Source organism: Ascidiella aspersa, chromosome 7, assembly GCF_963924565.1.
Source record: "Ascidiella aspersa chromosome 7, kaAscAspe10.2, whole genome shotgun sequence".
Classification (NCBI taxonomy): domain Eukaryota; kingdom Metazoa; phylum Chordata; class Ascidiacea; order Phlebobranchia; family Ascidiidae; genus Ascidiella; species Ascidiella aspersa.
The window spans coordinates 24096216-24157844 of record NC_139453.1 but is presented as its reverse complement, the minus strand read 5'-3'; the positions used below and the strand labels follow the sequence as shown (position 1 = coordinate 24157844).

Below are 61629 nucleotides of genomic sequence, written 5' to 3'. Positions count from 1 at the left end.
ACAAATTGCTAAAGCCTGTGTTGAAACCGCGGTGAACGTTTATTACCAACGAAAAGCACGCTAAGACCTTGCTATACACCACAAGCCCATTTCCTTGTATTCGATGATCAGCACTGATGTGTTTATTTGCAAGCCAAGCTACCTTTAACCTCGATTCTCTACACATGTCCTTGCACATCGCACAAAGTCTGGCTAGACTTTGCTCCCCGTATGTACGTAGCCTTTCAGGTGCATTCGAACTCTTGGTACAGACAAACAAAAAGGCAAGCTGTGTATTGTATGATCTTGCCTATTAACCGTGATGATGAAACAGCCTGTTCGTAAATGTGACGCAGGTGTGTGGTCGTTCAGTTCATGAATCGCTATCTATACGCTGTGTGAGTGCTGCCGCCAAGAGCGGTGATGGACCCTGTAACTTACGTCCAACAAACATTTATTTAGTTTCTATACTTTGACCTGATGAAGCACAGATGTACGAAAGCATGTCAATATTTTGTTATTATTACTCGTAAGTATTGTCACGAGATTTCCATCTCCAATAAGCTAAGTGTGATTGAAATAATGTGCAGCAAATATATATTTTGTTTCAAGTTTCGTGGTTGCGCGCTGTATAGTTAAGCGTAAAGATAAATGTTTTAATTTTTTAACGTTGTAAAAAAGATCCCAAATTTACAATACCTCGCATAGGTTAGAAACACAATCCATGTTTCAAAATATTGCATTTGTCTTAGTGGAAAATGAATTAAAACAAGAAGGGCCACAAACAACCAGTTACAATATAGAATAGAAATGCAATTAGCGACGTATCGCCCTAATTCGTCAAACTAAACAAGTACCATCATCCGACTCTGCACAAAAGTATGGTTTTCAGTGCACCGTGCTACCCACTGGCAGACTTGGACAACTAGATTTATTTTAGCTTTTCAAAATGAGATTAGAATTAAAATTAGAGCATTTAATTTTTTCCAAATTAGATTGGAATTATAAATTAGATCATTTGAGTTTTCTTAAATTAGACTAGAATTAGAATTACCGAATTCGTAACAAAATGAATTTGAACTAGAATTTAAACTAGAATTACATTTGATTATTCACAATCAAATACATTCAAATCGGGAAGAATTTTAATAAGAATGTGAATGATAATTATGTGTGTGCTAATTTTCAAGCCTTTTAACATAGCATATGCTTTTTAGACTGTGAAAATTCTGTTCCAACCAAAGAGTTTAATTCAAGTTCTTTGTTTTGACTAAGAGACTAAAAATGCCGTTGGACAAAGTAGCATTTTTGGTAAAATCCGAATTAGATTAGAACTAGAATTAGAGCACACAAGCAATTCACGCATTAGATTAGAATTAGAATTAGCCGCATTTTGCTTTAATTCATTGAATTAGAAAACTATAATTAACTAGTTGTCCAAGTCTGCTCAGTGGCAGAGCTATACATGCGATCACATTGCGGCAAAACCACTGACTGCCGGATATTCGTGACGTATAGGCTGCGTAATGTAGCCTGCTCTAGTACAGACTCGACTGCCTGCTCAAGGTTCCTTCAACAACAATAAATCGCTGCAATATCGTTCTCAAGCTAAAATATAGTATGGATATGTTCAAATGCAAACCTAATACCGGCAAATCTGTGGTCGAATTAGACCTGCACTTCTGTGAACTAAACGCCGTAGAAATGCGTATTCTGCTGTTTGACCCACTGTACCTTTTACTGTCGTCATATTTTATTAATAAGCAAACCGCTTCAATCTGGCCTATAGTTCATTCTACGAACTGGTCACCATATTTCGAAACCTGCTGGTAATTTGATTGGCAGGCTAACAGCTGAAGCAGGTGCACTAAACGCACAAAACCCAAATCGATAGTTTATTTTTAAGCTGCCCTTATACTTCGCAAGCATTCCCGCCAGCTGCCCGGAGTTTTAATTGGATGCCGTTGCAAGCTGGTGAAATTCATTTTCCGCTGCAAAGCAGTTCGCGCGACCCGGTCTGTTTGCGGTTTGACATCGTCATGTCGTAGCTCGCTTCCCATTGCCGCAAACTATTAGTAAGCGCACAAAACTTGCCCGGCCGTAACGACGACAACCAGCACGTCACATACACAATGGTTATAGTCGCTGCTGCAAACCTTACGAGGCTAACGCGAACATTGAATATCGGAACGCGCCATTTTGCGCTCGTTCTCAAATCGAATAAAAAGCGTTAAAACGGAAAACGCGCTTTTGGCATTGTTATCAGCAAAAACGTGCAACTGTCAACCACACAACTAGATGGCCTAGAGCAGCATGATGCTTAACTCGGAAATACAAATTTTAACACAATTTCAATTGGCGAATGCCCAACATTACAGGGTTGTAAAAATTTCAAACCGATTTTAAATAAAAATCTTAATAGCTTTTCGCTGTTTCCTGTCAGTAAGCAAAAACTATGCTGATGTGCTGTTTCTGTTCGACACGACAACGTGAATTTACGCAAAGAGTCTCAATGGGCTGTTGCTACCAACGGGTTTTGCTTGCCCGCGAGCAAATATTGTCTTGATTCAAGGCTTTGCAAAGCTTGAGTCGCTTAACCAACCCGCAACCTCGCGCTAACCATTTACGAAAGCCTATGAAGCAGCTTGTGCGCTCAAGTGGCTGGCAGTGCGGCACTTCTCGACGTATTTAAACAAGCTTTAAGGCCAGAAAAACGTACAGCGTTGCACTATTTGCCATCAGTCCGTGTGTAACCTCAAACTATCAAGGGCGACTCGATTTACGATGGGCTCTGAAGTAGACGGCGCGGCGTGTTTATGGCGGCTATCCATAGAAGTAATACGCGCGAAAGGTTTATTGCGAGCAGTGCACGATAAGGAACCTGACGTCATGACAGTTATTTTTCTGCAAAATGCGTATGATGCAAGTGTATTGAATGCTGTCTGGCACAACATCAGGGGTGGGCAAAGTGAGAAACCACGAGCCGCATCTCTTATACTTTCCGCTCTTTACTTGAAAATCCATGTATTCCTACACACATAAATTTTTTCAGCTAGGTTGATTGCAAATATTGCACCCTAACAGTATGGAGTCTAAATGGGCAACATAAGGCGAAGTATTATTCACACTTCTTATAGGGGATTTGTTAAATTAACTCTATATGCGCTGTCGAACCTTCTAAAATTTATCCAACTCTGAACCGGCTATAACGGAAGCAAGAAAATCGACACTTTGCATCCTAAAAAATGACATTCAACATGAACATAAGGGTCGCATAGAAATCGGCCTTATTGTAGAATATGTAATTTAACACATAAAACAGGTTTTCGTGTCATTCCAATAAGACTTGTAAGTTTTCACGCCAATCTGGTTTGAATCGTCCAGCACAAAAAAGGAGTGAAATAATTTGGAGAAAACGTCATAAAACTACGTCATAACACATACTTTTATTTTAAAAGAAAGGCGTGTTGCGACATGAAACATATAAATAAGAATCGGATATATGTTTAGATATACTAGCCTAACATGACATAGTATGAATGGGAGCCTTTGGTGCGGAAAGATTTCCTTTTAAAAGACATATACTTTAAAATCAAATAATTTCTCGAAGGCGCGATTGTTTTTTTGTGCATTTACTTTTTTTTGGGGGGGGGGGGGGGGAACAGATTACACATAGACCGCGTTGGTTTTTCAGAACAAACAGCTCTATTCCAGATCTATAAATTTTAACTATAAAATAACAATATTTTATTTACAATGATATTTTATGGGTTTCGAGCGTACGGTAATCTCCCTTTCAAATTTGATTTAGAGTTTGAAAACAATTGTATCTTTGTACTCTTGTTAGTTCTGGGTAGTATAGTCATTTAAAAAATTATTTTGATATTTTATTTCTTTCGACAGAAGGTAATATAGGTTTCAAAAGAGTTTTAAAGATTATTAAACCTTTATGAAATTGAACCTGGATTATTGCATTAGGTCAAAAATCCTGTATTAATAATATATACATTTTTCGTGTTAATTCTACTGATTATTTAAACGAACCCTTAAGAACGCAAGTAACGCACCTTCGGGAACGGCGCGGTACACCTGGCACGGTACACCTGGCACGGTCTCGCGGTTCATCGGTTGTTGAGCACTGCTTAATACTAATCGCGTATTAAATACGAATCTCGGACATCCCAATAACGAATAACCTGATAGCCTACTTCCAAATCGCAAGAAAGCCAGGTAGTTCTATTTTATTTCATTTTATTTCAGGTTAACAATATTTGTGTTGGTCTCGTCGTGTGTGTTGTTCAATAAATGCTTAATGTAGAACACTTTAGTTTTACGGCTGTTGACCAACACCGTTGCATTCTTGTTCGGTGCGGATCTTGGACTGGTCATTGCTTAATAACGACAATTTTAGTCATTGGTGTGGGCCACACACAATGGGCTAAACATAAGCGCTACAAAAAGGTAAAAAGTTTATAGCACAGTATAACTAGGCAAAATGTAAACCATTACGAAACAATTTAAAAACAGTCGCTGTTAATCGATCATTTTGAACTTCAACGAAAAAAAAAATGAGAAACACAGGATTATCGCAGGACACTATTGGTCTGGAAAACCCTAGCCTACCTATATGAATTGCCTAAAGATTTCTTGAGAAACTTTGTGGACAGCGGTCACATAAATGTGTTATTTGAACTTGTTTAGCCAAAGGGTCCTTTTAAAAACTTTATTCACACTAGTAAGAACAAACAAATTAAACCAAATCGAAACATTTCATAAGTTAAAAATACTAGAATTCTTGAAATATCGTATTTTTTTATTAGGTGATATTGAATTAATTCAACCGAAGCTGGAATGTTTTTAGGAATTCATATTGACCCGTTAGAATGCTATATGTAATATAACTGTGTTGGATATTCTGAAGCTTTTCTGAATTAATTCTGGGGAGTTCGCACAGGGGAAACACCGTGTGTTTTGGGCGACGCGATCGATATTTTACCACGAAACGAGCGTGTTCGAGTTTCACTATTTTTAGCGTTACGTGTAAATTTCAAGACTAATTTCCCTTAAATTTGTTCCCCATTCGGTACGTTTTTTGTTAATTACTATCACAATACTCAACGAAGCTCGAGAAATCCAGTTTCTTTGAAAACGTTACATACAGAGACAGCAACACCAGATCCATTTTGTTAAATTGAAGAAACTTTAATATAAGAAACAGTTTAAGTTAAAGAGCAAAAAATCATTATCCGATATATTGAATTCAATTTATATTTCAGTAGTAAACGTTTCCTTGCAAAAATTTAAGCCAAGCTATGAATTCAGGTAAGCAAAATATTTAAAACAGTATTAGCATCGTAAAATAGCTAAATCGACAATGTCATGACATTAAGGGTACACTAGTCCTTGACGAATCTCGAGCCAAACGTGAAAGTGTGTCTGTATAGCTTTGGCATAAATGTCGTCTTAAAATAAACCAAACAAGAAGCAAGCATTGTGCATTTAAATACAAAAAGCTTCAGATAAGGTCTATATTTCTCTTGAAGATACGACTCCCTTATTAGGGAACGAGGAGAATCCAGCAGAAGAGTTAGATGAAAGCGACCAGGTGGCGAGCGTCGAAACGAACGAGGATTTGGGAAATGTAGAAGTGCCACCACCCGAAATCCATCAATTTCCTGCAAATGCAGCAGCGGCAGGTCCCAGCTATGTTGAGCAAAATTCCAATGACGATCCTCCAGCCAGCAAAGGTGGTTTGGCAAACGTCGCAGCGAAAGATGAGAAAGGCCACTGCATCATTCTTGTCCGAAACTCAGAGAAAACTAACTGCACCCGTTTGAAATCAGCGGAAAGATCAGAACAAGAACACACCCATGGTGTCACCTCAACAGACTCTCAGTCATCCGACAGCAATAATCAGAATGTCACTTTAGAGGCGTCGACCAGTACAGAAGAAAACAGACCACATGCAAATTCCGACGCGTTACCAGAAGTTGATGAGCCAAGTGGCCAGGGTGACTCGGGCAGCGCCGCAAATCATGAAAATCTCGCCGAAAACGCCACCTCCGTTGCTGATGAAGCTAACGTTGGCAAGCATATACGTGGCGACGGAAGCAACATCACCGTCCGGTTGGCAAGAACTTTTCGTAAGTTTGGTTCGTCTAAATAAAACCGAGTGCTAACTGCTAAGCAGGGTATTACTTCCAGACTTTACAATTGTAAAAATGATTTTTTAAGTGGTTAATGGTTTTGGATGTAACCAGAGACTTGTTTAAATACGCGCATTGCAGTACAATTACCTTTTCTAAACCACTGAAAAACGCAATTTAAAATACACGACAAGTGCCTTTATACCGCCTAAACGATGGTCAACGATTTCAAATTGAACCTGTTTTAATGCACAAAAATGGGCGCCAAAACCTTTACGGCAACATTTGTGTTGCGCTGCGCTGCTTATAGGTTTCATTTATCGTAATAATTAAAGTTACAAAAACAATAAATATAGTTTTATTATGTTTTACACCTCATTTTAGAAAAAGGCAAGAAAAAAAATCTTTCGTTCTAAGTGCCATGCAAACCCTAAGTGGTTAAAGGTCAAAAAAAGCGTTTCAAAAAAAATATTTGTTAGACAAAGCTGACTCCGACCAATGGGTATCAGTCAGAACGCCCCTGAAACTATATATTTGGAATCTCTTCAAAACCTTTATTCCCTTACAAAATAATTTTAAATGGATTTTGGGATTGCTTACTCTTATTGCATGAGCAGTTGGCTATAAAGCATTGCAAAGATACCCAAGGCTTTGCTAACGCCTTTTAGATTTATTTTGATGATAATTAAAAAAAACTCCGAATATAGGCAGGCTATAGGGGTGTCCGACTCGATGCAAATGGCAGCATATCGGATATTCTTCGTGGAAAAAAATTGTCGGGCTCATTTCAAGCAACATTGGTTTATTTTTAGAACGGTCACAGAAGAGATGTTCAATTTTCTTTGTTTGTCTGGTCATGATTGCGTGTGTCGCAACCGCAGCAGTGCTTGTGTTCGACCGGAATCCCGCAAACGGTAGGTGTCACGCCAAATTGGGTTGGGACTTTTTCTTCCGCTTGTCCTATAACGTATTTACGTTGGTTTGTAATTAGGCGGTAAGAATGTTTTGTTTTGTTCGGCCACTCAGAAGGCTCCTGGCGTATTAATAAAATTATACGATAACTTACAAAACTGAGAGGTAAGGAACATTAATCTTTTCCATAGGGTACTTTCCTAAAACACTATATAATTCCGTCCATATAGCGCTGTTAACGTATACCATGTTTTAATTAATACCAACATAAAAAAAACGTTATGAAAAACTCGATCTCAACCATTTTCAAAAACAGAAATGTTTTGCAAGTAAATCAAATAAAGAAGATGTCGGAAAGACTAAAAATTTAATCGACTGGGCCAGATTTCAGACGGATACAGTGGATCATTTCAGTTTTATTACAAAAATATTGAAACGGGATTAAAGAAAGTGTCGAGGTTGTCGTTTAAGCCGCCTAAAATGTATAGACCATAGGCGTGCAACTTACAACCTGATGCCCGCCTATGGCTAACGATGCAGTATAATTTTTTCTTTTATTATTTTTATTTTATATTGGTACAACATGCTTATGTATCGCGCGATTACACATAGTTTCTGTAATATTTGGCGAACTCAACAATTCGCATAGTTTATTCACATCTAGCCAGGGACGTGCGGTCAGGGGAGGCAGGTGAGGAAGTGCCTCACCTGCCAACATCTGGCAAAGCAAAACGTATATTAAAGAGATGATTATCACAGAATATATATTATTTGCTAAAATACAGTACACATTGCATGTTTTTGGGTGCTTTAATTTGAATGGATTCCTGTAGTCCATACTGCTTCTCCCGCAAATTTTACACTTCTATACCTAAAGCGTTATTATTTCCAATTTATGTAGCGTTATTTATATCAAGCGTTCAAAATCGTTGAAATACGCGAAGAGTGGCAGTGCCAAGCTGTGCCTCTCTTCAGATCACAAAGTTCTATGTACTGCATTATGCGTGCGTTTTTCTTTCCCAATTCTCTCGGAAAACACGATTTAGCTATGATTTGAGGCATGCCTCAAATGTGACGTCCCAGCTATGAAACATTTCTACATTGACTTCTTGCAGTGTAAAGGATTGTTTTTTTATAAAATTTAACTAAAATGGAGGAAAATTTACATCTAAAGTTAGAGTCATAAATAAAGGCAAATCTGTTTCCCATTTAAAAGGTTTGCATCAGACGACTGGACAAAAAAAATAACACGCAACTTTCAAAGAGATTAGTAAAAAAAGGAGTGTATGTGACTGTAGGCTCAGCCAGGGGGCCACAGAGGCCATGACCCCCTAAAAATTTATAAATATTGTGTACTATAAATAATATTTGTTTTGCAGTACCACAAAAGTCGATCAAAGGCATGCCAGAAATTCAATTGTCATGCACTGTTACGTCATAAACGATTTAGTTATTATTAAATTAGCTATAGGCTACTTATTGATGTAGTTTTACTTTTTAGTCATTTTGTTTTTGCTCTCTGAATGATCTTTTAGTATTGCGCTAAAACTCAGTAAGTCGCTGCTCGAAACGGTTTACTAGCGTATTTATTTGTGTTCGATACGCAGTTCATACATTGGCAAAAGCTAAACAACAAAAGTTTAAACTTTTTGCCCAGACCCCACCTTTTTTTAATTTTTGGCTGGCTACGCTACCGGTGGCTGTGTTTAAAAATATCGCCTTTTATACTTTCCCTATTTATTATTTTCATTTTTGTAATAAACCTGAAAGTGTGGGGGTCAGCCACAATGAAAGAATGTAAACATTAAACATTCTATAAACATTTTTTCATTGTGGCTGCGCCCCACAAAAGCATGCCGCTAATTTTTTTGTCTTTATTAGTACGATATCGGTACCGTTTTTGTGATTGTTAAAGAAAAGCGTGGCTTGAAAAAATGAGTGCCTTACCATCTAGGAACGTCACTGCATCTAGCCCTACAGAACTACATATTCCGGAATTTGGTTTACTACGCAAACATAATCATATCCTAAATTCTAAGCGTTACTTGCTAATTTTTGTCTGTTTTTTATAAATGTGTTCAGCCCAATAGCGCTCGCTAAGCAGTTGTTAATTTAGAAACTATGAATACTGTTATTTCAAGTAGCGTATTCGAATCTTTTTAATATGTGTAATGCGTCACATTTCTTTTTTGTTAAATATTTCTGCCAATTTCAACCGAATGACTTTTTTCGCGCTTCGCGGAATTTGACTGCTTTCTGTTACATACTTTCGCATGAGGTCGCTCGAGAACTACAGGACCTGTGTTTGTCTCTGTGAAATCGCTTGTTGGGCCCCTGTGCAATTTTGAGTAGTCTGAACGAAATATAGACTGTAACTGCATTTGTTTTTCAGAATGCAATCCACCACCGGCCATACCCAATGGAGTCTGTAATTGCAGCACGTTTAACGTTGGCACCTTTTGCAAATACAGCTGCAAAAAGAATCAAGTGATTAAGGTAAGTGATGCCAATTGTGGTTCTCCATGTCAGCGTTTCTCAACCTTTTCAACATACGGACCGGTCAAATTTCAAAACAAATTTTGCGGACCGATGGACCTTCAAAAATCAAAATCAACCCACAATTTAATAACGCAATAGTATACAACCAAAACACTTCTTAGCTTTCACATACAACTGGTCTTAAAGTTTAAGACTTAAACGAGTTGTAGCCTACTTTTGAACACTGGAGCATTGTGACGTACAATGAAGTCCAAATAATATCATTACCTCTATTTACGTCACAATGCTGCAAATTACGGAGCTAACGAAGTTCCAATATCGGTGTCGATTCACTATTAAATAGATTAGGAATATCTGCTTTTTAATTTGCGATCCTAACGCAGCAATGTCTATTTTAAAAGATAATTCCTCGTAAAATATTAGCTTAACAATGTTTGACCTAACAGTTTAAGAAAAACTACAAGTTTGCCTAATTTGCTTTTTAATTATACTAATGACGTCATTGGGAATCGGTTTGGATCGCCATACCTTACCTCCAAAATATAAATGTCAAGTATCGGACATTCCCAAATTTCAGCTTAGTTTTTGGCTGTATATATAAATAATTTATGATAAGTAATTGCTCCCTCGTGCATATTGGAAAGACGTAATCATCTCCTTCAATGAACTGTACAAGAATGTGAGTGTTGTTTAAAACGTTTTACAAAACAGGGCCAAAAGGAAGTAACATGTGGAGCGGACTTGCGCTGGAGACCTGAGGTGTCCCCCACCTGTGTGTGTCCGTCTTGCACAGGGGGATCTAACTGTCAGTATTCGACCGATTGGTATGGTGCCCTAGCTTACATAAGGGGCGAATCCTCGGTGGTAAGCTAATTATTTGTGAACTACTCACTATATAGCAGTGTTGTTATCAAGGCATTTTAAAATGACTGAAATCCCAGTCATTTGACAAATAACTTGGGTCCAAGTCTGCAAAAAATAGTGTTTTGCAAAAATAATAAGTCCCAGTCCAGTCATCAGTTACTCAAGTTAAGTCCCAGTCAAGTCATTATGAGAACAAGTCAGTTTCAAGTCATGTCATTGACATAAATGTAAAGTGTTAAACTATTAAAATTGGTTAACCTGTCCGATAATGAGCAGCAGTTCAACTAAAAAACAACTCAAACGCAATATACAGCAATAAAATTGTTTAATGTGCAAAACCCCCCCCAAAAAAAATAAAAGCACTTTTCGCGAAACTTTATAAAAAGTTCACATAGAAATTGTAACGAACAGCACTGTAGGTAACATTAAACTTAACTACGTACGTTCTAAAAAATATCACACTTTGCGCGAATCATCTTTCTACGTCCAGTTTGTTTACTGTTTGATACTGTATTTTTGACCTATATCAACGCTTCTTTAGCGTAGCGTAGGGGGAGGCTGCGAAGTGCGTCGTGGACAAACGGTAAAGGTATTCAAATATATTGGACATTTATTTGTTTACCCATTTTTATTTTGGAAATGTATTAAAAAGTAGCACAAAAATTAAAAAGAAATGCCGGTATACCCCCAAAAAATCGTGCTTGCTTCGCTCGCCAGGTGCACCGGACTTAAAAAAGTTAAATGATGCTGAACTAGATTAACAATTAAAGTTATCGTGTTTCTTCAAAGTATATGTATGATGATGTGTTGACTCGAAGTTTAAACTAAAAAAGGTTTTTTTTTCGCGCTTTGCGCCAACAATTTACTGCCTCCTTAAATGTAATTAAAAACGTTTTTAAGTGCAAAAATATCCGAGGTCCGCCTGATTTACAGTTGTTCTAACATTTTAATAACAGGTTTCTTAGTTAACATTTTGTGTGGCCCGCAGAAACCTTTCTGAGTTTGGTTGGTCCCGCGACTAGAAAAGGTTGCCGACCCCTGATTTAAAGTTTGTTGCAGAAAGTTAAATTCTTCTTATTAATGACATAACCTTGTGAAGTAATGTATGCATATTAGTAATTAATCTTTTATGTTGAGCTAACGACAAAACTGGATTTCTTTATGAAACAATATGGTGAATTGTCAGATATTTTAATTGCAGTACCGATAGCGAAAAGTAGTTTGCACAAGTGTGTGTATGCCTTAACGCAATTATTGCTGTATTTAAATTATATGTTCTGTTACCAACATGCCTTAGTTTTCTCATACCCACGGTTTTAATTTAGTTCAATTTATACACATGTTCATTAGGGTTGTTCAGATTTAACTTTTTTTTGAAACTTTATGCTTCCTGCTTGATTTCCCATTATGTGTCACATAAAAATGAGTTTCGTAAGTTTTCAAAACAATTGGACAACATTTAGGGGCTCCGCAAACACCCCAAAGTTATCACACTGAAATTGCTAAAATCTGGGACTTCCCCTAACACGATACTGTACATTTTTCTTAAAAAACACAGAAACCTTGTAATTTTTATATTAAACAATGGCAAGAAAGCATTACTAATCTATTTTCCAGTTTTATATAACTTAAAATGTATTCTTAAAGCCCCCAAATTCCCACTTTACTCCATTTTTGGAGCTGTCATTTAATTTATCACATATGTACAATAAAATATATTTTAACAAATTGCATATTATGAAAAGCAAAGTATTTTAATGAACAGTGAATAAAGAAGGAATATAGCAAAAGTATACCAATGTAATAGTTAAAAAGTGTAAAAAGGAACACCAATGAATAGCTTTTATTATTTTTTAGCCAAGTTTTGATCACTGTAATAAACATTAAACAGCAACGGAGCCAGAACTGATCCCTGAGGCATGTCGTTTCTAAGGCGTCATAACCTGCTTTGATGGAGCCGTTGTTTGTCTTAAAACAAAGCTGCGATTATGGACAAGTTCCATGATCATGCTGACCATGTGTTTATTAAAAATATTAATTACTGATTATGCTGCTATGTTAAATGACAATCCTCAGTAACGTACAAGCTTGCTACAGGCTCTTGAATATCACAGGCGATCATAAACAGGTTTTAAATAATTCGATAAAATGTATTTTATTGAATATATGTGATAAATCAAATGACAACTCTAAAAATGGGGTAAAGTAGGGCTTTGGGGGCTTTACGAATACATTTTAAGTTACATAAAACTGGAAAATAGATTAGTAATGCTTTCTTGCCATTGTTTAATATAAAAATTACAAGGTTTCTTTGTTTTTAAATAAAAACGTACAGTATCGTGTTAGGGGAAGTCCCGGATTTTAGCAATTTTAGTGTGATAACTTTGGGGTGCCTGCGGAGCCCCTAAATGTTGTCAAATTGTTTTGAAAACTTGTGAAACTGATTTTGATGTGACACATAATGGGAAATCAGGAAGCATACATTTTCAAAAAAAAGTTAAATCTGAACATCCCTAATGCTCATGTAAATTCCTACAATTTTTTGTTTGTTTTTTTTGACTGGGTCAATTGACTTCGGGTTAAATCAGAGGCTTCGACAATGCTGCGTTAACCTTTGAAAAAAAGGCGCCTTTAATTTTTACGCAATCTCAGGTCAGCTACGCCGGGCTCCGAATCACGTGCGTGAGCCGCTTGATCGACTTTCCTTTGTCTCAGTTTGGCTGGACATGCACCTGCGCTTATTCGACTGAAGTCCACGAGTGCAGCCGCTACCTTCAGAGCAGGACTGCTTGCTCGTTCGCCCTGGGATTGACCGTAGCAGCCCTTGTTCAAAAGAACCTGGTGCCAAAACCGTGCAACGCCGACCTCGATTCCTACAAATATATTTGCTCGCTTTCGAAGCACATACGCAACGCCAAACCGCAGCCGAAGAATTCAGGAAAAAAACTATATAGGGTGACATAAAAATACCTGACAAGGGCGGACTCATGGGGGCACCAGCCAATGGCTCCCAAAAACTAATTTTTTTTATTATATAAATACCAAAACATATCAAAATATTCAGGAAAAAAACGATATAGAGTGACATAAAAACGCCTGGCAGGGGCGGATTTATAGACTGCTTCGCGCGAACTCTTTTACTTTTTTTCAGATTTAAGCGCATTTTTTCAGCCGGGTGTAATGTCGGTTAAAAAAGGCTATAAATGCCGTTATTTCCAGTAAAATGCAAGTCGCTTTTCAGTGCCGAAAATTTAACCTGCGACAATTTGTCAACGCTCACTACAGTTTTTGTCGCATAGTTTTCTACTAGCTTCGATTGATATTTTAAAAGGTAATAAAGTTCGACAAAAAATTATATCCGCCCCACCATCGTAAATTGTTACAGTTGTCCGGCCCTTTATATAAAAAGTTGAGTGGATCCGTTTAGGGATCCACTTCACTGGTATCTCAGGAGAACGAATTCGGTTTATGAGACAAATGACTTGCTATTGGATATTTGGAATGTTATATATTGTACGTATTTTGAAAGATAACACCACTTTTATGTCATGTAGATAAGGCAATCAAAAATGAGCAAGCAAGTCAACTCCAAATCTAATCACTGATATAAAAATACAATAATAAACCACGCCACAACTATTTTCTGTCTGTATTACATTCGACACGCGTTCTTGAGCTCGTTAGCTGTGTGACGGTCAAACCACGTTTTAGCTATCTCTTTGTTACTCGTAAAGATGCATTAGCGTTGTAGGAGGATATTTTTCTTTTTTTTGAGCAGCGATTCAGGGCATTATTAACTCTACCTCCGCGGTCGCCTTAAAACGACTTCGCGGACCCCTAGGTCAGGGGTTCGCAAATAGTGGGTCATTCATCTTGGGCTGCGAAAGCCCAAAAATATAATAGAGGCTAATTTTGGGTGAGTTTTCATTATTTGCATTAGTTCATCATATACGTTCAATCACATACAAGAGAGCTGTCTTACTTTGGGCACAATACAATTTTAAGTTTTTTGCCTTTTTCAAGCTTCATGTTACTACTGCTATTGAAACATGTTTTTATTTCAAATAAACAAACACATTTCACAGAGTTTACCTTATAAAATGAGACACAATAAGTTACCATACTTTTAATAAAGCGTCTCTATTAAAAAAACCTCGCAAAATATTTGGGCCGAGAGACCTTGGGACTTTGAATTTAACCCTATAGGGTATACTAGGGGACCGCGGATCACGGGTTGAGAACCACTGGAATAGAGGGATCTGGCCAAACACAGCAGCAATGTAGTGTTTGGTAATATTTAGGAATCATGAAGCTCGAATTATTAGCTTCAAAAATTACTCGACCAGCACTTCGTATCACATTTTACTTGCAGCTCACTGACAGAGCTAAGGAAAATTAGGCAGCACACCCACAAAATACATGCCAGTCGACCAAAAACACATGAGCAAACATCTAATGGATGACTACTTCAGCCTTTTTTTGAAATATGAAAGCACGATGATGTTATTCTAACATCGGTCTTAGTGCTTGTGTCCGATTTAGGCAGTCTTTCCAGTTTCTTTAGTGCCATACAAAAGCCAAAAACGTTAGGGTGCGAATAAAGAGGACTGTCAATATACAGTCAAGCGCGTTATTATCTCTGTTTCTGTTACAATGGTCAAGCGTGACGTCAAAAAAAAGAAATGTTAACAATGGATATTCGATAGGTAGGTGGCTACGGCGTTGGGTAGCCGTATGACAATAAGGCACAGGCGTTTACTTTTATTTTGCATTCTTAGTGTCTGTCAGTTCGCAGAAGATATACAAGCGAAGCACAATGGATACAAGCAAGACCGGAGGTGCGCCTTAAGGTTTAGGTTAAAACAAATCAGTTTGATATATTAGCGCGTAGAGTTTTGATAAAAATACGTGTTGTATTTAGATGAGTAATCAAAACCATAGGCTTAGCTTATCGTCTTAGAACTTTTGAACATATGCATTTAGCATCTAAAACTAATGTAGCCTATACTAGGGTCTTTACGATGGTCATCGAAAGTGTGATAAACTGGCATTTATAAAAGGCATAATGCATTTATTGATTCGCATGGCTATAGCTTTTGCACAAAAGTGCTTTAAAATGTCAAATAACTGAGAATCGACAATACTTCGATTAACTAACACGCGTACGAAATCCTTCCGTATATATCTTCAACGTCAATTTGTCTTCGGGCACAGAGTGCCCCCGATTTGCACTTTGTAATCATCAGAGTTGAAAACATTTTAATATGACTTAAGTCTCAGTCAAGTCAATTGTAAAATGAAGTCCAAGTCAAGTCTATTTCACTTAATCACAAGTTAAATCCCAGTCATGTCATAATTATAGCAAGTCTATTCCAAGTCAAATCCTTATCATAATAATTAAACCTTGAACTACTAAAATAGTAAAGCTAGCTCGATTACGAGCAATAACAAAACTAAAATTACCAAAAATGCGACACATAGCAAGCAAATTGTGGTGTGTAAAATTAAGATAAATATCCCAATTTTTGTGATAAAATCCTTAAAAAAAACTTTTATTTTAACTCAATTTGTCCGAAAAACTTAAGCCAAGTCAATTTGCTCTAATGACTTAAGTCAGGTCACATAAAAACAGTGACTTAACTGCACTTAAATCAAGTATTTGAAATTGATATATTGCTAGAAGAAAGCACTGCCCTGCTGCAAGACACGGAAGAAGGCAAACAAAGCGAAGCGTGTGACGGAGGCAACGTCGAAGTGCCGCCCGCAGAACCAACTGCACCCCCGTGGACCGAAGACGAGGCCACGAATGCTGTGAAGGCTACCAATGTGAACGGGGCTGTTTTGGCCAACCAAAACCTAGCCTACACCGATAACGAATCCCGTACAACGGACGACCACGGCGGGTCCGAACCAGATCATGTGAAGCCTTGCCTTGGTGAAGATGAGAGCTTTGGAGATATCTGGCCCAGCTTACTTCCGGTCACACACAACCCGACTTGCCAAAGTGTTTTGACAGACGTCAATCCAGATGAGAACGGCCAACCTAACCAATGCAATTCGACCGATCAGAGCATTGGTGGAATTCAAGCATCGTGTAAGTTGAACCAAAATTGGGGTATATTTCTCGGCGCGAATTCGGTTCAGTCTCTATAACTCACCAGAGTGATTTTACAATTGAATGTTTAACGGTTACCGCTTGACTTTTTTCCATTTTTCGTTATTCAGTATATAGAAGTTGAATAAACGCTGATGTTTGCAATATCAGATCGCTGTATGAAATCAACTGCAAAACGACAGTTATTATGTCGGAAACGGAACGTGAAATTGTCTATAATTCTTTTTTTATAAGAGTTATACAATTATAGTTTTAAAGTATGGATGTTAAATGTCCTTTAGTATTACCTAACATTGGATTTTGTCTTTGTCGTACAACTTTTTCTATATTTTTTGCCTTTTTGCAAAAAAAGTAGCAAAACTTTGAGCCTAATCGCTTCTGGCATGAGGCTTGTATTTGAAACCTGAACAGAGTTGCTCCATAAAATTAGAAATTCTATAAATTAATTTACGAGCGAACCGCGACCGAATCGAACTGTTTGCTTTCAGATTCAACCAAAACGAAACTGCTGCTCGCCGCTGGTCTTTTCTTTATTCTTTTGTCGTGTGCCGCGATAACGATTGTTCTTACCCAAATGGACATTCCCGACAAAAGTAAGGACGATTTGTTAAGCCTTCTTTGTTTGACGTTAAATCAGTTTCTATATGAGACCTGTTTCTCCCAGCTTGTTGATTTTGCTGTAGACTTTATGCCAGCGTAGATATTTCTTAGTATTGATCAATTTGCAGGCCGCCTTTTTGTACTGAAAGTCTATAGCCCGTAACTTCTTAAGAAACTAAATCAACAAAATCACTTTTATTCTCAACAATCCAAACATAAACTGAATTTTAAGTAATGTAAATGTTTAATACATGATAGTAGTTGTAACTAAAATGCATGTCGAAATATAGTTAAAGTTGACGTGCTGTGAATTTTTATCAAAGTTGTTGGTTTTCTTTAATTTGATTAGAAAACGTAAATGCTAAATAGAGATCACCGCAGACGAATAGAACCATCTTTTGTATCCTGTATAATATTGTACACCCGTATATTTTCCATTAAACACTTTGCTATCTTTATATTAGGGTCAAATAAAATTTTAGTTTTGCCCTAAGATTTTAGCAAAACTTCCACATATTTTTTTGTTGTGTATCCTCTTTTACACTTTGTCCGCTATAAACTGTGCTGGATTGTACATTATGAGTGTGACTTTCATCTTGCAAAATTAGTTTGTTTTCAGAATGCAAGAAACCGCCAACGATTGACAGCGGCAAATGCAACTGCCCGGACTACCATGTCGGATCGATTTGTGAATATACCTGCAAAAATAAACATATAATGAAGGTCGGTTGAAGAAAGTTATAATGGACTGAAAAACAATTACGGTACCTTTTAAGTGCTACCATATACTACGCTATATTCATCAACCAGTTTCAGTACACAACGGTGCGTTCGGAAATTGGCCTAATTAGGATTTAAGTGCAATAAGCAAGGTCAGGCCATAAGATAAATTATCAAACCTCACCTCAGGCTTGATTTTTTTCAGCCTTATATTGCTTGCATAACAATCCTGATTAGGGTAACTGATTTTAGTAAAACCTCATAAAGAGGTATATCTGGTGTTTTACTGTATGTGCGTTATTGTATATGAGTATGTGCGTTATTTTTGGTCACTATACCTAAGTACATCAGGGCTAAGTCACAGTGTTGATTTGCATTACTTAGTTTCCAATTACAAAAAGTGATTTCTTGGAGAAGACTTGTTTATAAGACGCAAATTTGTTACTACTGACAGGGCCCGAAAAACATTACTTGTGGTACGGATCTTCAATGGAGGCCAAAAGAATACCCGTCTTGTGTTTGCCCTTCTTGCACGGAGGGTAGCACATGTCAGTATACAACCGACTGGAATCGAATTTTATCATTTGTTGGCCACTCGTCATCGCTGGTAAATATAAGCTAAATTTGACCGGTATAGCCTTTATATGTACTATTAACAGCCAATCGTTTTGTGTCCGGGGATACCTTATGTCTTATTATGTAAAAATCAAATTAGTTGTGCTTGTGTTAATGTTTTTGGTTTAGGCCAACTTGAGTAAAATTTTTAGTAGAAAATAATTTAATGATTTTTAACCCTATATGTGTTTATATGTGACAAACAAGTATGTCATTTTGTTGTTTCTAAGTAGTTTATTGACGCTCAGAGTAGGGGTAGTTGACCATACGTTCGTGAAGTATAAAATGCGCATCTAAAGCAATCCAATTTTACATTTGGAGAAATCCAAGTTGTAACTTTGAAAATTAAATGACAAACGTATTTCAACATACCTTCCTCAAAAACAAACGACTTTATTACTTTGAATAACCTCTTAATACACTGCAAGGTATAATACATAAATGCAGCAGTATGATCTGTTTTCTTATGGATAGTGTGAAGTCTTACAAGCTTGCCACATATACCTTGTGGAAATACAAAATTTCCAGCATAGCAAAAAGTTTCGTGCCACATCTAAGAACAGTTTAAGAATCACTGTTTTAGTCCAGTGCTTCCCAACCTTTTTCAGTTCGCTACCCACTTTTTATGGAAGTTTTATTGTGCTACCGACTGGTTGTGAAGCAGTGCTGTTGTCGATCATGACTGCTTTATTTTAAAGGTTAACTACGCCGGCCTTCTCTTCAGATGCGAAAGTAAACGTGAGATCCACGATATCAGTGTTCGCTTTAAATGTACCTGCACACACCAGGATTACACAGGAATGTGCAATAATTTTAAATCCGGAAAGGGGTCGTGTGAGCACGCTTTGGGCAAAACTGTTGCTTTGCTCGTCAATAAAAGGCTCGTTCCAATGCCGTGTAATGCAAATCTCAACGACCCAACTGTCAGTTGTTAACCGATAACGTCATCGTGTATATGGTGTATTGCGTTATTGATGTCTGTTTTTCGCTTTGTTAAATATTAACCCAACTGCAGTGTTAATTGACTCAGTGCACTTCACATACTTCAATTGACTCAGTCCACTTCACATACAGCCTGACTATTTTGGCTTATGTACAGCTTATAAACGATAGCCAATCGCGAACAACGCACATGCAATGCTATTGCGATGTACGTTGTTAACTGTTTTTAACTTGGCTTCTCGTCATTTGCAGGTTAATTATTTTATAACTGTAGAGCTGTTTCGTCATGGGTTTTGACTTTTTAAAACTATCTTGCCCAGTCGCTTGTTAATCGTTTCTCAAGAACGCATTGTAGGCAGATATTTTATATGATTAGATCAGGGGTTCTTAAACTGGGGTCCATGGACCCCTTGGGGGTCCGTGAACTAATTTCAAGGGGCCCATGAAGGCAAAATTGAAATTTAGTTTATCAGAAATATGTTTAGTTTTAGCAAAATATTACTTGCCACTCTTGCACTGGAGAAATTTAACTTCGAAATAGTCGCAAATGTTTTTTCAGAAAATTCACCAAATTTCATACTTTTACCCTAAAGAGCGATTCATACAAAAACGCACCAATACGATCTATTTAGCAGTAATATCTGAAGCGGATTATCTATAATATCCTGGTATCAAGAGACACAAAACCAAATAGGTACATAAAAATAATAATAGGTACAATAAAAATATTTAAGACAGAAAATATCTAAACTGTATTCGTAATATGTCGAAAGAAGTCCAAAATCCACCGGAATAAGACTTAATGGCCTAAAGCAGTGTTTTTTTTAATCAGGTGAATAGTTTACAACAAGGTGAATAAAATTTTTGCAGGGGTGAATAAGGGTGAACCGTCAGAAATGGATAATATCTTGCGAAACAACCTAAGTCATTTTGTGCTATTATATATAGACGAGATAGTTTTATCATATCATGAGACAAGGATGAATGAAATCTGGAGATAGATGCTAGGGGTGAACAAATCTAAAAAAGTTTAAGAAGCACTGGCCTAAAGGACATAAACCGTGACGAGACAGTATTTGACAACAGAGGGCGCCGTCATTCTAGCATTGACGTATGTGTGCCGTAGCTCGAACTGTATCGTTTGGGAGCTGCTGATTTCGCATCGGACTGCTTGCCCTGGTTTGAGGTTAGAAGTGAGTAATTTAGAGGTGTTTAGAATTGGTATTAAAGTTGAAATTATTAGAATTACTATTTGAATTGGGAGTTGATTTAGCATTAGGCAAAATATATTGTAGGGGTTGGTTCCGGATTAGGTAAAGCTTAGTCCTTATTCCGACCGGTTTAGTTACCAGTTCAATTTTTGACGATGGTGTTGTTCTAACTTTCGGTCTTTATGTCTGTGTCCATTTTAAGGCACGGGGTCAGAAGTGGGTAATAGATATAAGGTTATAATTTGGGTTAAAGCCGAAATTATTAGTTCAGCTGAGATGGAGTTTGTTTCGGTTTGGAGTTTATATCTTATTCCGATCGGTTTGGGTCTATTTTCTGATTTAGACCATGTCCTATTTTTGCGCTATACAAAAGTCCCCTTCTTGCGCTACACAAAAGCAAATTTGCCTAAAAGCAGCGTGAATTTCGTTATAACTGTATCAGGTCCGCTCTACAGGATTTTAGATTTGGTATGTTTTAGGGAACCGAAAATTGTCGGGTAATTGCACCCAACAACACTTTTCAATCCGTCTTTTGTTCTTTGTATATGGCATTCAACATACAACTCAGTCTTTCTAAACAGCTTATCATAAAGTTAGTGACAGGATTACGATAACGACAAAGGGTTTGGTGATTTCTGTTGGTTGTTCAGCATTTACAGTATAGCATTTTAATCCAGGTAGTAGTGAACTTAATGGGACAGAAGGAATCTCTTCCTAGTTCATGCAGCTTCGAAGGAAGCGTACTGGTCAATCCGCAAATCAACGTTTGCCACAGAGATATAAACAATTCCAGGGAACTGACAGGTAAACATTTCCGTAACCATTTTGTAAATGTAATTCGATAAATTCACCAAAAGCCTCCGACAGACTAACCGAGTTAGTTTATTAATTATAAGTCACAGTTGTTGTACATATATGTGTAGTACCCATATGCTTCTTTTATACAATTGAATAATTCCTAACACATATAAAAACAGGTAAAAAGTAAGCATATTCATTCCTGTATAAAAAAGCATACAATTTTATGCTTAAAAGTATGCTTAACATTCTATGATCTAGTCAGAATTAGGTGATAAATCAAATACATAAAATCAGTCAGGAATATATTTGTTTGATTTACTACAATGGCGTCTACAGCTAAACATATAACAATCCAAATAGTCAATCAACAAAAGCACTATACGATACCTAACTTATTTCAGAAAGTAAAGATTTTTCAAAAAGGGTTTATAAAATACTGAAATGCAGTAAAATTGTCGGAGAGTGCTAACAAAACGCTTCTGGGCCACAGAAAAAAGTTTAAGCTATACTAATTCACCTCATAGTTCAGTGGTTCTCAAACTGGGGTCCGCGGTCCATTTGGGGTCCGCGAGACAATTTTCTGGGACCGCGAAACACCTAACAAAAATCAACTAGACCTCCTGAAGGAGAACATTTTAACTTCAGCGTGTTTGCGCTCGTCATCAAAAGCTACGATTAGTTGTTCATTTACGTGATTGCATGCTTTGAGCTGAACTGTGCATTGTAACGTCATATGATGGGTTGTGCTAATAAGAATTACGCTCCTACAGCTTGCTGTGCTGCCATTGTGGGTTGTACGGCCGCGGTTTTAAAACTTATCGTGATTGGTTCACTCAAATAAAGTGATTTTGTTAGCGTTACAATGCTAAATACGGCATCAACAAGCCTATCTAAGACTGTAAGTGCACCCGTCCCATCGAAACGTGGTATTTTATGTATATTTGTGTGAATTTTTAAGGGGACCACGAGCAATTGAAAAAATTGCTAGGGGACCGTTGCGTAATTTTTTAGAAAAAGTTTGAGAATCACTGTTATAGTTGTATACCATAACCTTGGGCGATAAGTCTTAACATTTACCAAATGCTGTATTAGGCTCAGTCGAGAAAGATACGACAGATAGATGCAAAGAAAACGAAAGGAAAACACCCGAACCAATTTCCAACCCAGAGGATGTTAACTCAGGTATACTCAAGACGTAGCAACTGTTAACTTTATAATGGTAATTGTAGTAGGCCTACTCACACCGTGTGTGGGTTAAAATTGTAGCCAACATATACAGATATTCCGAAAAAAATAAACATTTTACTCCATTCAATTCTAAAACTTTTATCTGTGTTCAATGCGTCACGCCCCCTCAAAATCCAAATTAAAATTTGCATTTCAAAACAAATAGCCAATTTAAATTCGACCCAAATTGCACAAAGTTCGTTAGCTTACTTGTTTTATAGAGTCGGAGTATGACGTCATATTATGTACGTGCGTATTTGGGCTTTTTTTGACCCGGCCGGCCGCAACATTTTAAATTTCTCATTCGGCCCGCAGTTTGAAATATTTGCCTACTCCTGATCTAAAGCGAATATATGTCTGGAATGCCATGGCATTAAGACCAACGTCATAATAACACCAAATATACAGTAATATGTACCACGTATTAAAATGTAAATGTCGGTACAAGACCTTATACTTTGAATAAGTGACCTTTTAGTCGCCTTGCTTAAGGCAATTAAGCGACTAAACAATAAAATTCTGGGAGTGTATGTATACCTGTATGTACATACGTAGTGTCTCCGGACAAAATTCTATCATATACCACTGTCGTTACTGGCAATACCGCGCCAAATAGGAAAACAAACTTGTATAAACATTCAAGATTTAGATGTATAAATATTTTAAGTTAAACAAGAATAGTTTGGTATTAAATCCTTTTTTATAGCTATAGGAGCCTGATTTTTGGTAAGCTCATCGTTTTAAGCATATAAACCTTTCTACAGCGGAAACAGAATAGGAATTTGCTTCTAGTTGGGAGAATCATAAGTGTGAATCGCAACCTAGCAACTGTAGTGTTATGTAGGTAATTTATATTACATATTTGTAAAATCTATACAGTGAAGTTGTAGTGCGTTGTGAAGCAAACTTTTCCATTTTTTTAAGACAAGTTGTATTTCACTCTTCAGAAGACAACGCTACTTTGCTTACCGACGACCATGAAGATGCAATAAGTGAGGCCGACGAAAGATCCTGTCCGGGTAGGTTTTAGATTTCACTTTTTCAGATAAGGCCTTTATGCAGTGTTGTACACTAGTGAATTTCAATTGACTTAAGTCCAAGTCAAATCACTTGAAAAATAATTTTAATCCAAGTCAGTTTTTTTTTGCTAAAATACCAAGTCAAGTCCCAGTCTAAGTCATCAGTTGCTCAACTCAAATCCCAGTCAAGTCATGTTAAGGGCAAGTCAACTTTAAGCCATGTGATCGACATAAAAAAATGCAACGATTAACTCTAAAAATTAGTAAACCCTCCAAATTATGAGCAATAAATCAACTTATTGTAACAAAAATGCAACATACAACTATCATATTGTTTTATGATAAAAACACTAATTTAAGTCATTTGATTCATTGACTTAAGTTCAAATAGACATTTGTCCGAAAGATTCATGTCAAGTTATGTCATTTTGGTAAAAAGACTTCAATTCAAGTAATTGCAAACAACGACTTAAGTTTTAGTCAAGTCATATACTTGATTTATTGAAATACTGCCTTAATGGCTTTATTGTATTTGCTGGATGTTGTTTATAGTTATGTTAACCGTATACTTCTATAGTTTTGACGAAAAGGAAACGGGTGGGGCTGCTGCTTCTCTTTATGGTTTTCCTAGCCGGAGCGTGTATTGCAATACCTAATGTACTAACCCAACAGAATTTTTTTAGCAAAGGTAAGGGTTGAAAACTTACTCAGGCAACTTTGCTTGTTGTCCAACAATTTTGCTGATACCGCAACATGAAAACTGAAAGTGAATAATTTTTTGTTGTGTTGTTTCTTTTATTGTACTTTATTACCAATATTCGTTTGGTGTTCCGTAAAAGATCTTAATGCTTAAAGTGTTATGTTGCTTAAAAAGGTTAAAAAAATGGCCTAAATTAATAAGGCTATGTGTAATAAAGTTAAACCGTTTGGATATAGGGTCAAAACTAGTAAAAGAATCGTATCGATTCTTATAACGACCATTACATAATATAGAAAAGTAAAGAAACTTGAAGCCTTGAAATGATAATAAAACTCTTCGTCTTTTCTTAATTCTGGTGTGTCTATAACCATTTTAACGTTCGTACAACTTAGGTTTGGCAATTCCCTTTGTTTTTTAGATTGCAAGTCTCCGCCTGTCATTGATAACGGTGTTTATAACTGCTCTGGTCACAAGATTGGATCATTTTGTGAATATAGCTGCAAAAATAACCACATAATTAAGGTGGGTAGGCCACGACTAATAAAAGATAAACGACTGATTGTGAATAATATGTTTAAAGACGACATACTAAAACGTGGTGTGTATAGTTGAGAAAAAAGGCGCCATTGAAAAGGATTTAATAACACCATCATTTTTTTACACGAAACAATATTGGTAAGTTGATAACCAGTAGCGAATCTATTTTGGTTTATGTCGGTAACATTCACTCTTTAAAGAGTACGGTCACGACTCAACCAGCAAGGGACTTTCCATGGTTGACTGCATCGGAAAGTCCTTGGTCGTTAATCGACTTCCTATTAACGACGTTACACGTTTCACAATATTTAACAATTTTATTGAACACCGATTTTGGCCAGCGGGTTGCAGCTTGCAAGTTAAGACACCCGGCCTAAAGAAAATGTCAAACACTAGCGAGCGCATATGGGACGATTGGACGCCGCAACCAAATACCGTACGGAATATTATATTCGACGGAAAAAACTCTAACCTCGCCCATTTTGGCACCATACGGTTTGCCCATATTTAGTGTTAGGAGTTGATGGGATGTACGTTAGTCGTGGAATTATGTGTAACGTTATCGATACAGCTAGGGGTGGGACTTGGTCCTATATAAGAGGATATTTAAATATTTTTGCCGGTAAGCCGTAGTCTTCCAGGACTATAGGTTTTATTTATATCAAGACCTTATTATGACTATGAGATATATTAGCTATTTTGGGCTGAGCTGTGTTTTATTTCGATATTTATTAAATTCTTTTTTTCGTCTCATTGCTGTGGAGTCCATCAATTGTTACTTGCCAAAAAATATACTTTTTTCAGGGAATAAGCAATTTGACATGTGACGCGACCCACCAGTGGAAACCTCGAAACCCCCCTATTTGCGTTTGCCCACGGTGCACCGGTGGAACCACTTGTCAGTATACAACCGATTGGAATAAGGTTCTATCGTTTGTTGGCGGCTCGTCATTGGTAACGAAAACAATATCTTTTGTTTTAGACCCATATGTAAAATAGGCTATTTTAATGTTGACAAAGTACAGTAACGACATAGGCTGCGCAAGATGTATTTACAATTTGTACAGCACATTAGGATCGGTGGTCATAAGGCTCGGTTTGCGACACTTAATAAAACACAACATTCACAATTCAATTTTATGTAACAATATGTTTACTCACTTGATCAATTCAGATAAAATCGAGATAATATGAAAACATGCATAGAAAATACTGCTAGAATATGTTAAGGCCACTGTGGTTTTGACCTATGTCAATCTTATTGTTTTATCCGAGTTAATTTTTACGGAAAATCAATTTTTTATTTTTTTTAAGTGCACATATTATTCTATGCGATAAAAAAGGCGTCTTGACGAAAAAACGTTAACCTGTAAGTTTATTTACTCGTTTGTGCCTTGAAGAAAATCCGGACATTCTGGACAAAGAATTATGAACATTTTACCAGATAATTTATAATCGTAATGGTTTATGCCAGTGGTTCCCAAACTGTGGGCCATGGACCAGGAGTGGGCCACAAGACTATTTTCAGTGCTATTTTAAATATTGTTTTACTAAAATAGTTGTTGGCATATTTTCATACTTTTGGCTATTATTTGTGAACTATAGACGTAACGACAAAATCTCAAGACTTATGTATTTTGATTCGCCACTCAGTTAGCACGACAGTTTACTTTAAATTCAGTTTGTTGTCAGAGATATATTTAATTTTAATCTAAATATGAAGAAATGTAGGGAGAATGTAGGCCTATATCATCCAGGTTGGTATATCTTATTTGGATGATGGGCTAAAGGGCACACAAAAAAGGTTACAAAACAATGTGGGTCACAAACCGTTTTATAAAAAAAAATTTAGGCCACGGAATAAAAAAGTTTGGGACCAATGGTTTATGAGAAATCCACCAAAATTGATGTTCGCGTATGCTTTTTGAAAACTGAAAAATGGGAGTCTGGACGACCAAATAGTTGGGAAACACTGGTAAAGTTTATCATCCACAGGTCAACTACGTTGGTATTCATATCAAATGCGAAAGCGAAAGCTACGTGCATGCTTTCGAAATGCTTTTCCGATGTACCTGCACCTATTTGACCGATGCCAGAGAATGTTCAGGTTTTCATTCTTCAAGTGGCAGTTGTCAACATGCTTTGGGAAAAACTGTGGCAGTTTTGGTGCAAAAGGGCCTCGTTCCAATGCCGTGCAATGCTAATCTTAACATCCCATCAATCAGTTGTTAGCCTACCCTACAACAATACTTGTTTGCTTTTTTTCTATTTTTTCAACATTTTTCGTACATTTTTCTCTGCCATTTGCAATGACGCTGTTAATTCCAACTTAGTAAACTTATGTGCCTTTCTTTTTTACATTTATGGTTGATTGCTTGCTTGTTTGTCTTTTGATGCGATACAAGTGTCGATGTATTTTTTATATTTAAATAAATTTGGGAAAACATTATTTCAAATGAAAAGCTATTCTGAATAAAAAGCCTTTGTTTTTTGAACAAAAAAATCTAACTTGTCAAATCAAAACTTACCTAGCAAGTTTTTATATTTTTGCCTATTTAAATCTTGCTAAATTTTTCGATCCGCTAAAAATTGATTTTACCTCTATTTATCCTAAAAATGTACTATTTTACAGTATATAGTTAACATTAACCTGGATAGATTCAGATTCAATTTATTTTTTGTGCATGTTTGCAAACATCGAAAAACAAAATAACATAAAGAATAACACAAGGACAGCGAAAGGACCATTCGGTCATCGAGTCGAGCTGCCCATCAAAAATAAATAAATTTAGTGGCAATATAGAAAGTTACAATAATTCAAAACAAAAAGTGCGTTGATAAAAAAATAAGTAGATTTTAACGGTTTTAAATAAATTTTAGAAAAAAGAAATAGATACGAAAGCAGTGGAAAAACTAGCAAAAACGAAGTTCAGAAAGTACTATACAACGGTTAAGTACTGCAGAATTTATTTAAGAGTTAGAGCTAGAGCTAGAGCTAGAGTTAGAGGTAGAGCTAGAGCTAGAGCTAGAGCTAGAGCTAGAGTTAGAGTTAGAGTTAGAGTTAGAGTTAGAGTTAGAGTTAGAGTTAGAGTTAGAGTTAGAGTTAGAGTTAGAGTTAGAGTACATTTTTGAAACCCTATTAAAATGTGCGCACAATTTTTGCACATTTTTGCCTGTCTGCTCCGTTGTTTACATTTAGTTGTCATGCTGAGAAAGTAAACAAAATCAAAAGAAGATGATAAAGCTGAATTTAAAACGTTTGCAACAGCTGCGATTTCACACTGTCTTGGAAATATTTAAAGGTTGGATTTTTATAATAGTATTAGGAAACTTTTTTTGAGACATTTCTGTGGGGTTATGTTATACCGCATAGGCACAATGTTCGTTTCCTAAATTATTAACTGATTCCAACTTTAATTAACCTTGGACTACACAGCAGTTCTCTTTCCGGATTTATAGGTCGCTTTGGTGAAAGTGAATGGACTAAATACTATAAAAGAAAAAAGCGTATATTTTTTATCTTTTTAATGAAAGAAACGTGCGCTTGTTAGTATAAGACGTGGGCTGGTTAGTGTTTACAATTGCCCTGGGTAAATATACTTAGTCCAGGAGTTAAAGTGTGGAATTATTTCTTATGGGAACGATAAACATGTTTTTAGCGAAACGCATGACAACAGAGATCACGTCACTAAGTTACGTCATAACGAAACGTTTAAATATGATGTTTTGGAAGTCTAAGAATATTATCATTCGATGTAGTGCACGGATATGCAACTGATATATTAGTTTAAATGCATTTAAGGAGATAGCAGGATAGTTAAAATAATATAATAATTAACTCCAGTGTTTTTTTTAAGGTGTTTTGGTAGAACGAAACGGTCCCCCAAATTTCTCCAGCGGTTTCCCAAATTTTGGACTTGCAACTTTTGGGTATTTAAATGAAACACTTGCGGTCTCTTAAAACTACTTAGCGGTCACCCAAACCAAACCTTAAAAAAACTGATTAGGTCCATTATTTTTGGACCTAAAAATTAACAAATTTTGACCTGGAAAATACAATTTTGACAAATTTTGACCTAAAAGTAATTTATTTTGCTTAAATTTCGACCTGTTAGAAATACATTATATATATCCTTGGCGTCGACAATCACCCGTTTTTTATACCGTATATTGCTCTAATGAAGATATAATACGGTTAAAATGACTTTCAATATAAATCAAAACTAATTTTTTTGATGAAATTGAACTATACACTAAAAAAAATAAAAGACCAATTTCAAAAAGCTGATTATATTTTTTTTTAATTTTGTAAACGATTTATGTGCATTTTATTCGATTTTGACTTTAAAATATTTTGACAAATTTTGACTTTTTTTGACACGTCAAAAAATAATCGCCCTAATATTAAGTGAAAAATGGACATGGTACAAATAGATTAAACATTTTTTTCCAGTAGGGCGCTGCATGCAGAACTATTTTCCAGGAACGCCGCCGTTCCTAAAGCAATTGGTTTACCGAAACGCCGTTCCGAACACGTCCCACCTTACTTTAATCACTGACTTAATTTACCTTAAATGTAATTTTATTTTTCTGTGAGATACTTTTGCTACTTTCAGTATGATTTAAAACTAAGATCGTGCTTTTTTTCAAGAACTTGGTCCGCTGTTGAAATTTTATAGGTGCTAAAAACGCGCCCTTCTTTATTGTTTTAATAGAAATTTGCGGTTTCGCCGATCTGTTTCTTTCGCTTTTCACAATGGTCGGGCTCACTTTTGTCTCTCAGCCAACGTTCCTCTTTCCCCAAGCGGCGACACTGGACACAAATGCTGTCGCCGCAAGCTGGCGATAGAGCGCTCGGGGTAATGTTTTACTTTGCCTCAGCAGTCCTAACCGCATGTACTTACGTGGTGGTGCGCAAGATGGGTTCTGGCGTTCACTTCAGTTGTCGCTCTTCTATTACACCACCATCACAATTATCGCCAGCGCTGTCTCACTGCTCGCGAGCGCCGATACGCGGCTGTCCTGCCTAAGCGATTTAGGCCTCATCATGGTGGCGTCAGGCGTTGCAGGTTTTGCGGCTCTGATTGTCACTACAATGGCGCTGCAGCGTGAAGCTGCTGGCCCAGTAAGGCTGGTCGGATCTTCGCAGGTGATTTTCGCCTTTCTTCTGCAGTTTTTATTCTTCGGTGGACAGACCAGCTGGCCGAGTATCGTCGGCGCCGTTCTAATTCTGTCGTGCACCGTTCTAATTTTTTTAACTGTAAAGCTGTTTCGTCATGGGTTTTGACTTTTTAAAACTATCTTGCCCAGTCGCTTGATTATTCGTTTCTCACGAACGCATTGTAGGCAGATATTTTATATGATTAGGTCAGGGGTTCTTAAACTGGGGTCCATGGACCCCTTGGGGGTCCGTGAACTAATTTCAAGGGGCCCATGAAGGCAAAATTGAAATATTAGTGTACGTTTAAGAACTAATCAAATTAAAAAAAAAAGTTTAATTAAAAATAAAACCTTTTACCACTAAATGTTAGACTCCTTTTTACTTAAATCATCATCACATTTCTGACAGACTATTTGATTGTGACGTCAATTTATGACGTCATTTTTAATAATTTCTTGCCTACAGGGGTCCACGTGAAGCAAAAAATAATTTTAGGGGTCCGCGGTGAAAAAAGTTTAAGAACCCCTGGATTAGATTTATTCGAATTTTATTGCTTTTTTAAAGGCGCTGCAAATATGTGCTTTATTTCGATTGAGTTAATTAAGGCAACACGTTTGCCAATTTTCCTATCGAGATTATGGATTTTTAAATCTAATTTCACTGTTCTTGTTTACTTTATTATGTTTTCGAAAACTTGACTGCCTGTTGATTTCTTCAAAGTTTTAATTTTGTTGTAGAAATTCCAATTTAATACGTTTTAAACAATTAAATCAATTGATCCGAAAACCCGAATAGAACGGTGTATTTAATGGATGCAATGCAGAATAAACGTTTGATGTGATGTTTTCAAACTTATACAAATAAAGCAATTTTTTTAATGAAGTTAAAATTGTCTTATCGTTTGAATGTTTAACGTATTTCATATTTTTGCATGGTGAATTTTCAAATATTTTCTGGGAAATTGATTAACTTGGTTTATAAGAAATATGTTAAGTTTTAGGAAAATTATACTTGCCACTCTTGCACTGTAGAAATTCAACTTCGAAACAGTCGCAAATGTTTTTTCAGAAGGTTTTTTCACATTTACCCTAAAAAGCGATTTAGGAGGAGATCACAATACGATCTATTTAGCAATAATATAAATCAGGTTATCTATAATATCATAGTATTAAGGAACATAAAACCCAATATAGTTACGTAAAAATATCTAAGACAGAAAATATCTAAACTGTATTCGTAATATGTCGAAAAAAGTCCGAACTCCATCGGAATAAGAACTTAATGGCCTAAAGCGGTGTTTTTTCATCAGGTTAATGGTTTACCCCAGGGTGAATACATTTTTTTGCAGGGGTGAATAAGGATGAACCGTCAGAAATGAATGATATCTTGCGAAACAACCTAAGTCATTTTGTGCAGTTATATAATATAGACGAGATAGTTTTATCATATGATGAGTCAAGGGTGAATAAAATCTGGAGATAGATGCTAGGGGTGAACAAAACTAAAAAAGTTTAAGAAGCATTGGCCTAAAGAACATCTAAAACCGTGACGAGGTAGTATTTGACGACAGTGGGCGCTATCATAATGGCATTGACGTTTATGTGTGCCGTAGTTCGAACTGCGTCGTTTGGGTGCTGCTGAGTCCAGCGGACTGTTTGGCCTGGTTTGAGGTTAGAAGTGAGTAAAGGGTGGGCTTAGAATTGGTGCTAAAGTTGAAAATAGTAAAATTACAATTTGAATTGGGGGTTGGTTCAGCATAAAGGTAAAGTTTGGTCCTTATTCCGACTGGTCTAGTGACTAATCTAATTTTGACTATGATGTTTTAACTTTTGGTCTTAATGCCTGTGTCCGTTTTAAGGCACGGAGTCAGAAGTGAGTAATAGATATGAGGTTATAAGTTGGGTTAAAGATGAAATTATTAGTTCAGTTGAAACGGAGCTGGTTTGGGTTTGGGGTTTAGATCTTATTCCGCTAGGTTTAGGTAGGCCTATATTTCTGATTTAGACCATGTAGTTGTAAGCTATTTGTCCTATTTTGACGATGACGTTATTCTAACATTGGTCTTGATGTGCTTGCGTACGATTAGAGTAAACTTGCCACATTCTTGTGCTACACAAAAGCTTACCAAAGTGTGTCAGTTTAGTGCAAAAGAGAGGACTTTTGAGATGCAGTCAAGCGCGACATTGTTTCTGTAACATTGTTGATACGTGACGTCAAAGGCGTCACAAAAAAAACATTTGTACGGCCACTATTGAAAATGCTAACAATGGTAATTCGAGAGGTAGGCGGCAACGGCTTTAGGTAACTTATGGCAATCAGCACAAGAGTTTGATTAAATTATTATTATTGCAGCAACCTAACAATTTAAAAACATCGTGAATTTCGTTATACCTATACCAGGTCCGCTCCACAGGATTTTAGATTTGGTATTTTTTAGGGAACCAAGAATTCAGGGAACCGAAACCTTGCGGGTAGCTGGACCGCAAAACACTTTTCAATCCGTCGTTTGTTCTTTGTATACGGCAATCAACATACAAGTCAGTCTTTCTAAAACAGATTCAAAACGTTAGTAACAGAATTACGATAACGTCAAAGGGTTTGTGATTTGTGTTGCTTGTTCAGCATTTACACTATAGCAGTTTTAATCCAGGTATACCGGTAGTATGAACTTAATGGGACAGAAGGAATCTGTTCCTAGTTCATGCATCTTCGAACGTAGCGTACTTGTCAATCCGCAAATCAACGTTTGCCACAGAGATATCAACAACTCCAGGCAACCAATATGTAGGCCTAAACATTTTCTTTACTTTTTTGTGAATATAATTCGATAAATACAGTAAATGCCTCCGACAGACTAACCGAGTTAGTTCATTAATGATAAATCACACTTGTTGTACATGTATGTATGTGTAGTGTAGTAGCCTACGTATGCTTCATTATTGTTATTTAATAATTCCTAACACATATAAACACAGGTAAACAAAAGTACGCATATTTATTCCTGCATAAAAAAGCATACAGTTTTAGCCGTATGCTTAAACTTCTTTAATATAAACAGAATTAAGTGATTAATCAAATACATAAAATAATTCAGGTAAAGCCCAGGGAATTTATTTGTTTGATTTACCGTACTATATTGCCGTCTTCAGCATAACAAATGAGTATAACAAATACAAATATAAAAAATGCGAAACCACTACAACAACCAATTTATTTAAGAAAGTACTGCGGACGCAATGTGCATTCGGACTGAAAAGCAGCAAAATTGTCGAACAGTGCTAAATTGATTCTTGCGAAGGCTTCTGGGCGACAAAAATAGGTGTGGGCGGACCTTTTGATTAGGTACCTTGATTTTTTTAGTTCTGAAATTTTCTTTGCTTTAATTCGAACCTTTATTGATATGTTTATAGTGATTTGAACCAGTATTGCTCAAACTGCATGGGGTCAATAAGTGATTCATTTTTTTTATATTAAACTTTAACAAATACTTCTGAATCAAACCTGAAGATTTCCATATTCATGTCTAGTTGTTGTTCATTGATTACTATAGTCCTATTGATGTCTCTGTGCAAAGTTGTGGATTCGAAACTCTGATTGCTGGCCCGTGAAATGATTTTTTGTTTTTTTTACCGGCTTGTGATGTCAAAAGGTTAAAAAGCATTGCCTAAAGAGTAGTTACTTATTGTACATTGATTTTCGTTTTTTCTTGTTTTATTAAGTGTTTAGTTAATTTACGGGGAGCTAAAGGGGTCCACCTGCTTTAAAAATTTTGAAATGATTGATCTAAACCTACACATTCAAGCACTAAATTATTCATTTCAACAAGGAATGTTTCATTAGGATTTTTCATGTATTCAAAAAAAAACGTTTTAAGCCTTACAAATTCACCTTATAGTTGTAATGCCTTAACCTTGGAGGCACAATAAGTCTAAACTTTTAACAAATGTTAAAAAAATGTTGTGTTTTTTTTTCAGTCGAGACAGAAACGACTGATAGAAACAGAGAGAACGAGGGGGAAACCCCCGAACCAATCTCCAACCCAGAGGATCCTAACTCAGGTATATTAAAGACGCAATGGCGCTTAACTTTATAATAATAACTTTAATATTAAGATCGTGTGTGGGTTAAAAAAATGTAGCCAGCATATACAGGTATACCGAACAAAATAAACAAATAACTTACACATTTTTCTCTATGCATATAAAAAGATCTTTTTTTATTCAATTATAAAGCAAAACTGTAGCCCTGTTTAATCGGGCCCACACAACATTAGAAAACAGCAATACCTAAAGCAGGGGTTGTCAACCAGTGGACCATGGCTCACCGGTGGGCCATGAAAACTTTTTAGATGGGCCACAGACCAACTTGAAAAGCTAGATCTACTGAAACATTTAGTTTAATTTGTGTCATACCTAACTTTACCGGAATAATGGCTTGGGGAGGAATTAAGAAGGAAAGGAAACGAAGCGTAAATGCTCCACTATTATTTGTTATAAACCTTTTTTTATAGTTTTTGTTCTTTCATGAAAATTTTTGGGCTACAGAATTTTTCTGCGACGAAAATGGGCCACGAAAGAAAAAAGGTTGAGAACCACTGACCTAAAGCGTATAAATGTATATTATACCGTAGCATTAAGACTTACGTCATAATACAACCAAATATGCAGTAATATGTACCACGTATTAGATCTAAAATGTCGGATCAAGACCTTATTCCTGGAATAAGTCAAAAATTGATCGAAATAAAATATTTTGATAGTTTTATTTCAACCTTGATTTTATGTTTATTTCGCTCTTGATGCTGGAGTCTTTTTAGTCGCCTTACTTAGGGCAATTTAGCGTCTAAGTAATAAAATAATAGCGCCAAAAATGAAAAAAAAACTTGTATAAACATTCAAGATAACTTTTTTTAATAATAGGTATACAACTTTTTTTAATAATAGGTATATAACTATATTTTTAGGGTATAGCGTTTGAAAGTCCTTTAACGTATCCAACATTCGATTTTGCCTTTGTCATAAAACTTTTTCTGTATTTCTTACCTTTTTTACAAAAAAGTAGCAAAAAGTTTGAGCCTCTTCGCTATTGGCATGAGATCTGTATTTAAAACCGGAACAGGGCTGCTCCATAAAATTTAGAAAATGCTATAAATTTATTTACGAGCGAACCGCGAACGAATCGAACTGTTTGCTTTCAGATTCAACCAAAACGAAACTGCTGCTGGCCGCTGGTATTTTCTTTATTCTTTTGTCGTGTGCCGCGATAACGGTTGTTCTTACCCAAATGGACATTCCCAAAAAAGGTAAGACCGAATTGGTTGTGAGTAATGATTTTTAAGCCTTGTCTTAAATCAGTTTCTATATGAGACCTGCTTCCCCCAGCCTGCTGGTTTTGCTGTAGACTTTATGCCAACTTAGATATTCCTTAGTATTGATTAGCCGCCTTTGTACTGAAAGTGTATAGCCCGTGACCTCTTAAGAAGCTAAATCAACAAAAGCCATAAACTGTGCTGGACTCTACATTATGTCTGTGGCTTTAATCTTGCAAGATTAGTTTGTTTTCAGAATGCAAGAAACCGCCAACGATCGACAACGGCAAATGCAACTGCCCGGACTACCATGTCGGATCGATTTGTGAATATTCCTGCAAAAATAAGCACATAATAAAGGTCGGTTGAAGAAAGTTACAATATACTGAAAACACAATTACCTTTCAAGTGCCACCATATACTACGCTATATTCATAAACCAGATTCAGAACACAACGGGTGCGTTCGGAATGGTCATGTGGCCTAACCAGGATTTAAGTGCAATCAAGGCCAGGCTAGATGAATGTTCGAACCTCCCCGCAGGCTTGATCTTTCCTGCTTATGTTGCTTGCATAACAATCCTGATTAGGGTAACTGATTTCAGTAAAATCTCATAAGGAAGCATCAGACATTTTGCTATATGTATGTCGTTATTGTTGGTCACTATACCTATAAGTACATCAGGGCTAAGTCGCAGTATATTGCTTCGTTTCCAGTTACAGAAAGTAGCTTCCTGGAGAAAACTTGTTAATAAAAAGCAAATTTGTTACTACTGACAGGACCTGAAAAACATTACTTGTGGTACGGATCTTCAATGGAGGCCAAAAGAATACCCGTCTTGTGTTTGCCCTTCTTGCACGGAGGGTAGCACATGTCAGTATACAACCGACTGGAATAGAATTTTATCATTCGTTGGCCACTCGTCATCGCTGGTAAATATAAGCTAAATTTGACCGGTATAGCCTTTATATGTACTATTAACAACCAATCGTTTTGTGTCCGGGGATACCTTATGTCTTATTATGTAAAACTCAAATTAGTTGTGCTTGTGTTAATGTTTTTGGTTTAAGCCAACTTGAGTAAAATTTTTAGTAGAAAATAATTTTTTTTTTTAACCCTATATGTGTTTATATGTGACAAACAAGTATGTCATTGTGTTGTTTCTAAGTAGTTTATTGCCGCTCAGAGTAGGGGGAGTTGACCATACGTTCGTGAAGTAAAAAATGCGCATCTAAAGCAAGCCAATTTTAAATTTGAAGAAATCCAAGTTGTTTAACTTTTAAAATTAAATGACAAAACTTCCTCAAAAACAAACGACTTTATTACTTTGAATAACCCTTAATACACTGCAAGGTATAGTACATAAATGCAGCAGTATGATCTGTTTTCTTATGGATAGTGTGCAAGTCTTACAAGCTTGCCAGGTATACCTTGTGGAAATACAACTTTTCCAGCATTGCAAAAAGTTTCGTGCCACACCTAAGAACGGTTTAAGAATCACTGCTGTAGTCCAGTGATTCCCAACCTTTTTCAGTTCGCCACCCACTTTTTATGAAAGTTTTATTGTGCTACCTACTGGTTGGGAAGCAGTGTTGTTGTCGATCATGACTGCTTTATTTTAAAGGTTAACTACGTCGGCCTTCTCTTCAGATGCAAAAGCAAACCTGAGATCCACGATATCAGTCTTCGCTTTAAATGTACCTGCACACATCAGGATTACACAGGAATGTGCAATAAATTTAAATCAGGAAAAGGGTCGTGTGACCACGCTTTCGGCAAAACTGTGGCTTTGCTCGTCAATAAAAGGCTCGTTCCAATGCCGTGTAATGCAAATCTCAACGACCCAACTGTCAGTTGTTAACCGATAACGTCGGTATGTAGATGGTGTATTGCGGAATTGATGAACTGTTTTTGGCTTGGTTAAATATTAAAGTCGAACTGCAGTGTTCAATTGACTCAGTGCACTTGACGTACTTCACAGCCTGACTATTTTGGCTTTTGTACAGCTTATAAACGATAGCAAATCGCGAACAACGCACATGCAATGCTATTGCGATGTACGTTGTTAACTGTTTTTAACTTAGTTTCACGTCATTTGCAGCTTAAGTTTTTGAATTTTTGCGCAGCTTATAAACGAGATGTCTCTGCCTCACTTCAATGCTATTGAGACGTAAGTTGTTAACTGTTTTTGTTTTATGTTTGTATTTTGTATACGACAAAATTAACAATCTTCTAAACACAGTTTAAAACAGACGTATAAATGTCAGTCTGTCAGATAACCTGGCCTAGTCACACAATCTATGCCCTAATTAATCTTTCGTCAGTTTGTACAACCAAATGTTAACTGTAGAGCTGTTTCGTTATGGGTTTTGACTTTTTAAAACTATCTTGCCCAGTCGCTTGATTAATCGTTTCTTAAGAACGCATTGAAGGTAAATATTTTGTATACGATTAGATTTATTCGAATTTTATTGCTTTTCTAAAGGCGTTGCAAATATGTGCTTTATTTCGATTGAGTTAATTAAGGCAACATATTTGCCGATTTCGTATCGATATTATGGATTTATAAATAAAATGTCACTGTTCTTGTTTACTTTATTATGTTTTCAAAAACTTGACTGACTGTTGATTTCTTCAAAGTATTAATTTTGTTGTAGGAATTTCATTAGTAGCAAACGCGTTCTGAAAAATTAAATAAAATGATCCGAAAACCTGAAGTTCAACGATGTATTTAAAGGATACAATGTAGAATAAACGTTTTGTGGGATGTTTTCAAACTTATACAAGAAAAGCAATTTTTTTAATGAAGTTAAAATTATCTTACCGTTCAAACGTTTCACGTATTTAATATTTTTGCATAGTAAATTTTCACATATTTCCAGGGGAATTAACTAACTTAGTTTATCAGAAATATGTTGATTCTCCTGCACTGTAGAAATTCAACTTTGAAATAGTCGCAAATGGTTTTTCAGAAAATTCAGAAAATTTCATACTTTTACCCTAAAAAGCGATTTATAAAAAAACGCACCAATACGATCTATTTATCAGTAATATCTAAAGCGGATTATCTATAATATCCTGGTATCAAGAGACACAAAACCAAATAGGTACTTAAAAATATTTAAGACAGAAAATATCTAAACTATATTCGTAATATGTCGAAAGAAGTCCGAAATCCACCGGAATAAGACTTAATGGCCTAAAGCAGTGTTATATAATCATGTGAATAGTTTACCCGAAGGTGAATAAAATTTTTGCAGGGGTGAATAAGGGTGAACCGTCAGAAATGGATGATTTCTTGCGAAACAACCTAAGTCAGTTTGTGCTGTTATATATAACCAAGATAGTTTTATCATGAGACAAGGATGAATGAAATCTGGAGATAGATGCTAGGGGTGAACAAACCTAAAAAAGTTTAAGAAGCACTGGCCTAAAGGACATAAACCGTGACGAGATAGTATTTGACAACAGAGGGCGCCGTCATTCTAGCATTGACGTTTGTGTGACGTAGCTCGAACGGTATCGTTTGGGAGCTGCTGATTTCGCAGCGGCTGCTTGCCCTGGTTTGAGGTTAGAAGTGAGTAATTTAGGGTTGTTTAGAATTGGTCTTAAAGTTGAAATTATTAGAATTATTTGAATTAGGAGTTGGTTTAGCATTAGGCAAAATATGTTATAGGGGTTGGTTCAGGATTAGGTAAAGTTTAGTCCTTATTTCCGATCTAATTTTGACAACGATGTTTTAACTTTTGGTCTTAATGCCTGTGTCCGTTTTAAGGCACGGGGTCAGAAGTGGGTAATCGATATGAGGTTATAATTTGGGTTAAAGATGGAATTATTGGTTCAGTTGAGACGGAGTTGGTTTGGGTTTAGGGTTTAGATCTTATTCCGATAGGTTTAGGTAGGCCTATATTTCTGATTTAGACCATGTAATTGTAAGCTATTTGTCCTATTTTGACGATGACGTTATTCTAACATTGGTCTTGATGTGCTTGCGTACGATTAGAGTAAACTTGCCACATTCTTGTGCTACACAAAAGCTTACCAAAGTGTGTCAGTTTAGTGCAAAAGAGAGGACTTTTGAGATGTAGTCAAGCGCGACATTGTTTCTGTAACATTGTTCACACGTGACGTCAAAGGCGTCACAAAAAAACATTTGTACGGCCACTATTGGAAATGTGAACGGTGGTAATTCGAGAGGTAGGCGGCAACGGCTTTAGGTAGCTTATGGCAATCAGCACAAGAGTTTGATTAAATTATTATTATTGCAGCAACCTAACAATTAAAAACAGCGTGAATTTCGTTATAACTATACCAGGTCCGCTCCACAGGATTTTAGATTTGGTATTTTTTAGGGAACCAAGAATTCAGGGAACCGAAAACTGGCGGGTAGCTGGACCCCAAAACACTTTTCAATCCTTCTTTTGTTCTTTGTATACGGCATTCAACATACAAGTCAGTCTTTCTAAAACAGATTCAAATAGGTAGCGACAGAATTAATATAACGACGAAGAGTTTGGTGATTTTTGTTGGCCTGTTCAGCGTTTACAGTATAGCTTTTTAATCCAGGAAGTAGTGAACTTAATGGGCCAGAAGGAGTCTCTTCCTAGTTCATGCAGCTTCGAAGGGAGCGTACTTGTCAATCCGCAAATTAACGTTTGCCACAGAGATATAAACAATTCCAGGGAACTAACAGGTAAACAATTTCTTAACCATTTTGCAAATATATTTCGATAAATACACCAAAAGCCTCCGACAGACTAACCGAGTTAGTTCATTATAGATAAGTCACAGTTGTTGTACATCTAGGTGCAGTAGTATGCTTTATTTTTATAATTCAATAATTCCTAACACATATAAACACACGTAAAAAAAATCGCCTTTACAAATATAAAAACTAAAAAAACAGAACAATACCCAATTTATTTCAGAAAGTACTGCGGACGCGATGTTCATTTGGACTGAAATTATTTTTTAAAAAGGGTTTAAAAAATACTAAAACCAGTAAAATTGTCGGACAGTGCTCAATTAATTCTTGCGAAGGCTTCTAGGGCCCCCCAAAAATAGGTGTGGGCGGACCTTTAAATGAACTTGATTTTTTAATTTCTGAAAATTTCCTTGCTTTATTTTGAGCCTTTGATATATTTATAGTGATTTCAACGAGTAGTGCTTTAAATGGGTTCAATAAGCGATGGATTTATTTACTGGACATTCGTTTTATTGATTTGTACCTTAGAGCAGGGGTTCTTAACCGTCGGCTGCTATAATTTTGGCTGTTCGATTTTGGGCTTAGTTTAACAAATTTGTATGGAATTTGAAATGTTACCTTATTATGTTCCTCACACTATACACACCAGAAAAGGTTGCCGTAAGTATTTATTTCGCACTATAGGACCGTGCTAACATAGGAATTTGGCCTAATGTATGTGGATATTATACCAATATTGAACTTTCAGAAATACTTGGCAATTTTTAAGATTTTCATATTCATGTGTAGTTGTTATTTGTTAATCGCTATATAATCCTATTAATGTCTCTGTGCAGAGTCGTGTATTTGAAATTGTGATTGCAGGCCTGTGACATGAGTTTATATTTTTTACCGGCTTGTCATGTCAAAAGGTTAATAGACATTACCAAGCTAATTATTAAACTTTTTTGTTTTTTTGTTTTATGAAGTGATCAGTTAATTTACGGGGGCAAATAGGGTCCGCTTGTTATAAAAGTTTCGAAACCATTGACTTAAACATACAAACCCTAAATTATTCATTTTAACCTGGAATGTTTTACTACGCTTTTACATGCATTTGAACAAAATGTGTTTAATTCCTACAAATTGGCCTTATAGTTGTAATGGCTTAACCTTGGAGGCACCATAAGTCTAAACTTTTAACAAATTTTGTTTCTGGCTCAGTCGAGACAGAAACGACAGATAGAAACAGAGAGAACGAAGGGGAAACACCCGAACCAATCTCGAACCCAGAAGATCCTAACTCAGGTATATTAAAGATGCAATGGCGCTTAACTTTATAATAATAACTTTAATATTCAGATCGGGTGTGGGTTAAAAAAATGTAGCCAGCATATACAGGTATACCGAACAAAATAAACAAATAACTTTGATAGATTTTGCTCTATGCATATAAAAATATCTTTTTTTATTCAATTATAAAGCAAAACTGTAGCCCTGTTTATTCGGGCCCACACAACATTAGAAAACAGCAATACCTAAAGCAGCGGTTCTCAACCAGTGGACCATGGCTCACCGGTGGGCCATGAAAACTTTTTAGATGGGCCACAGACCAACTTAAAAACTAGATCTACTGAAACATTTAGTTTAATTTGTGTCACTATACCCAACTTTACCGGAATAATGGCTTGGGGAGTTATTAAGAAGGAACGGAAAAGAAGTTTAAATGCTCCACTATTATTTGTTATAAACCTTTTTTATAGTTTTTGTTCTTTCATAAAAATTTTTGGGCCACATAATTTTTCTGCGACGAAAATGGGCCACGAAAGAAAAAAGGTTGAGAACCGCTGACCTAAAGCGTATAAATGTATATTATAACGTAGCATTAAGACTTACGTCATAATACAACCAAATATGCATAATATGTACCACGTATTAGATCTAAAATGTCGGATCAAGACCTTATTCCTGGAATAAGTCAAAAATTGATCGAAATAAAATCTTTTGATAGTTTTACTTCAAGCTTGATTTTATGCTTATTTCGGTCTTGATGCTGGAGTATTTTTAGTCGCCTTGCTTAGGGCAATTTAGCGTCTAAGTAATAAAATAATAGCGCCTCAAATAAAAAAAAAACTTGTATAAACATTCAAGATTTTATCTATAAATATTTTTAGTTAAACAAGAATAGTTTTCTGTAAAACTCTTTCTTTATGATAGCTACAGAGGTCTCTGATTTTCGGGTAACTTATCATTTTAAGCATATAAAGTTTTTACAGCGGAAAGTCGTTGCTTACAATTTAGTTTGATTAACAGAAGGAAAATTGTTTGTAGGATGATCGAAATTGTGAATCTTAAATTAGCAACTGTAATGTTAAGTAGGTAATTTATATTACATATTTTTAAGATTTGAACAGTGAAGTGGCGCTAACGGTATTTCTATACAGAACATTTACAAGTACTTTTTTGTATAATATTTTTAAGCTATGTATTAAGTTGTGAAGGAAACTTTTCCACTTTTAAAGAGAAGTTGTATTTTTACTTTTCAGAAGATAACGCTACTTTGATTCCCGAAGACCAGGAAGATGCAATAAGTGAAGTCGACGAAATATCCTGTCCGGGTAGGTTTTAGCTTCAGGTAAGGCCTTTATGCAGTGTTGTAAACAAGTCAATTTGAATTGACTCAGTACCAAGTCAAGTCATTTGAAGAAAAAAGTAAGTCCAAGTAATTCTTTTTGTTTAACAATAACAAAAATGCAACATAAAACTAAAAAAAATGTTTTACGTGCAAAATTGGAAAAAAAACAATTTTATTAAAAATTATTTAATAAAAGCACTAATTTAAACCCAAATTATTTGACACTTTGACGTAAGTCCATGTCAAGTCATTTGTCCGAAAAACTTAAGTCAAGTCAGGTCATTTCGGTCAAAATACTTAATTCAAGTCAAGTAACTACAAACAATGACTTAAGTGCACTTAAGTCAAGTCATTACAACGCTGCCTTTATAGCTTTCTTGTAGCCTATTTGCTGGATGTTGTTTATACGTTGTTTATATGTTGAAACTTTTATAGTTTTGACGAAAAGGAAACGAGTTGGGCTGCTGCTTCTTTTTATGGTTTTCCTAGCCGGAGCGTGTATTGCAATACCTAATGTACTAACCCTACAGAATGTTTTTAGCAAAGGTAAGGGGTAAAAACTTACTCGGGTATATTTGCTTGTTGTCCAACAATTAATGTAGCCTAAAACATATTTTTAACCGGTGTTTCCGCGTTGGTCTGTTTGCTGATATCGCACCATGAAAATGGAAGTGAATAATTTGTGTTGCGTTGTTTCTTTTATTGTATTTACCAACATTTGTTTTGTGTTCCGTAAAAGATCTTAATGCTTAAAGTGTTCTGTTGCTTAACAAGTTTAACAAACACTGGCCTGATTTAATTAGGTAATAAAGTTAAACCGATTTGATATAGGGTCAAAACCAGTAAAATAATCGTATCGACTCTTGTTACGACCAATGCATAATATAGAAAAGTATAGAAACTTGAAGCCTTGAAATGATAAAACTTTGAAAGCCTTGAAATGAACTCTTCGTCCTAAAAAAACGTTTAGACTAATTGACTTCCCTTTGCACTTAATATCGTATCAATTCTAGTGTTTCTACAACCATTTTAACGTTCGTACAACTTAGGTTTGGCAATTCCTTTGTTTTTTAGATTGCAAGTCTCCGCCTGCCATTGACAACGGTGTTTATAACTGCTCTGGTCGCAAGATTGGATCAGTTTGTGAGTATAGCTGCAAGAACAACCATGTGATTAAGGTGGGTAGGTCACGACCAATAAAAGACAAGCGACTAAACGTGAATCACACACATATCTCAGTTTCTAATTGATTTATTAAAATACCTATGTATATAGTCAAGGCAAATGTCGCCGTTAACAAGGATTTAATTACATCCCTAGTTCGATCACATTTTTACACATACTATGAGAATGACAACCCGTAGCATATTTATATTGGTTTATGTCAGCAACATAGACCTTTAAAATGATAACGTCGTAGAGTGAAACTACGGTTATAACTCCGGCCAGGACCCAACCAAGGGATTTTTCCCACACGTTTAACAACGTTTAACAGTTACTGTTCGCCGAATTAGGCCGGCGGGTTGCAGCTTGCGCCTTGCAGGTTAAGACATTCGGCCTAAAGAACATGTTAAGCACTAGCGATGTGGTATATGGGAAGATTGGGCTCCTCATCTAAATAGGGAATAATATTTTCGACAGGATAGTGTTAGGAGTTGATGGGATGTACGTTAGTCGTGGAATTATTTGTAACGTTATCGATACAGATAGGGATGGGACTTGGTCCTATATAAGAGGATATTTAAATATTTTTGCCGGTTAGCCGTAGTCTTCCAGGACTATAGGTCTTATTTATATCAAGACCTTATTATGACTATAAGGCAGCGGTTCTCAAACTGGGGTCCGCGGTCCTTTTGGGTCCGCGAGACAATTTTCTGGGAACGCGAAGCACCTAACAAAAAATTAACACGACGCTCCTAAAGAAGATTTTTTTCTGTGCATTAAAATTTTTAGGCAACTTACTTTTCCAAACAAGCTGATTAGTTGTTCATTCACGTTATTGTACGCTTCGAGTTAAATTGTGCATTGTGACGTCATAGTGTTGCATTCTGCTAATGAGAATTACGTTTTTACAGCTGCTGCGTTGCCTCTGTGAGCTGTACGGTCACGGTTTTAAAATTGTACATGATTGCTTTACTCAAATAAAGTGATTCGTTAGAGCGGTCATGTTCAAATGGCGGATCGCGATCCGGTTCCGGATCCTTTCAACGTTTTGTGCGAATGTTCTAATGTAGTCTTAAAAAAACAAACTTTCTACAGTGTTTCATGTGAATACCAATTGTCAGTGTTAATGAATTTTGTGAAAAATCAAGCATAGAAAGAAACTCCCAAATGCTAATCTTTGTGAGCGTTTGAGGATTTAAGTCTTCGATAGAAAACCAAAATTCGATGCTAATGTAAGACCTAAAGTCTAAAACAAGGGTTGGCAACCTACGACCCGCGGGCCGGATGCGCCCCGCCAATGTAATTATTTCGGCCCGCCGCCGCTTTGACAAACTAGATACTGCCTACTGTTCAATTGTGGAGTCCAGATCTCGTACGTTATATGTGGTATTGAACACGCATAATACCTTCTGACTAACTAATATTCTAAAATAATTATTATTAACCTATTGTTTTGATTATATCTATTTTAACCTACGCTTTTGTACCTATTTTAGTCCTATTTTTCCGTGTGTTATTCGACTCGACTAGCTGCCATGCTAGGTAATATTAAGAAAGGTAATATTTTTCCGGGTAATAAGGGCATGAATTCGAACGTTTCTATCAAGCTTCGTCGACCGCAATTAGGTATTAGCTCTCTTCCTAAACTTGTTTTTCCGTACTCTAAAGAGAAATTTACAGAAAATGGTGTTCTAATGCCATCGGTTCAAGTTGTTCCACCGATCGCACTGCCATTCTCGTCTACTGATTCAGTTTTGCAACCTACAGCTGCTTCTTCAGCTGAGCCGCAGATGAACAACGACTTACCGCATTCAACTTTCGAAGCCGCTTCTTCGTCGTTTTGCACCACGGCAAAACCTTTAAATGTTCCGGTAAAATCTTTTCAGCCTGTAGCAGCGTCCAACAGCGAACTTTCATCTCCAGAAGCGATGCCTCGTCAATAAAGCGAGTTCACTGCATCTACGACGTTCCAAACATCTATGACGACATGCTATTTAAAGCCAGACTCTATTCGAAAGGTACTTTTAACCTATCTTTTTCAACTTTTTTTTACCTAATCTTATCAGACAGGAGTTCTTGTCGATCGATTGATGATTTTAAGTATCTCTATGACTGGTATCGTCCGCCGGACCTAACAGCTTGCAAGCAAATCTTGCGCATCTGTTGCGACAGAAGCAGCACCTTCTTACGACGTTTACACCTGATGATAATCTAGTAAGCTTTCATAACTTTGCTTTACCTTATCTATCTACGGCCTCTTACTATCCTAACCTTCGACTAGTCTAACTTCTTTCCCTTATTCTCAGCCTTTTGCTAGTTTTTTTATAGACGTTTGGTTAACATTTTTGGGTAATTTTTAGCGCCTATGGTTTTTAGTTATCGCTAACGCAGGGATGGGCCTTGCATAATCAAATTGAATTATATCATAGGTTCATTACGTAGGATGGCAGCTATAGTTTATTCGTTATTTTTGTGTGCGCTATGCATTGTCAGTTATCGATGCATGCCTTGTTCACCTTTTTACGCAACACGCCTGTTTTTCTATCTAAGCCGCCGCCATTGTAAGTGTGTTGTTGCGTAATTATAAACTCGTTATAATGTTGTTATATCGGTCGAACAATGCAGATTTAAAACCGCGTTTGAGCTAAACTAAATTTATCGGCATAGCTGTTCAGTCATTTGCAAAATTACGTCTCTTTTTGTTAAGTTAAAGGTCAACTTTACGTAAGAGAATATTCTTCTCTCGCAAACTATTCTCCAAGCCTATAAACAGATATATTTATCTCTCACACTTACAGAAGTTGCGCCTTTCTGAAGTGCATTTCCGTTTGCAGCTAACCTGCAGTCTGGTCCTATATGGTTTACGGTGTTTGATCAGAGATATCACACCTAAAATAACCTGACCATTTTGTTTGTATTCCGGGCAAAGTTCCCGATGATTTTAAGGCCACGTGATGCCGTGATGCCTTTTTTTTACCTTACCGACCGCTGAGGTATCGTCACATGTTTATTTGGGTTAAAAGCTTGCAATAGTGTAACTTTTTAGTTTAACCTTTACGCCAAGGTTATCATGTCTGTCACTTAGGGATTACTTTAAAAATGGACAAGGCGTTAATTTTGTTTTCGAGTTTAGCACCTTTTAACTTTCTTGATTTCGGTATTCCAGAACGATAGATTCTAGGCATTGGACTGACTGACGGTTTTGCCTTTTTACACTAAATTACGATTTTGACGGCTCTACTTCTGCATTGTAGGCTAGGCTGTACATTTCTTGTATTCGCATGTTGTTAATCGCCGGTGTAAGTATTTTTACTTATCAAAAATGAAATACTATTTAGACAATCATGCAGTTCGACTTTTATATTATAGCTTAATCAATACTTATCTTCGATATTGTGTTGTAACCTTGGTAGTGCTTATCCAACTAAAACAACTTATAGTATTACAGAATAGAGCAATTCGAATTTTAAGCAGCACCCCTCCCCAAATACTTACATTCCCATAATACAAGGTTGCGGGGTAAACAAAACTATTTCCAAGTCGGCGCCTCCACCAACTCAGGAAGAAAAACCATAGGATTTTTAGGGCCAAAATATTGGGCGAATTTAGAGATAAATATTAAACTATTACCATACAAGTGATTTGTTAAGGCAGTTAAACTAATGTTGTTGAACTTTTACCACGAGGGAACGTAAACACAAAATCAAAACAAACCCGAGGCAAATGAAATGGTTAAATCAGCTAACCTGCGAAACAGGAGCAATAATGAAGTATTTCACACAAGATAAAAAAACACTAGTGAAAATTTTAGGTACAAAAACACTGCGTGCAATCAGTTCTGCATCAATAGTTGTTATTAGGGATGCTCAAAGTAGAATATCGAATCCTTGGATTCGAATCCAGATGGGATTCGAATCCAATTCTGCCATTTATTTCGGGTAATTGGAACCGATATAATTTAATGTTTTACCGCGGATTGTTGCGCCTAATTGCACAAACGCGTGTGGTAAGTTGGCCTGTCGCCGCGGCGACCAATTTACAGTGCTTGCTTTAAATGTAACCTTGTAGTGCACTGTCAGCGTTTTTTCGAGCGACCAATTACCGCGTATCGCGATAACGTTCGTCTAATAATTAAGTGTCAATCAAGCGTTATTGGGCGAGCGGCTAACGTGTAATGTCTGGTTTGCAGTTTGCAATTTCCCTAAATGCGTTAAGTTGCAAAAGTAACATAGCGTTGCAAAACGTGCTGGCCGTCCACAAAATGCGCTATGGGGTTACTTAAGGTCAACTTTAGGCCAATATTCAGGGAAATTATGCAGTTATGCACCACGTAATTGTCAAGAATTCGTTATGTCAATAATAACTTTGTATTCTTTGCAGTACATCATATGACTGCATAGCAGATCATGTTAGTCAAAAAAGAAGCAATAATACTTAATAATGCCTTCAAAATCAGGACCGAATTGCTTAAGACTTTTATGTGCAGTGTTGCATTTGCTCACTTTTGGCAAAAATATAAGTTTTGGACACAACCTGGACAGTTGACAGAACTTTGTTAAGAATGTTAAACATATGAGAGAGTTTTTTTATTATAATGTTCACATGTTAGAAAATTGTTTGGGCTATTTTTTGCTGTGATTGTGGGCCCTGTAGGGTAGATTAAGATTAATCTCTTCCCCAAACAAAATCGAGGATAAATAATTTAATAAAAATATACTAGGATTCGCTATTCTGGATTCGTTATTCTAGATTCGAAACCTATTATTCTAGAATACCTTGGGATTCTACTTTGAACATCCCTAGTTGTTATAAATCATACCATTTATTTCTCAGGCAACCTTGGATTTTACGTGAAAATAAAACGTTACGAAAATCAAACTGAATAAAGTAAAACAATGCAGTGAACTTGAATGTTGATAAGGCAATTACAAACAACAGTAAAGTATTAAAACATCGATTTTGCAAGAACAAACAAAACGCTAAAATGTGTGGACAGCAAAGGAGCAGGGTCAAACAAAAAGTAACAGCGGTCAATAAGAGGGATGACGTCATATGTTGCATTTGAACGTCCATTAGAACACATTTCGTTAATACAAGTTTTAGGTTGGAGAGGTGTTAGTTTTAAAACAAAAGCGACATTAGAAGGATAATAAACAAAAAAACGCCTTAATGTATTGTTTAAGTTGCGATAAGGCGCAAAGATGCCTTTCAACTAAAACCATTTTATCAAAATGAAACATACTACAACCCTTATGAAAAAAATAGAAATTATGCACCATTGGTAAATAATACAACGCGTGGCGTGTTGCCCCACCCCCTGCCCCTCAGTTCACTTCCATCAACAGGAAAGTTGATAAATGTTTCGCATCACGGAGGGACGATTGTTGGTCGCTCGAAGCAATCCAAGATCAGTCGAACTTCATTAGCGAAAACGCACTCTGTTCTCCTGCAAAACACAAGATGAAAATTTAAAAGCTGATGAAAGTGTTTTCAATTGAAAAAAAAATTCCAACCCGTCACATCTGTTTACAACAATTGTAATAGCCCATCTGATGTTGTTGTATTTACATCGGGGGTAAATTAAAGAAGTGTTGTTAAACTGGGTCCGTAGGTGAGTTGAGACCCAACCAGTCACATCTGTCGCCCACAATTCATCAAGAGTTTCCATATCAACAACCGTTTTGTAACTAAATTTAAATTAGAGCAAACATATTACTTTAGTTATTTTACTTGCTGAGAATGTTACTTCTTATACATTAAGGCTATTATGTCACACTGTTCGTATTTGTGGTTTTATGCTGATTTGCATAATGACCATATTTCCAAAGTACCCTTAGAAGAGACCACCGATCAGTGTTTCTTAAGTTTTTACGTCATGGTGCACCTGTAGACCTCTAAACACGTGGTGGCGCACCTTGCAAGCGATATCAATTGAGTATACTAAAGCTTATATTTATAATTTCAACGTTACAAATGCAAAATGCACAAAACAATCTATTTACATCACAGCGCCAAGTTGCACACAATATTGACAATCGCCATTAACATGCTTAATTTAGTGCCATACATTTGCTCAGGGATGCAAGCGTCAGGTTTTTAGAACTAAATCTAGTTTTTTATATTTTATCTAATATTTCTATTTTTTTTTCTTCAAAATAAAGAAAACCGTTTTTTATTGACAAATATAGCTTTATATCTAAAATAATTACAATATCGAAGGACATCTAAAAAAGTGACAACATTTTAAATATTTTTTAAGTTATAATTATATTTCACAGTCCTAGAAACTTGTACTAAACATCAATGTAGCTAAGTACACTACAGTTATATTTTTGAAGGTAGTTGCAGGGTTTGCCAAATAATTTAAACAATAGCTAAGAAGAGGCACTGTGCATAATAACATTCAATACGTGTACGGAGCTAAATATTGTATACATGCACACCGAAAAGCCATCGCAGACTCGCCGAATCTGTTGATCTATGATGCAAGCAGAGCAGACTAGAAAAACAACTAGCCTGCAGTGAGGTTCGAACTCACGACCTCCGGTCAAGCCGGGACCGTCGCTCTACCAACTGAGCTATGCAGGCTCAGAAAGGAGCAAGTCGAGAAACAACCATGCGCCAATACTTGCACATTTTGTTAGTACAAGCAACTTCACACTGGGGGATCATCAGTCCGTATCAATCAATGAAAGACACACAAACATATGTGTTTAATAACATTTGTGGTCTGGCCCCTACTATTGATACGGAAGCCGTAATCGTTGGTCATAAAGCAACTTCCGAGGGGCTAGATCACAGTTGTTATTAAACACATATTTGTGTGTGTGTCTTTCATTGTATACATGTAGTCAGAGATGTAATTTTTCATAATTTACATTGCAAATGTGACAAGCGAGATTTTTAATATAATATAATGATTATTCTAGGTTTATTCTGCAAAATCTAGTTTTTTGTAATGTAGGCTTTTTAAAATTTTTTACTGGCAATCCTACATTGAGTGACTTTATAAAAAAGTGCTACCAGATAAACTGTGAGTGAAGATGCATTTTAACATAGGCTGTTGCTATTAAAAGTTTATGATTAGAATAATATATTACTTTTGCATTATATTTCTATGTTTCGTTCAGGGCTGCCGAGTCGGAGTCGGACTCGGGACTCGACGAAATGTAAGTTGTAAAAGTGTAATAGCAAATGGTGAAATATTTTTAAAAGAGTAGGGCTACCATATGCCTGCAAGTAAAACGAAAGTAGATTTGTTACGTTTGAGAAAAACGTGCCATATCCAAGTATTGCATTCAGCTTCAAAATTAACACGTCCTTTTCTGAAACACGGATACTTCTGGCGTAGCTCATCAGTAAACAGAGTTTTCCTTTTCAGCATTATAATGTACCTATTGTTGTCTAAATTTAAAGAAAGCTTCTGCTGAGAACCACCTGATGCCATAGACAAGTGGTTCTTAATCTTTTTCAGCCGTGTGCCCCTTGGTAATTTTCCCATGCCTTGCGCCCCCCTCTCTACGAAAAGCACTTCGGCATTTTTAATTATATATCACTGAGACAACTTCAAAATAGTGAAGTTTGTCGTCGGTCGCGCAAACGCGAAAAACATTGGGTTTAATTGGCGCTAAACTGTAAATTCAGGAGGATTTTAGCATTGGACACACAATAAATTGCTCGTGCACGAGTTGATTTTGACAAAAGTGTCGTGAGGGCATTCACTCCACAGTTGTAAGGCTGCGATGTCAGCGCAAATAAAAATGTAAGCGCAAAAATTAAACTTTGTGTTGTCGTGTTTCAAAACATGTGATAACACACAACAACAGCAGCAATATTGCAAAAACATTATCGATTCGCGCGAAAAAGTTTGAGTCCCCTGTTGCTAGCTTGTTATCCAATTAAATAAAACATGGATAAAAAATAGTTCGAACGGTGGATGGATTTTATCGTTTATCTATAAGTTAGCAAAATTTTAAATAGGGCCGTTATACCTTCAATGATATGAAAACATGCAATGGCACTCAAAGAGACTTTGTGCTACAAAAAGTTTACATCTAAGTAGAAAAGATTCGTTTCGCCGTTTGAATGTTAAAGTTGCAAAAAACAGAGTTTGTACAGCGCTGTAGGAGTGGTGTACAACACAGCGAAGCCATTGGAATTATTGCAAAAATTAAATATTAACCTAAACTTAGCGCAAAAAAAAGTATTAGCAACTAACTCAAAATGCGAAAAAAGAAGACATTTGGACATTTTTGAGCGTCCTCGGAGGACCATTGTTTTCTTGAGAACAGTGGACAAATCCTCCCAAAAGAGGACATATGGCAGGCCTACTGTGCAGTCAGAGTTGGACTCGGGACTCGGCAAAATCGCACATTTGACCGGAGTCGGACTCGTTTTTTTTTTAAACGACTCCGCAGCCCTGGTTTTGTTGCTTAACTTCCAAATATATATATTTTAGCGTATTTGCTGTAACCTCCTAATCATTATTGTAATAGTTTATTCGCATTATTACTAGTTTACTTCGGATATTCAACAACTTGTCAAAAAAATATTTTTTAAATTTGTTTCTAATATCAAAGCAAATAATATCCCGGATGTTATTAACATGAACTCGCAATATTTTGTTCAAGTTGTTTCGTCCCATCAATGGACCTACTGTTACGCCATAATCGCACAATGCACATTTTGTCCGAGGTACAAACGTCACAAAATGACGCGAATTGAGTCGAAACCGTGTTTATATTTGGTTGCGCATATTTTTGTGTTAATCCTGACATTCTGGGCGAATTTGGTAAAAAAACGTCAATAAAGTGCGGGGCTGTGTTAAAATAATAAGCTTTACTTCCAAGTAAGATTTCTTTTATAAACGCCGGAAACAAAAAAGTTTATGTCAAGTGTTTAGTGTTTTTTATCTAAAGTTTCGTAAAAGATTTTTATACTGTTTGCCGCATGTAATTTTTTTACATTTTGTAAAAGTTCAAGAAAAGCATATTATAACATGAAAGCTCTCATGCAGCTAATCTTTCTACAACTTCCAGCCCCTTATTTACATTTCATATATTATTTCGCCGCTAGTGTGCGCTATTTGTTGCGTTGGAGTTGGATAAAAATGTTCAAAACTGTTTGAACTTGGTGACAAAGGTTCAAAACTGTTTGACCTTGGTGACAACCTTGACTTCTGGTGAAACATTAATTTGTTGTTGTTACTCACGTCAAGTCCAAGTTCTCTCAGTTTCGATCTGATCACCTCCTCGCCTTCCTCAGTGAAGTCACAATGTTCGACCTCCAACTTCTCGATGTTTGGGAGGACGCGAGAAAGCTCAAGAGCTCCATCGTAGTTGATGCGGTTCTCATTCAGAAGCAGCTTCTTGATCTGAAACAACAAATTGATGAGCGAGGTTAGATTTTAAATGTGAGCCACAAATGGCGTCAAGGCACCAAATAGCTCCTGGTGATAATGTTCAGCACCTTAATGTCGGATTTCATCACTTACCGAAATGGCAACTAACTGATAATTCGAGTTTTTTTAGATATAGCAGTGAATGGTAATACATCGGGAAAAAGAAGTGAAATATGATTCAAAACAAAATAAATATTCAAACAACCAAGTAGATAGTTTAAATATCATGAATGTGAAGTGACATACCGAGTGGTTATAATATGTTACAGACAAAAATAGGTTTTGTGTGGCCACGTAAAAATAAACACTATTGTATGATATTTGTTTTATCAGTTTGGTGGCTTTGGCGAATTTAAATTTTTGTGTTTGTTGCAAACTTAAATGGCCTCGAAAGATCACAATTTGACAACAGCAACATTTTCTTACTGTGTTCCCACCTAAGCATTTAAGCAAATACTTTTTATATTGAGACATAAAACTTCAGCAACTGCGAAGTTCCTATTTTTCTTGAGGTCAACGAAGGCCTAATTGAAATCTTAGTGTGTAATTTATATAAAAAAAAGAAACAAATTTTTCAAAAGAACAAACTTAAATTAAAGAAAAATACTTTTTTGTTAAATGCATTTATAATTCATTTCAGTTTGACATTTGTTGAACTGAAAACAGCAGGTTTAAGTCCACTTTGATTTATGAACTCATCAAGTAATTGGCCGCCCGAAAAAACGCTGACGCCGCACTACATGGCTACATATAAAGCAGCACAGTTAATGTTTCGCCACAGCGATAGGCCTTTATCTAAGCTTGCCACCCACGTAAACGTAACTTTCTGCGATAAACAAATAAAAACCAACCGATATTCTACTTTAAACATCCCTATACTGCCGGGGCAAAAAACGTGTCTGAAAGCAAAACGTTACAAGAAAGGTTTACAGTCATAATAACTGGCAAGTGATAAAAGTGGTGACATTTTGGTTTTGCAATACCTAGCTAGAGAGTCGTTCCCGTAGCCAGCCGAAAATGTTTTGTGTGGTCAAATATTTTGAACTAGTGGGAGTATTTGGTTTGGTGCACCGCCTATCGATGCAGAAAAAAACAAGACACGCTGACTAGGTAAAAGTTGAGGCTGAAGCTGTTACCTCACTGCGATAAATCGACTGTATATAAAACATAAACAAATAACTTTTTACTACGAATCCGTAATGAAACTACGATTAAAATTCCATTATTCGCTTCCCGCCAGCGAGGCTCGTTACAACTTCGCTTTTTCCAGTCCTCTGCCGTATCGAAGACAAATAAATATGAAAGCTCAAACCGTTTCGAGCAGCAACTGACTGAGTTTTAGCGCAATACTTAAAACCATTCAGATAGCAGAAACAAAATGACTAAAAATATTAAAGCTACATTACTAAAAGTACAGCAAACGTAATAACTATATTGTCTGTGACGTAACAGTGTATGACAATTGAAGGTGTGGCGTGCCTGTGATTGTTGTGGAACTGTTCATAAATGCTACAAACAAATTAATTATTGGGAGTACAATATTTATCTTTTGCGGGGGGAGGGTTTTAGGTCTTTTTTCTTGGCCCCTGTCACTCCCTGGCTACGCCTATGCCCGTGGCCGCTCAATTACCGCTCCGTGGCCGAAAACCCTGGGTTAGTTACAGAAATATTTTAATTAGTCAATGCAGTATTTATAAACTTCGCAGCATTAAGATATTAAAGTTGTTACCCTAGCTTGCACGGCAGTGGATACATATTATTGGTGAATTTGACCCATTGGTTAATTATTATTATATATTTAGGACGGTCTATTTACTGGTGCGATGGTTTATCACAGCTGACACTTTGTGGGTGAATCGGTCGACACAAAAAACATTTACAATTAAGGGCACTAAAGCGGTGGAGGTAAAGTAGCAAACATAATAACATGCTACACATTTTTCGTTACGTTTGTTTGGCTAAGGCACAGTTTAAATTATTATCTGCATGCTGAAGGTGCAGTAGCTAAAATCAAAATTGTGACAAAAAATAAAACAAAATTTCAAGAAATTCCGTTGGAAAGGTAAAGTAATGTGACATAGGTGTAGGTACAGTTTAAAATCACTACCCACGTTTCAAAGGTGCAGTAGCAAAACACGACTATATATTATCTTTGATAAAAATTACCAATATTATCCTGACTAATGAGTGTTGAATGAATTAACAAATATTTTTATGGAATGAGCTATTCACTCGGCTAATAAAGTTGTTTAAAATAATGTTTAATAACTAATGGGTGTATGTGCACCTAAGAGAGCCGAAAAAAAAACACATTTTATTTTTACTTTTTGCCAAATTTTAAATGGAATAATTCTACTAAATTGTTTGGCTACTGTACCTCTGACTACTTTTTGAGAATCAACTATAAAAACAACCTACTTGGCAATCTTTGTTCTTGATGGCTTTGGTGAGTGGACTGATGTCTCTGATGCCACAACCCTCCAACCACAACACCTCCAACTTGTGAACAATCTCCGACAAACTTTCCACTCCGGCGTTTTCGATTTGGTTGCCGCGGAGGTAAAGCAACTTGAACTAATTCATAGAAACATAACGTCATGAGATTAAATATTTCCATTCAATGTTTCGTTGAAATAAATTATTTTGTACAAAAAGCGAAACAAAATTTCGTAATTTTGGACGAAAATATACAAGTACCAAAAACACCGCAAAAAGTTTTATTGTTTGTTTTAAGGTGACGTCAGGGAAGGTACAGTTTAAATTATTACCCGCATATGTATTAGATATTTGAATCAATTACCAAATGTTTTTAATAATGCAGTAGTTATAAACTTAAGCTATTTACCCGACTAAAAAGTAGTTCAATTAATGTTTAATGACTAATGGGTGAGGGTATGTTCGCAAGCAAGCCAAAAAAACTTTTTACTTTTATTTCCCAAAAAAAAAAGTTTACAACAAAACAAATTTCAAGTAATTTTGGCCGAAAATTTAAGGTAAAGTAGCAAAACATAGCAATGTTTGATTTACTGCAGAGGTGTACATGTTAAAGAAAACACAAGTGTGGGCGGCCGTACGTTGATACAAATTTTGTTAACTCAATAAAAGTTGGTTTGTGAAACTGACCGAACAGTACACATGTTTTTAAATATAGTCTTAATGCGTCAAGTCTCTAGTAAACCTCTTGCCATTTTGAAACCCTTTTTCCGCTTCGCGCGATTGACGTTAATCAGTTGCAAATGCAAAGGCGTTCACTTTGGGTCGCGACAATCTTAAATTTATGTATAGCGGCGTATTTTTGTTACGATTTATGGTTTGCATAAGCATACAAAGGGAATGTGACATCGCTGCCTCTGGTTTTTTCACACAATATTTTTTGTCAATATTTATTAAACGTCACACAGGTCCAGGATTGGGCTTGTACCTTTAAGACAGTGATCGGCAAACTGTGGCCCGATGTGCACCTTTTTGCAATTTTTAGTGGCCACGAGTCATTTTTAAATATTTCGGTCATATCATGTATTTGTTGGGCTGCGGTGGGCCGTGTAATAACCGAACATTCATTGTACTGTATTATATTACGGGTGGTTAAGAGTTTTTGTTTTGGCTCATTGTTGCATCACAGGGCAACCAGGCCACCCCCACCCCTGCTGATTGACACCAACTCGCCCGACTGTGGCTTTGGCGAGAAATGTAATTAGTTGATGCAGGACAACTTGTGTTAAGCACCACTACTAAGCGAAATGTTACTTAGCGCCAGTTATTTCTTTAAACACTAAGGCGCAAATACGTTCAACACTACACAAATAACAAGGTTAATCGAAGTCACGTTTGAACTCGTAATAATGACTCTTTGTCCCGTTTTAAAAACATCGCCATTACTGCAGTGGTAAATAGTTATGAGGTTTAGTTTTTAACCTAAACGTTGTTAATTAAAAAAAATGTTTAACCCAGTGGTTGACGCCTTTGAAAAAGTTTATTGGACTTGTGATGTACCCAACGATAAGAATTTTACTTTTTTGTGTTTATTGAATTGTTTGTATTCGAAAATTACAAGCAATTACTGCAGTTTTTGGTAACAATAAGTTCAATTGCAAATGTCTTACAATAATATTTTTAAGCAGTGTTTTTTAAGATGTTTTCAGGGAGCGCAACGTTCCAATGAAGTTTAGATACGAAACGAAACCATTGCGGACGCCCTTGGAAAATAGAAACGACCCACTATGGGCGTCACGCAGCACAGAACCTCTGGTACATATGGTTAACTTTGTAAATGGTTTAGTTGTAAATTTACAATTATTTTGTCATTATTTGCTGTTCAGTCAGTAACTATAGTGTTGTTAGGTGAAATGCGGTGTTTTGTTTGTGGCGCTAAGCAACCTGCGGTCAAACGTCTCAAGCACAAAAACACCAGAATACGAAAAAAAGAGAGCGCGAGGATTTTTAGAAAAATGGAAAACAGTCAGGCCATAGAGCATTTTGACAAAATAAAACATTGATCGACTTCCAAAATATTTATTGATGAGTTCAAATCTTTTAAGTGAGTCTATTGCTTGTCACGAGCAAGGTAAAGTCCATGCAAGTCCATGCATTAGCTCGTTCGTGTTATGAAGGGCAAAAATCACCAGCGACAGCACCTGCTCTAATAGCATTCAATCAGCTTAATGAGCAATACAGCAAAAGAATGGGCGATTTATGGAGAAACGCTCACGCTCACGCACAGAAGACCGATCTGCCAACTGTTGGTTGTGTGAACTAGGACAGCAGCATAACGGAGCAGACATCCGTTCGTGTCCGCTATAGCGTAAGGGGCTTGGTGCAAACTAAGTTTGTTGCATTCGGAAGCCCAGAGAGTCCGAATGCTTTAGGCATTTATGATAGTATTTTAAAATCCCTTTTAGAAGTGGGTATGAGCTAGGAAGAGATTACGTCAAGGTTAGTTGGCTTTGGCTGTGAAGGAGCTAATGTAATGGTAGAAAAGAAAGGTGGCTTTCACGCTTATTAAAGGGTTTGCAGCCTAGCGTTGTGGTTGTCCCTGCTTTGCACATCGTTTGCAACTTTCCTCCAAAGACGCTATAAAACAGAACAAGCTATACGAAAGTGTTCTTGTCCTGTTAATGGGGCTATACTATCCTTACCATAACAGCCCGTAACAGCGTCTAAACCTTAGACGGGCTTTTGAGGGCCTCAATCAATGTGCCTTAATGCCCACGAGAGTTTGTTGCACAAGATGGGTCGGTCATACTCTGCTGTCAATCAAGAATGTTATACGAGGGTACAGCGCAATCCGCGCTCAACTTGGAGATCTTACAGCAAAGGAAAGGGTAAAGGAAATTATTTTTCGGTAAATTTGAGTGGTGATTTAAAACATAGAGCGGTAGGTTATTTACGGCCGATGAAGAGATCTGATGTTATGTCTTTATAGCATTTACTTGCCGATGTGCTAACCCCGATTCATTCGTTATTGCTGTGTCTACAGTCTGACCAGGTAACCCTGGCTTATGTGAGGGAAAAGTTTGATATGACATTAGATGTTCTTCGCATTCTTGAAGAAAGGTAGTTTTCTACAACAAACGTATACTTCAGTTTACATCGATAATTCCCAAGACTGCATTTTTTAAGTTAGTAAATTCATATTTTTTAGAAATGGTGTTAATCTAAACAAATATTACGAAGAAGTTAATTTCGAGGAAACATTTAAAGGGGAGAAATACGTGACATGCCGATTAGTGAACAGGTCAGCAAATCTCAAGGATCTTTGGCTGAAAAAGTAATTTATGCGCTACAAAAAAGATTTTCTGTTGGAACTGACAGCTTCGTATCAGCCACAGCGATTGCAAGCTTCCCAAGATGGCCTTCGTTTGACAAAGAAAAAATTCGAAGTAACTGGTTATGGAATAACTACAGTTTTAAGTTTGATTATTTCTCATATTTTGCAGTATTTGGAGATAAAGAAGTGCAAATGATCTGCACACACTATTCCACATTGCTCGTAAGCATAGGCGCCGAACTTTCGAAATCCCAGGGCGTCTTTTGAAACAGTCTTTGAAAAGGTGAATCCCGAAATTTCAACTTAGGGAATTCCCCTAATTTTTGTCAGCTTAATCCCTAATGACGTCATAAAATAGTGACGGAAATGACGTTATAAAATAGTAAAGAGAACGACTCATACAAGTCAAAAAAAAAAAAAAAAAAGCATTCCATGTTTACGGTCGACCACACAAGCAGTGTTTTTTATATTTTTATATAAGTTTGGCGTTGAAAAGCTTTGTTCGGAATATTACGTCTATTTATCGATTTGAGTGACCAAACGTCTCAGCATATTGAACACTAGGAATTATGACTCTAGACCAGGGGTTCCCAACCTTTTTACGATCTCGTACCACTTGGGGCACTCTGTACTGCCACGCGTACCACTTTTTTTAGAACAGTGGTTCTTAACTATTTTTCTGCTGCGCCCCTTTGGTAATTGTCCCGTGTTTTTTCTGTAAAAGTTAACTCTTCGTGGCGCGAAGAGCGAAATAAATTGCGTTTATTTGGTTTGTATGGGCTAAACTTTAATTTGGGAGACACACAAAAGTTGCTCGTGCTCGATATATTGGTTTACATCGAGCTGATTTTGACAGACATATTGCGGTAATCGTGTTTTAAAAAGTGTTATGACACACAATGCGAAGGTTATTTACTGCAAATAACATTCAAAATTGGCGCAAAAATGTCTGAGTTCCCCCCAATTAGTGTTGCGCAAAAAGAAGTAATTCGTAGTTCGCGCGAAACGCTAAATGTTTAAGTAGTTTGTTGTTAAAATTGACAAAACACAGTTTGTGGAGAAGGTGGATCTTCTTCAACTATATCATACTGTTCTGACTAAACACAGCCAAATAGGCTGACTAAACACAGTTCTGACTAAACACAGCCCAATAGGCGGTAATAAGTAGCAAATATTCTCCCAAAATTTGAGAAACTATATTAAACATAAGCAGCCTCGAAGTTCGCAACTCGATTTTTTTTCAGTTTCTTTTCTAAACGTGTAATTTTGATGTTATGCATAGGGCGGCATACAAGCATATTTAATACCTATCGCAACATGGAACTGAATAAATCAGTATAAAAAGTTAATTACTGGAAGGTAGACCTTGCGACTACCTAATAATTGCTTGGCGCCCCCTAGGACCCACTGTCCCACAGTGTTGTATGGCTTTTTAAAGCAACTGTGCTACTGATTGACATGACCTGTATGTTACGTGTTTATCAACACAGTAAACACCTAAATTTGTTAATTGTCACAAGCATACAATCTCAAAGTTCCACTATCATTAGGAATTATTACGAATTGTTCAATAGGTTTTAAGACGGCGATTATTCTTAAGTGTTTTTGTATTTCGAAATTAATGTAGTTATTGTCTGTTCCTTTCTATCTTTTTCAGGTGTACATTACCACGACTTTATTTCGGTCATTTAGAGCATACAATGTTAATGTACCCTGTGCGTGCGAGCAAAATTCGCTGCCCGAAGCGATGGTCACTCGGGCGTGATAATTGGGCGCCCTGTCCCGCGTACTGTTTATTTAGCAATTTCCTGCTAGCCTCGTCTGCGGATCTTTGAACGACTGATAGGCTTTTGTGTTTCTAACTTACCAACTTGGCCAGAAATAGAATTGTTAGCGTGATGACTTTGCTAAATTGTATTGCTTTTTCTGCTATATATTTGAGAACGATTCGGTTCTAATATGCCAGTTTTGATTCGTGGTTATTGCAGTAACATGTTATGATTTGACAATAATATTGTAAGTAGATTTGTGTAATGGCGATATTAATGCTAACTCTTGTTTGTGATAGTTATTAACGCTCATCTTTTACACTTAACCCAATATATACTAAAGAGATACATTTGTGTTGTTTGATTATTCCTAAGGACACAATAGAACTTATAATTACCCGGATAGGACTCACTCAGCGACTTTAGCTTTTGTTACTTATTAAACGAATATAGGATACTACCATAAGTTTCTCAACATAACCAAAAAGTCGCTACATTTAATTGGTGCCCTCGAGTCTTTGGTTGTTTTTTGGATAAAAGTGCGATTATTTCGTTGTTTTTGTGTTTGTTAAAAATTGATTGATTTTTGTTTTTGTTGAGTTTTTTTCACTCTGTTTTTGCAAAGTCATGGAAAAGTCAAGTTCAGTTTTGTCATCGCTAAATAAGTCGATTGTGTTGAGCGATCATTTGCCAAGCGTTTCAATGCAGGAACAAAAAGTTCAAAGTTTGATTGCAGAATTCGAGCAAGCAATCTCGTTGTTTGTTTAAAATGTTTTTGGACAGATTTTTGGAAATCATTGATAAGAACTAAAACGAAAGAAAAATTGATCATATTGTTTTAAATTTTTTGAGTT

The 61629-nt window shown here is 36.4% G+C and overlaps 3 protein-coding genes, 1 non-coding gene and 1 pseudogene across 6 annotated transcripts; 4 read left to right on the top strand and 1 right to left on the bottom strand.

The window, feature by feature from the left end:
• Positions 1 to 15178: 15178 nt before the first annotated feature.
• LOC146138578 (uncharacterized) lies at positions 15179 to 19557 on the top strand. Of its 2 annotated transcripts, none has more exons than XM_083394242.1 (6): positions 15179 to 15238; positions 16084 to 16494; positions 17004 to 17108; positions 17735 to 17838; positions 18290 to 18442; positions 19149 to 19557. In XM_083394242.1, exons 1-6 carry the CDS (start codon positions 15217 to 15219, stop codon positions 19383 to 19385), a joined length of 1032 nt encoding a protein of 343 aa, XP_083250368.1. In that variant the 5' UTR covers positions 15179 to 15216; the 3' UTR covers positions 19386 to 19557. The 2 variants fall into 2 exon arrangements, with proteins under 2 accessions (XP_083250368.1, XP_083250367.1); XM_083394241.1 differs by having other exon boundaries at positions 15198 to 15238; positions 16081 to 16494.
• Positions 19558 to 21295: 1738 nt separating this feature from the next.
• Positions 21296 to 27210, top strand: LOC146138577 (uncharacterized). Its single transcript, XM_083394605.1, has 7 exons — positions 21296 to 21407; positions 22497 to 22586; positions 23579 to 23650; positions 24228 to 24338; positions 24769 to 24872; positions 25692 to 25841; positions 26883 to 27210. Exons 1-7 carry the CDS (start codon positions 21296 to 21298, stop codon positions 27117 to 27119), a joined length of 876 nt encoding a protein of 291 aa, XP_083250731.1. The 3' UTR covers positions 27120 to 27210.
• Positions 27211 to 28122: 912 nt separating this feature from the next.
• Positions 28123 to 38015, top strand: LOC146138576 (uncharacterized; annotated as a pseudogene). The gene is made up of 7 exons (XR_014501446.1): positions 28123 to 28189; positions 29603 to 29721; positions 29765 to 30129; positions 34023 to 34106; positions 35597 to 35716; positions 36136 to 36288; positions 36981 to 38015. The product of XR_014501446.1 is annotated as an uncharacterized LOC146138576 (transcript).
• Positions 38016 to 39937: 1922 nt separating this feature from the next.
• LOC146138575 (uncharacterized) lies at positions 39938 to 44141 on the top strand. The gene is made up of 5 exons (XM_083394604.1): positions 39938 to 40049; positions 41265 to 41348; positions 42587 to 42658; positions 43111 to 43221; positions 43750 to 44141. The coding sequence occupies exons 1-5, from the start codon at positions 39938 to 39940 to the stop codon at positions 43923 to 43925; spliced, it is 555 nt and encodes a 184-aa protein (XP_083250730.1). The 3' UTR covers positions 43926 to 44141.
• A 6211-nt stretch (positions 44142 to 50352) lies between these two features.
• On the bottom strand, positions 50353 to 50427 carry Trnaa-ggc (transfer RNA alanine (anticodon GGC)). Its single transcript has one exon. It is a non-coding gene; the product is annotated as a tRNA-Ala (tRNA).
• Between the last annotated feature and the right edge of the window lie 11202 nt (positions 50428 to 61629).

Coding starts and splice junctions, on each gene's coding strand:
- LOC146138577 (XM_083394605.1), top strand. CDS start 21,296: ATGGGACAGAAGGAATCTCTTCCTAGTTCATGCAGCTTCGAAGGAAGC. Junction 24,339..24,768: donor ACAGAATTTTTTTAGCAAAG/GTAAGGGTTGAA, acceptor TTTGTTTTTTAG/ATTGCAAGTCTCCGCCTGTC. Junction 25,842..26,882: donor TTGTTGGCGGCTCGTCATTG/GTAACGAAAACA, acceptor TATCATCCACAG/GTCAACTACGTTGGTATTCA.
- LOC146138578 (XM_083394241.1), top strand. CDS start 15,217: ATGGATACAAGCAAGACCGGAG. Junction 16,495..17,003: donor TGGTGGAATTCAAGCATCGT/GTAAGTTGAACC, acceptor GTTTGCTTTCAG/ATTCAACCAAAACGAAACTG. Junction 18,443..19,148: donor TTGGCCACTCGTCATCGCTG/GTAAATATAAGC, acceptor TTTATTTTAAAG/GTTAACTACGCCGGCCTTCT.
- LOC146138575 (XM_083394604.1), top strand. CDS start 39,938: ATGGGCCAGAAGGAGTCTCTTCCTAGTTCATGCAGCTTCGAAGGGAGC. Junction 41,349..42,586: donor CCCAGAAGATCCTAACTCAG/GTATATTAAAGA, acceptor TTTACTTTTCAG/AAGATAACGCTACTTTGATT. Junction 42,659..43,110: donor CGACGAAATATCCTGTCCGG/GTAGGTTTTAGC, acceptor AAACTTTTATAG/TTTTGACGAAAAGGAAACGA.